Below are 72,089 nucleotides of genomic sequence, written 5' to 3' on the forward strand. Positions count from 1 at the left end.
TTTTTCTATTTTGTTAGATTCCATATAATATTTCAATGTAATAATTACAATAAATGTAGTAATAAATTGATATCAATTTCATTAATGAATTACATTTTAATTTCAAAATTCTTTATTAATTTCTTTTGTTTACTTATTTAAATTATTTGTTTAATTCTAAAAGATAAAAAGATTTCAATAATAATAATTCATTATTATTCTTATTATCTTGTAAATTCAAACTTTTTAAATATCCTGACTTTTATATTTAACATTTTTTTTAAATTAATCCATATACTACACGGTCTCAAAACTAATTTAACTAATAAATATACATTAAATCAAGAGATAATGACAAACCTTTGACTATCTCCTCAATTGTATAGTCTTCAAGCCTTACAAACCTTCTTTTTCGTCTGTGGGATTTAGTGGGTAAGTATAGTTGTTGTGACTCGAAATGTAAGTTTTTTTATAATTCATGATTTGAATCGTAACTCGAGTCATGATATATATAAACAACCACTAGACTCTAAGACCAATATTTAAAAGAAAATGTGCTACCTTACCTAAATACTTTGAGCTTCAATGGACAACAAAACACATCTTAGTTGCTCGAGCTCATGTTTTACTTCTTTCATTGTAGGCCTCGTCTTCCCTTCAAGATCAAGGCAGTTAATTGCTATCTTAGTAAAGCGTTTCACCACCTCCACATACACATCTCCTTTTAGTTGATCATCAAGAACTTGAACCAATAAATCACATTCCAGTAGCGAAGTGAAGTATGCAGCTGCACCTCTATAAACTGTTAGTGGTATCTCTAAAGAATGAATCTTTGTTCCCGTAAGTAACTCTAACAGAACAACTCCAAAACTATAAACATCGCTTTTCTGGGTTAGTTGCATGTACGAAAATAATCAGGATCCATATACCCGATTGTTCCTTTAACAAATGTTGATAAGTGGGTTTCACCAAGAGGGACAAATGTTGAAATCCCGAAATCAGAAACTTTTGCAGTGAACTCATCATTCAATAGTATATTTGATGGCTTGACATCTCTATGGATAATTTGTGTGGTTGAGTGCATATATGCAAGAGCTTCAGCAGTTTCTGCAGCTACCTTGAGCCGTTTTTCAAATGTCAATATGGGATGTCTATGTATGTGGTGGCATAAGGTCTTATTGGTTATATATTCATACACAAGCAAGGGAACATGTGTCTCTAGGCAACAACCAAGGAGTTTTACGATGTTGGGATGATTAATTTGTGATAGAATGATCACCTCATTTACAAACTGCTTGATTTGGCCTTGGTCAATTACTTTAGATTTCTTGATGGCTACCACTGTCTTATTTGCTAAAATTCCTTTGTAAACAGTACCATAACCCCCTTGGCCTATGATGTTGGTTTCATTGAAGTTGTCTGTTGCTTTCTTTAGCTCTTCTTCAGTTTGTTGAAAGGATCTTTACATGTAAATAATGTTTTCTGTAACATGATGCCACCGTTTTGCTTGAAGAAGTCCTTTCTACCCTTTAGTCTTATCCTCCGTTTGGCTCCACAGTAGACAAAAATCATTACCACTACTGCACCTGCAACACCTTCAATGATACCTGCATCAAAGCTTTCAACATGAGCCCTTTGTTAGCCATCAAATGGAGATGGGTAATGCAAACCCTCCCCCTTAAATCCATAATATTTTCAATTATTGGACAGTTGTGTTTTGGGACTTTGAAGCCATAATTATCTGGTCAAATATAACGATGTTTGTATCATTAATTACCTTCAATGACTGATCTAGGTTTTGATTGTGGCTCAACAGGTGTGCACTCTCCACCTTTTTTTGCGTTACCTTGGTGATCATTTGGACAAATACAATTATAACCCCCACGTGTGTTCTTACAATATCCTTGCAAGCAGTCATTGAGCTCTGAAGATTCACATTCATTGACATCTAACAAAAAATGTGAGATAAAACAGTACTAGTCATGCATGATACCATATATGATATTCCATATATCTTGTTTAATTTGTAGACAAACATATTTAATAATATAAAAATAGGGTAGAAACTAGAAAGTATACCTTGACATCCGTTTTGGATGTAGGGGTTTCCGGTGTATCCATCAGAGCATTTGCAACGATATCCATTAACACCAGTTTCCCCTTCATAGCATACACTGTTTTCTTGGCACATGTAGGTTACTTTATCCTTTTGAGCTTCTTCACACTTTGTATCCCCCACAGACCAGTCAAGCGCTACAGGGAAAGACATGTTGTTTCTCATATTGCGTAGCTCACTGGTGTTAAAGTAATACTTGTCTTTTTCCACAATGAAAGCATAACCACATCTACTAAGATTTCCTACCATTGATGTCTTGTTTTCTGGGAGACCGATATCAATTTCGGCATATGTCATGCCTTGCGGAATACTAGCTTGGCAACATCCATGGCCTAGGCATGACCCATTTCTAACAGAACCGTGAAAGTAATTACAATCCAATAGACACTTCATAGCAACAGACGGGTTGTGAAGCCTTATATTGGCTTCAAGGTCACAGCCAATTCTCGTGAACCAGTTTTGTGTGCTTGAGAAGGGGAACCTGGATGTATTAATTGTTGTCGTTGAGCCAGAAACTAACTTCCCCCATTCATTGTAGCATCTATATGCAATTGGTAGATTAATTCTAATAAGGTTGCCATCTATTTTTATCTCTACAACTTCTAGAGGATGAGACCAGTATCCAAACATCACCGTAAATATGCTAGAAATGTTCAAGTGTGGAATTCCAGTTGTGGAATTGCAGTGTATGTAGTAAGACTCATCTAGGTAGCAGCCTTCTTCAATTCCAAAAGGGTAAGGTATGGACACATTTCCACATTTGTCAGAACATGTGGGCTTGCATTGCGTAGCATTCATGAACCCCATCAACAAAATCTGCAGCATCAGTAGTAGTTGAGACAATTTCATGACTTTTTTTAGGTGTGATTAACGTGAAATTTTGGTGACGAACTCAAAATATATATGTAGGCAGACTTGTAAATATATATTAGGTACAAAGTGCCTGGATTACATTGTCATTTGTCACCTTTGATTCTTAGAAAGGAATGTTTCCCTACTTTTTCTACTTTTGTATCTAGCTAGCCTTTCTGATCTCATCGTTATTTTCTGTGAATGGTTTTGGCAAATCGTTATTTACAATGGATCTATGCGTGCATAAAACATATATAAACCCCATTTTCCAAAATAAAAGCTCAACTAAATGACAGCTCGACCTAGAACTGCTTTGTATAGTTTTAGGTTTTCCTAGTAGTATCTTGTGGTTTCATCTGTGTTGGTTACCCTAGGATTCAGGGGAGTCCAATACGGCAGAATCTTTTAAGTTCGGTAAATTTCAAGAAAGAATGGTTAAACTGGAAATTAATTAGTATTAGTGCTTGCTTAATTTTAACTTTCCTTCATATTAGCTTGTGTTTAATTTTAAGACCATGCCATCCTATAAATCAGATATGTTTTTTTACAGCAATAAAATAATTTCATTCAACAAAAAATACAACTGGGAAGACATGATCAGATCACATATATGTTTCTACACAAGTTTGACCATGTAATATTCTTATAACAACTAGAAAAATCTGACTTGGGGCCAACATATTTGATACTCAAATCTAGTTAAGTACAAAACTTCATGGATTATTTAAAATTTTGATTCCTATATAATAGCTTTAATCAGTATAAGGTTGTACGGTGTGTGGGCAACGACATTAGCCATTTTGTTAACCATTACAAGAAAAATCCTAAATTGTTGCGGAAAGTTGATACGGAATCAAAATCCATAGTTATTTTACTACGAAATACGCTACAAAATGGTTTGTCGTAGCTATTTTGCTACAGAAATGGTTACGAAATTACATTCTGTAACTAAATCCTAAATAGCTACGTATAGTTGCTACGAAATCAAAATCCATAGTTATTCTATTACAAAATAAGCTACACATTGACTTGACCATAGCTAATGTGCTACGAAAATGGCAACGGAATTACATTATGTAGCTAAACATTGAATTGTTGTTACGGAATCGAAGTCTGTAGCTATTTTACTAGAAATTATGCTATGGAATTTTTGGTTGCGGAAAGTTCGCTATGAAACTTGTTATGAAATTAATATTCATAGCTATTTGGCTATGGAATTCAAATATGTAGTTAGTTGACTCCAAAATTGAAATTCGAAGTAATTTTATTACGAAATTTGCAAAGCAATTAAATTTTTTAGCTAATCTATTATAGAACTTGTTACAAAAAATATTAAGCGTAGTTATTTGTGTATACGGTTGGTGTTCGAATTTGCAAAATAGTTATGGAATACAAAAAATATTAAGTAGCTATGAAATACGTTTCCGTAGCAAAATATTAAAAAAATTGTATACTTATTTTAGAATAATAATTTAATTTCCTATTTTTATGACAAATTAGCCCTTAGTTATAAGAACAAATTAGCCCTTATTTTTTACTTTTTGTATCATCGATTGGAGGTGGTCGTTTTTAATGAATCACAAAATGCAAAAGTCAAATGGATTAATGAAAAAGTGAACCTTATTTATTAATTATTTTGTAGGCGAGACTTTTGCTCTTTACTCATAATTTTGACAAGCCCTGAAGAAAATTATTCATAACTTGACCTAATTCCTTAGTTTTCCGCGGTTTCCACTTACGCCATTATCGATCGGACTTCACTCTATCGGGAGCTCCTCTCACTCTTGTTTGCTTTGTCTTTCGCCGCCTGCTCCGTCAATTGCTAGGTTGTTCTAGATTGATGATCTTCATCGCCTTCGTGTTTACTGTGCATCGTCCTACTCCTCTTTGCCACTTTTTTTTCTCGATCATCTTCGCCCCTAACAGGTAACCTTCTTCTTTGTTTTGCATGCTTCTTAAAACCTGTGTGACTCCACTAAATCATCTGCCTGTGTAACTTGGAAACATCAGCGACTATTTCTACCTAATGCTAGCTCCAATTTCTCTTTCTATCATCCAATGACCTGAGGATCTATTGATCTCTCCATTGAATCCAAGGTGGGTCAATAACCGGTTAACTCTTACACACAGCTTGATTCAAGTTTTTTTTTTGAAAGGGAACTTCCCTAACGAGGGTTTCCGGGCCAGCTTTTGCGTACCAACTAACATCCCCGCTGCAAACATAAAGCTTTGTCTCATGTCTTGGAGTCATTGCAAGCGAACCTTCATGGCCACAAGGGCTGAGTGGTGTAAGGATTTGAACATCGATCATATTTCATTTGATGCAAATTGTGGATTTTGACTAGACAAATAATGAAGTATTAATGTGACTTTATTGCCCAATCATCATACATCGCACATTGTTTGCATGTATTGTGATTGAATTAGCATGGATTTTCTACGATAAAACTCATAATTTGTCTTTGATAGAAATATGGTTTAAGCAAATTAAGAATTTGTGACTTTGTTGTTGGAATTTCATGAATCACAAAGATTCAGTAGCTAAAGATGAATTGATTAGGAGAATCATAAGATGCTGCTACTTGCTTACTTGTGCTTTATGTTATGTCATCCCTTATAATTCACAAAACTAAGCTGTTCAGATTGTTGGTTATAAATATAAATGTTCATATATGTGTACCTTTTGTTACAATTTTGGTCCATATAGTTTTTTAATTTGTTAAATAATAACCAACTTGACGAACTAATAAGTTTAATTGTACATGATTCTATTTTATGCTCATATCAGTTAGTAAACATCTCAATGAAAAAAAAACACTTGATAGTTCTCACACTTTTCCTCAATACGTAATAAAGTAGTGTAAACCCAGGAATGAATGAATTATATGATTAGCAATTAAATATTGATCTGATTCACTTTGAATAGATGGAACAGCTGTCAGTTGCATTTTTGCAGCCTTTCCAACGTTAATCCCTACCTCTTAATATTACGTATTTCGGAAACTCTTGGACCACAGTTAATCTCACCCATATTTGCGATGATTGCACGCTTCTAGTTGTTAATATGTTATTACTAGTTAATATTTATTAGAATTTAGATTGAACTTTGTTGAGAATTACTATATTTAGGTTAATCATTAATTCACTACTGTTTGTGAGTTTGTTGAAAATCAATGGTGTTTCTTAAAGGGTTCATCAGGTATAACTTTTTTTATTATGCAAAATAGGCAGAAAAAGTTGAAATTTGGTTAATCAACATCTTGTTCCATGGAGTTTTTATCTTTGCTTAAATTTTCATCTTCATCCAATGCATTTGTTTGAACACTGTTGTATTTTAATTTAATTGCCCAATATATATTTCCATAATGAATGGAATATTTTGTTAACAATGCCCAATATATATTTAAACTTAAATTGATGTTTGTGGAAGTATTCACTTGTTGTAACACAAGCCATTTAATTCGTACTAATTTTTCTCAAGTGTTGAAGTGTGTTACTATATGCTTGAACATGATTGTTTGATTATGCAAATAAATAATTAAAAAGATATATGCATTTTAAGTTTTCTTTCTGTTACATCATCGTGAGTTTCAGAAAAGTTATTTTAAGGCACATTTTCTTGTCTGCACACCAAATTTACATTCTTGGAATTTATTTTTCTCTTTTAATCTATTATTGTAATCAAGAATGTCAAGTTTTCAACTACTCTGCTGATAACAATCTTTTGGTGACATTGGAGCTTTTTTAGGTTGTGTAATTTGTTGTAGCAAAAGCAAAAGATATGTCTACGAATTTCAGTTTGTGTCAACCAATGTTTGGTGGTAAATTGTTGCTTATGTGGTACCGGTTTAAGGGTTCTTTTTTTTTTTTTTTTTTTGATTTATATGACAAGTTTTTTTACTTAATCTGGACAACTACATAAATAATTATTATTTCACTTACTCTGTACTTAATGATATAACAGGTTAAGCTGCTAAAGCTGCTAACTATTTATATGCTCATAGTTGGAATGCAGTTCCCTTACAACTTCTTTGGCTTGCATAATTGGTCTTCAATATGGTCATCTTTTGATCGAATTATAGGTGTGAAATTCATTTATATTTGAGAGTATTTTCCTTGGTCAAGTCTTGGTTGACCGAGTTTGTTACAGGGGCATAAAGATCGACTTTACTTTTAGTGTTTTAGTAATCAATTTCCAAATAATATTTTAGAATATTATTAAGTTTTTTGGTTTTTATCAATGTCAGGTATTCCTTTGAACAAGGGCTTGTACACGATGTTGTAACATGATGAAATAAAAGTAGGATGCTATAACAAAGAAATAAATGAAACTAGGTTGTTATTTCTTAACCCTTAATATCTTATATCTTACTTTATTTTTATTAGTTTTGACAGGATTCGAGGGCACATGTAAGGCTCTTACTTTATGTAAGAGCCTTATATATGTAAGAGCCTTATATTTTTAGTTGGTCAAAAACTAAGGAAACCCTCAAAGCAAAACAAAATAGGATTTCATACATTAGATTGAATTTTAATCAAGTTGATTGTAAATTTGATTTTGCAGGTTTTTCCATTTTGGTTGAGTATATGTGGCTATTGGTGTGTATGTGGTCGTTCAAATCTAAATTGTTTGACTGTATTTGTAATTAATATTCAATTTTGATGATTAGACAACCTTGTAGAGGACTTTTCAATGATATCATATATCTATAAAATTGATATAACTATTAAATTTATATTTACTATATTTTTATATATTTTTATGAATATTATAATTGGAAAACTGGATTTTGTTGAAAATTTTTATCATACAGAATTTGCTTTGGAACCTGTAGCTACAGGACAAATCGTTGTTGAACAAAGAACTACGAAATTCGCTACAGAACAAATAGATATGGAAAAAACAGCTATAGAATTTGCTACGGAATAGCAGGACTACGGAATTTGCTACAAAACAGACGACTATAGAATTTGCTACGAACAGACAGCTACAAAATTTGCTACGGAACAGCAGGGCTACGGAATTTACTACAGAACAGACGACTATGGAATTTGCTACGAACACATGGCTACAGAATTTGCAATGAGACAGATGGCTACGAAATTTGCTATAGTCTACAAAATTTGTTATGGAACTAAAATTGCAACGAAATAGATGTTGTAGAAACCGTCATATATAGCAAAATTGCTACGGAATTATAATTCCGTAGCTAAACATTTTGCTACAAGAAATAAAGCTACAGAGTCTTTGATAAATTGGGTAGCAAATTTCATAGTTAGTTGGCTTTAGCTACGGAATTTTAGATTTTTGCTATGGAATTTTTCCGTAGCTAAATTGAAAATTTCTTGTAGTGGACGTGGGCATGCATAAATGTCGTGGTAACACGGCTACACCGCCCCTTGCAAGCCGTTAAGGGGTTGTTCGTGGTCACGACAACAACTGGCAATGGGTAAAATTTTGAACGTTGACTTGCTTTTGACCATTTTCAAACAGTTACTTTGAATAAAATAAAATAAAATAATATTTTTTTTTATCTATAAACATATATGCAACACCTCATTTTTAATCATTACTCTATTTTCTCTCTTTATTTCATAAAATCTTTCAACAATAAAAAAAATGGATATGTTTGATCTGTTCCACCCGTTCAATGATGATAACGACGAAGATGATATATTTGCGATTATGATGTACTGGTATTCTATGGACGTGCTACTACAACCAGATCTAACTCCACTACTAACACGACGTGCGACGTTAAATAGAGATAGCGAAAAATGGCATAGACATCTAGCTAACGATTATTTTGCGGATAATTGTGTCTATCAGCCATACAATTTTAAAAGAAGGTTTTGTTTACGAAAAAATGTGTTTGAACGGAAAGTCAACGCTTTGGAAAACATGTATCGTTTCTTTCAAGTTTTGTAAATTATAATGTAGGTACGTTTTAGATAAAATAAATATAGTTTTTACCAATTAAATATATGTTTAGGTATAAATTTTTCCAAATGAGATACGATGCTATAACATATTTATATAAAATAAATATATTTTTGTAAATTATAATGAATTTATATAATTATTTAAAAAATAAAAAATAAATGATAACATGGAAAATAGAGGTTGTTATAAGATGTTGTCTATTTCTTTAGGTTGCTATTATAACATCATTGTGACATGGCATGTGAAGTGATAGTTTTTTTGTGCCTAACATGTTGCTTATACCAACCAGTCACATCCAGTGGTTGTGTAAAACTCGAAGAAAATAAGATCTAGTTCAGCCTAAAGGCTTTCAGCTTCGATTGATGACAAAACGCATCTTAGTTTCTCAAGCTCTTGTTTTACTTCTTTCATCGTAGGTCTTGTTTTCCCTTCAAGGTCAAGACAGTTAATTGCAATCTTAGCGACACATTTCACCACCTCAACATACTCTTCTCTCTGTAATTGATCATCAAGAACTTGAACCAAAACATCGCGTTCCATTAGTGATGCAAGATATGCTGCTGCACCATTATAAAACCTTAGCGATATCTCTAGAGAATGAATCTTTGTTCTGGTAAGTAGCTCAATGAGAACAACTCCAAAACTATAAACATCACTCTTTTCAGTTAATTTGCATGTACGAAAGTACTCAGGGTCCATATACCCTATTGTTCCTTTTACAATTGTTGATAGATGGGTTTCACCAAGAGGGACAAATCTTGAAATCCCAAAGTCAGAAACTTTGGCTGTGAACTCATCATTCAATAGTATATTTGATGGCTTGACATCTCTATGGATAATTTGGGTGGTTGAGTGCATATAAGCAAGAGCTTCGGCAGTTTCTGCAGCTATCTTTAGCCGTTTTCCAAATGTCAGCATAGCATGCGTATGTATGTGGTAGCCTAAGGTGCTATTAGTTATGTATTCATACACAAGCAAGGGAACAGGTGTCTCTAGGCAACATCCAAGGAGTTTTACAATGTTTTGATGATTGATTTGTGATAGGATGATCACCTCATTTACAAACTGCTTGATTTGGCTTTGGTCAATTACTTTAGACTTCTTGATCGCAATCAATGTCTTGTCTGCTAAGATTCCATTGAAAACAGTTCCATAACCCCCTTGGCCAATGACATTGGCCTCATTGAAGTTCTTTGTTGCTTTCTTTAGCTCCACTTCTGTGAAAATTTTTGCTTGGTTGACAGGATCTTTACATGTAAATAATGTTTTCTGTAACATGATACCACCATTTTGCTTGAAGAAGTCCTTTCTAACCTTTACTAGTTTCCTCTGCTTGAGTCCCCAGTACGCAAAAATCATTGCTACAGCTGCGCCTCCAACACCTTCACTGATACCTGTGTCATCAGAGCTTTAAATTAACATCAGTCCATGCTAACCATCTATTAGATCTAGCTGCAGTTGAACCCATAATAATTTGGTCAAAAAAGAAATTACTTTTTGTATCATATATTACCTTCAATAACTGACCTATTGTCTGATTTTTGTTGGATAGACGTGCACTTTCCACCTAGTCTGGCATTACCTAGGTGACCCTTTGGGCAAACACAAGTATAACTCCCGTTTGTGTTCTCACAATGTCCAGCCATGCAATCATTGAGTTTTGCAGATTCACACTCATTGATATCTAAAAGAAAATATAAAATGAAACGATTGTGATGGACCTGATGATATCCATGTACTCAAAATCTCGTTTAATTTGTAATATAAATGTAGTGTACAAATTAAGAACCTTTACATCCGTTGGCCATGTATGGATTTCCCTCATATCCATCAGAGCATTTGCAGCGATATCCACTCAGACCACCTTCCCTGTGATCATAGCATACACTATTTTCTTGGCACATGTAATTTACGTTGTTCTTTCTCGCTTCTTCACAATTTGTTATCCCGACAGACCAGTCAAGCACCACTGGGAAAGACAAGTTATGTCTCATATTGCTGAGAGCAATTTTGTCAAAGTAATACTTATCTTTCTCCACAATGAAAGCATAACCACACTTAAAATAACCCAATTGATGGCCTCTTGAGGCAATTGCAAAATATGAGGAAATTGTCATGCCTTGTGGAATGGTGGCTCTGCAACATCCATGGCCTAAGCATGTCCCATTTTGAAAATATAGAAAATTGGGACACTTTGTTGGGCAATTCATGTTCATAGCCGGCTTTGCAAGCTCAAGATGAGCTCGAATGCCACAGCCTACTCCGGTGAACCAGTTGAGTGTGCTTGAGAAGGGAAACCTGAGCGTTTGAACTAATACAACATCCCCAGAAACTATCTTCCCACTGCTGTTGAAGCAAGTATGCGCAATTGGGAGACTAACTCTAAGCTGGCCCTCCATTTTTACCTCTAAAACTCGTAGATTAATAGGTACTCCATACGGAAACACCAAGCTGGAACTCCCGTGTAACCGGGGAATTTGTGTTGTCGAGTTACATTCTATGTAGTAGGACCGGTCCATATAGCAGCCCTCTTCTGTTCCAAAAGGGTAAGGTATGGTAACATTTCCACATGTTCTTTGGCAAATAGGCTTATCAGGTGTAGCAATCACAAGTCCCATCAGCAAAATTTGCAGAATAAGTGCTACATTAGAAAACTCCATGTGTTTTAGCGAATTAGCGGTGATTAAGATGAAGATTTGGAGATGAATCACAAATACGTATGCATGAAGGTGCTAATATATTGGGTACACGTACGATGCCTAGTGAAGCAGCTGGTCAGTTTGTCACCTATGGTTCCTAGGCTAGGGGAGAATATTTTTCCTACTTTTTCGTTTGTATCCTTTGTCATTCTATGTTTGGTTCCGGCAACCGTCTCCTTTTGAAGATCTAAGAATAAAACATATATAAATAACCGCATAACCCCTCATTTCCAAAACACATGCTGCACTAAGTCCCTTCTTGCATCATATATATGGTTCTTTCTGTACATTAATTCCTAGGATATGATGCATGTGAAGCGGAAAGAACATAGTTTTTACCACCTTTTTGACAGAATCTTTTAGGTTCAGTACTTGTTAAAGTGAAAATATTATATTAGGTTTGTGCTCTGGAATATCTTATGAAAATTTGATTTTTTTTTTCTTTTTGAGAAATTAAATATCCTCCTATTATCTTCTTATCTATATGAAAAAATGACAAATGTTTTAAAATATTCTTATTTTTATCAAAATGTAACAATTTTTAACATTTCATATGGGTTAAAGATAAGTAGGAAGAAAAGATAGTAGGATATTTAATTTTTTTTATGCCTCGTTTAGCTCTACCGGCAAACTAAAAGGTTCTCGATCTGAGTCTAGTTTCCAAACAAAGAAGAGTAAGGCGCCATTTGTCTTTTCAAAGCAAAAAAGTCTGAAGTCTGCAGACCACCTCTGCAATTCTCTGTAGCTGAAGAGGGAGACCAAACAGCTGCAACATATAATAAAAAGTTTGTTTTTTTAACCTCTGCACACTGTTGCAATAAGTTAAAGTAAGGTGTGAAGAGGTTTGAAGAAGATGGTCAAGTGTTGTGTCACGCAGTACACGCGCAACAGTTTTTAAGTCAGAAGTCTTCTGAAAAACAAACAACTGCAAAGAGCCAAGTGTTAAGTGGTCAGAATTGGTTTTTTAGAAAAAAAAACAAACAACACATAAGATAGAACCCAAAGCAAAAACATATATATGTTATGGTACGTCCAATCATATATCAGCCAGTAAGCAAATATCGAACACAAATTAAAAACTAAATTAATTACAAACTAAAATTATCCAACGTTTACCTAACATGAACCCCTATCAATTGTCAATCGTGGACCAAAAGCATCGACACCGTAGGTGGTTAGTGCACTACTAGAAAAATGTGGGTCGAGGGTTCCAACAAAATTTACCTAAGAAAAAAATGTGTTTGTATATTTTTCTACACATCATGGAGGAATTCAGAGAGAATAAGCCGGAGATTGGAGGATTCTAAAACACTAAATTTCTTCAAATAGGAGTTGTTGGCAAAGAGAGAACAAGTTGCAAGTGGATAAAAGAAATGTATAAACAAAATGGTGGCGTTGTATAAGCTTGAAAGAGAAACTAATACTGGTGCACACACCCATCTATATTATGAAGTCTTCAACTTTTGCCAAATGTAGTAACTTAGTTAAATATTTGTTACTATATCTCATGTAAGTGCAACATGGTCTTATACATGTCTATATATGTCAGAGTCCCCTTGTGGCCTTGTCTCTATAATGGCGCTTTAAGAAAGTAAATCAAGAACTCCAAATATATCTAACATTGTCTCAGAGTCGACGTCGAGTTCCCTTAAGGCTTATTGCATCCTTGTATCCTCAATGAGCCTCCATCTCTAGGGGAGTGTTAGTGCATCTTATATTTGTGTGACATGAATCTATAAGTGTCTATATGTGATGAAGTCTCCATCTCTCCATAAGAGAGCTCTTTCTGAAAGTAAATCAATGACTTCATGTATGTTGTGGATAATACGACTGTAACACCCTGAATTCAGGAGGCCTAAAAAGGAAAGGAAACCTCAAAAGAGGAAGTGAATCATCGAGTAGATGGGTGACTCGACGAGTAGGAGTGCGATTTTGGTCGCGGGTTAAGTGACCTACTCGACGAGTCAGAGGACTGACTCGGTGAGTTGGCCAAGTTTTAGGAAAACCTTAAATCAGGAGTTGGTGCCCTATTTAAGCATCTTATTCTCATTCTATCAGCCTCATTTGTAGCCTCCATTGTCCAGAACCTGTCCCATGAAAACCTAGTGTTCTCTTTGAGTGTATGAGCCTTTATTGAAGGATTTAGAGTGTTCTTGAAGTCTAGAAGAAGAAGAAGGAGGAGGAGGTTGGAGGTCCAAGGAGAAGGTTGTAGATCCAGGAAGTTTGCTTCATCTTCTTCAATTTCTGGTAATCCAGTTCTCACCTTGAATTCTAGTTTGTGTGATCTCCTTATGTCCCTTTTTATGGAGTTTATGGTCCAAGAAGGATGTCTTGTGGGATTTGGACGTCCCCAAGCTAGATCATTTCAGATCTAGGAGGGTCTTGAGTAGTAAAGACATAAAAGGTGGAAGCTTTGTGCCATTATACCTCTCCATGCATAGATTAAGTGGTTATTATGGCCTTTTGAGCAAAAAGGGTCATGCATGGGTGCAAAGGTAGCAACTTTGTGTGATATCCCGACCCTAGGAGGCCAGATCTGGGTCTTGGATGCCTTGAGCTTGTCTGAAATCGTCTGAATAGTGTTGGACATAGAGAGACTAGGCGAGTCAGTTATGGGACTCGGCGAGTCAGGCCAGTTCTTGCCCCAAAATCCTTCTGTTAAGGGTATGGGTTGAGATTGGAAAGGGACTCAGCCAGTCTGAGTCCATAATGGTCATGAAGTTCATTGTACTCGACGAGTTTAAGGAAGAACTCGATGAGTTGTTCATACAACTCAGCGAGTCACAAACTAGACACATTCATATGTGGATGATGAACTCGACGAGTTCAAGGATGAACTCGGCGTGTCGGTTGAAGATGGTCCCGATTGTATGATTGAAGGAGAACCCGTTGCAATCTTGCTAAACTCGACGAGTTGGGTTGAGGGTTGTATTGGGTTGTAGGGGTATGGACTCGACGAGTTGGCAGACCAACTCGGCGAGTCAGGTCAACTAGATGTTAACTTTGACCAAGTTTGACCAGGGTTGACTTTTGGAATATTATGGTCTAAATGTTGTTTGGGTATTGATAGTTCGAGAAGCCGAAGGGTTAGCAGTTCAGAAGTGCCGGTTAGCAGTCAAAAGTCTTCAACAAATCTTCAGCAGTGCGAAGTGAGTCTCCTCACTATGTGCATGGGTCTACGGCCACAATGCCGGCCCATTATGATTATGTTCATGTTTATGTTTATGTATAGAATGAAGACCCGGGGTTAGCCCTAGGCACTTATTGATATATGTTCCGGGTTACGACTTAATGTCGGGCGAGGCCCGAGGAATGTTAGGATGCTAGAGGTCTTTGTGATTCTTGCATGTGTCAGTATGATAGGATCCGAACCGAGGGTCCGATGTCGAGGTAAGCCCGAAGTACGTTAGATAATAGTATGTTTTTGGGTCGAGGGTCCGATGCAGGGGTATTCCCGAGGAAGATTCTTATGTAGTGCGTTAGATTATACTTGTGTCTCTATGATACTAGTATGTGTCTGGTAAGGAGGTGAGTGTGGGCGAGGTCCCGTATCTCATAACTAGCTGAGTATGGATGGGGTTCCATGTCTCGATATTAGCAGTGTAGGGGCGAAGCCCATGATAGGAAGGATGTGAGTGTGGGCGGGGGCCCGTATCTCACTACTAGTAGGAGTATGGACAAGGTTCCACTACTTCAGTAGCAGACCAAGGGCGGGCCTCGAGTTAGGCGAGGCCTTAGATCAGGGTACAGTTAGAGTATGTTTATGTATGTTCTAGTATGCCATTCAATTGTATGTATGCATGTAGCGAGCGAGGCCCGAAGACAGGCGGGGCCTAAAGAAGACAGATCTGTACACCGAGCGGGGCTCGATGCCATGGGACTTGATGTCAGGCGGGGCCTGATGACGGACGGGGTCTGATGTCGGGCGAGTCCCAATGCAGCGGGCGGGGGCCTAGTATGTGGTTATGTGCTCAGAATTATGTATGGCATGTTTAGATCAGTAGATATGTATATTATGTGGTAGGTTGGGGAACTCACTAAGCTTCGTGCTTACGGTTTTCAGTTTTGGTTTCAGGTGTTTTAGATAGCGGAATGAAGAGCTCGAGATGATCGCATGGCACACACCAAAAAGTTTAGCCTAGGATGTTTGCTCTGATGAAATGAATAAGTGTTTTGAGAAAAATACTCTGAATTGTCATATAATCCTTTTTAGTATGTTTGAAACGATATAATGCTACGGTTAGTAATATTTTTAAATAAATTTTTGGTCATGATTTTTGGGATGTTACAATGACGTTGAATGTTGATGTGCATTGTTTGACTGAAAGGACAAGTTCAACATGATTTCATATATATGGCATGTTTGGTAACATCCCAAAATTTCCAATTTAAAAACATCAAAGATATTAAGTATACAATTAAAGCACAAAGTGTGGGAAGCTCTTGAAAATTAATGGAATGAAGAAAAGATAGGAATGATTCAGAGAGTGCATAATTTACTTGCACAATGCAAAAGTTGTGCAAGTAACTAAAGAAGAACAAAAGTAGAATAAATAAAAGACATATTGGATGTTATATACGTTAGTTGAGAGTGTTGGCAACTAAGGGTGAGCATCGAAACATGTAATCCAATTTCTAAAACCATGATCGCCTCATGGTTTTGGAATCGAAACCGCAGTTCCGTTTCCGATTCCTAAAGTTTTGTGTATTTTACTCGATCACAAGTCGGAGATGTTCACTGTGATGGAGGTACTTATTTTTTTCCCTTCCGGAGATAATGAAACGCATAGGGGGCCATCCTTTTGTTGTAACACGCTCCTTAGATTTACATATTTACTAATTCACAGGGCCATACCATAATTAGGTAACTAACAAAGAAAAAAGTTGATTGATAAATACGACTAGGAGATGGAGATGACATAAAAGTCTATGAGTAAGTATGTAAAGACTTGGCTTACATGTTCAGCTCAAGCAAGAAGAAGTTATAAAGTTAACCCTACTGAATGGTGGTTGGGGAGTAGAGGTATAAAGGTTAGAAGATAACATTGTACAAAGGGTATGCGAACACAAGACACTATTGTCCTTTTTTTTTCCTTTTTCTTCTCATCAGAAGTATTTGTAACTTAGCAATTTAATTTTACTCAGATCGAACATAGAAATGAATGTCAGTATGCTCTTCAGACCTTACTTCTTGATAATTGATCTACATTCTCAGTGGATGAAGATCGTTCAAAAGAGTTATAGCTCTAATATGTTGCATTTAAGGGGTTATATGTTGATTAATGTCTCATATATGTTAATTAATATGTCAACTAAGGCATTGTTTGTTTTCCTCTTAATTGGAAAATTAAGAGGCGGTCTCTTAATTTTTAAGATCTAGACCGTTTGGTAGCTTCTGAAGTTATACCGCTTAATTTGTTAGATGCCTCTTAATTTTTCAGATGTAGGGATGTGTCTGAATTAAAGAAAAGAACACGTGTTCCTCTTTTTCCCTGATACTTCATCGTTTTCTTCTTCTCTTTCTCTCATAAACTTCAACACCTCCTTCTTACTGTATCTTCGATTGCACCATGACAACCCTTTGATATCCCTTCCGTCACCAGTTGACCGATGCCTCTTCCTGCGCCGCCATCATTGTCGATCGAGGCCTGTCAGAAATCCCCAAAGGCGAGCGACAGTGCCGATCTCATCTACAACTTCTCAATTACTACCGGATGATTTGTTTTCTCCAGCTCTTGTTTTATCTTCCTCACTTGGCTATACCAACCAAACTCGACACAATTTCCTCCGCCTCCTATGTATGATTTTTCATTCCTCATTTTTGTTTGAATATCTTATTCTAGAGTATATAATCCAATGTTCCATTCAATCAATTTTGAAAATACACAGTCAATGTATTAAGAAACCTAATTTAGATGTTTTCTTGTCATAAATGCAAGTATATGTTTGTAAATACACAGTTAGGTTTATGTTTCTAGTCATAAATGTAGTTTTATGCTTGTGGGTATAAGAGTTCACTCATTGAAGCTCTTAAGCACACCAACTGTTTGTGAAAATTCTAGTATTTTCAAGGAAAACAACCACTTTAGTTGATGAGGAAGACACAGATAGATATAGATGATGTTTGGTAATCCAACCTATCACATAAAAGATAAAACTCTAATTTAACTCGATGGTTATAACACAATATGATTACTGTAATCACTTTAGATCGTATATTATGTAATCATAACATTGGTTGCAGTTTGATGGGTATTAATGTTTCTGAATTGAACATAAAAAATATTGAACGACGTGCTGCAAAAATAAAAATAAGGGTATAATGATCTTTTCCTTGTTATTATCAAGTGGGACTAGGTTATTCTAGATTGCATGAAGCATCGAGGCTTTGGATGGCCAAAAGAAAGAAGTTGGTTGATGGTTTAAAGGTTGGGTGCAAGAAAATTTTTAAGGTGTATTGTGATCTTCTTTTGAAATTTTACATAAATTTTTTTTTTCAAGAAAGCACTTGGAGTAACTATTAAGGTTTTTTTTCAAGAAACTGTTTGTATTTGTCGTGATGTGTAAATGAATCAAGTTGTATACATGTAATGTGATCCATATTGTAACACTCAGTTTGAAATTAAGTAAATAAATAATAAAATCTAAAGCCCCGAGATGTAATTTTTATTATTATTTTATAGCCAAATCAATGATATTTAGCGGGGTGTTGGTTTCGGGGAGCCAAATGATATAATCTTTGATGTTGGGGGTTAAAAGTGTAAGTTGTGCATTTAATTTGAAAAGGATGTCAAAAGTCAGGGGATGTTTGGTAATTATTAGGACTTAAATTGAAAGGACTTTGGAGTGATAGGGGTTAAATGGTAACTTCTGGGACTTGAATTGTGATGAATCTTAGATGTTAGGGGCTATCTTGTAAATTGTAGCCTTGATTTAAGAAGGATCTTATGGGGAGGGACCAAATGCGTGAAATGTGTATACGTTTAGATAGGGTACGAGATTTGAACCCGGTGGTCTTCCCTCCCGTCTTAAGATCGTTATTTCCTAACCCTAACCCTAATTCTTCACTAGCCACCATCGTTTGGGAGTCCTCCAGCCGCCGCCTGCAAACCGAGTTTGAGCACCACCGGGTCCGCTGCTACCTGCCACCGAGAGCCGCCATCCATAACCCTGTTGTCGGACGTCGCGGGCAACCGGGAGAGTGTGACAACCCGAAACTTTTATCTTGTACACTTAGCCAATTCTATCTGTAACAACCAAAAATACGACCCAAAAATTTTTGTTTTAGTAATAATAAAAATCATATACTGATCGTCACATCATAAAACCATGTGTCAAATATCTCAACCCATAATAAAATGTCATGAACATTTGTGTCAAATCAAGCTATGAATCCACAAACTCCCAGGAATAAGACTGAAGTTGTGGTGTGTGCAATGTCATCATCCCGAGCTCTTCCCTTTACTTGCGAAAGTACCTAAAACCAAAACTGAAACTGTAAGCACAAAGCTTAGTGAGCTCCCCCAAACTACCACATAACATACACTAGTATATAACACATACTGGGCCTTGCCCATTGCATCAGACCGAAGTCCGGAACTACTCAGGGCCTTGCCCTCTGCATCGGACCGAAGCCCAGAAACTGCATCAGACTGAAGTCCGGAACTAACTGGGACCTTTTCCCCTGCATCGGACCGGTGTCCGGAACTAGCTGCATCGGACCGAAGTCCGGAACTGACTGCATCGGACCGAAGTCCGGAACACATATCAACTAGCATAACACACATCATCTAACATAAACACATATACTACATACTACATCAAGCTGTAGCCTGGACACATAACACATAAATCCCGTCTGAGCCACGAAGGCATCAAACACATTATCTGCTACATTAGACCGAAGTCCGGAAACTACTACTAGCTAATTAGGCCGGCATTGTGGCCGTAGCCTCGTTCCTACTGGAAGGAAACTCACCTCGTAGCCTAGCTGCTGAAAGAACTGCTCCGGAATCTGTCTGTTGCGGCTCCGGTTTCACCCCGGGTACAATTTCCATAAGTACCATCAATCAGATACTGATAATAATACTGAGGGTAAAATGACTCTCTTACCCCTGGTCAAAGTCAACCTAACGGTCAAAGTCAACATTCAGTTGACCTGACTCGTCGAGTTGGGTCTCCAACTCGTCGAGTCCTTAGTCTCACTTTATGCTTCTACTCGCTACTACTCGTCGAGTTTTGGCACAAACTCGGCGAGTTCCTCTTTGTTATTAACACTCCGACAATCTGCATCCGACTCGCCGAGTTGTATGAACAACTCGTCGAGTTCTCCTTCATCAAATGAACACACTAGCTGTGACTTGCCGAGTTGTATGAACAACTCGTTGAGTCTGTTCTTGAGGCATGAAGATTGCCTTGGACTCGTCGAGTCAGGGCATTGACTCGCCGAGTTCTTCCACGAATGAGTTTAACCCTCTACCTCACCGAGTCCTTCTCTCACTCACTGGTTCCACTCGGCATAACTCGAAACGGGGAAAACAGGGGACTCGCGACTCGACTCGCCGAGTCGCATGCATGCAAACACTATATACTCGATTCTGCTTGAAACCAGTCCCTTCCATTCAAAGATCTGGGTTCTTGGGGCTTGATTAACACGTAAAGTTTCCAACTTTATGTGTAAATAACATCAAATGAAGGTTTTAGGGTTCAAAGCACACTATAAGAGTAGATCTAGAGCTTTCATGCAAAATGGCTCCATAAAGGTACTAGATTTAAGCTTCTGGAACTCAAACCTAGCTAGATCCGAAGGCTATTCATCTCAATGACTCCTCTATACTATTACCAAGCCCAGAAATGGTTCAAGAATAACTTTAATGGCTTTCCAAAGGGAATTAAAGCATGAAAACAGAAAAGTGGCGAGTTAACCCTCACTATTCTCTGAAATGCCACAAAGATCCTAGATCTCCTTCTTCTCCTCTTGATCTACCATCCTTCTTCTCTCAAAATCTTCAAATAAACCCACCAAATCACACAAAAATGCTAAGATGGTTCTAGGGTTTCGAGAATGGTGCTCTAAGGGGTGATGGGGGCTGACTTGAGGCCCCAAGAGTTGTTTAAATAGAGTGCAAACCCTTGAAATTAGGGTTTCATCCAGACTGGCGGACTCGCCGAGTCCGGAATATGGACTCGTCGAGTTGCCAACTTACACGTGCTCAAAGTCCCGACTCAACTCGACGAGTCTGGCTACTGAAAACTTGAAAAATAATTATTTAAATAACATACCAGAATTGGGGCGTTACACTATCAATGATAAACTCGTTTCAGCTATCTTTTAGCATTGTTTTGAGCCTGTTTGGATGATCTAAAGCCTTATACAAACCAAAGTTTGAATTAGGGATGGGTTGGTTTAAGATTTAGGGTTGCAAATAGGCCAAACACTCCATCAAAAGGAGTGTGTGGCCGCACACCCGAGTGTATGGCTGCACACATGAGTGTGTGGCCGCACACCCGAGTGTATGGTCGCACACATGAGTGTGTGGCCACACACCCGAGTGTGTGGCCGCACACCCGAGTGTATGGCCGCACACCTATCCTCTAGCCGCACACTCATCCCTATTTATTGTAACACCCAAAGTTTTGAAGACCAAGAAAAGGAAGAAAACCCTAAGTTTAGGGGTCGACTCGGCGAGTCCAAGGAGGGACTCGGTGAGTCGGAGCGGGATCCGGGTCGAGGAGTAAGTGACCAACTCGGCGAGTCGGCCAAGTGGACTCGGCGAGTCTGGTCTGTGCGAGGAAAACCCTAAATCTGGGGCTTGGAGCCTATTTAAACGTCTCAATCTTCTTCCTAGGGCTCCTTTACTGTCTCTCACACCCAGAACGCCGCACCCTAAGCTTCCATTGTGTTCATTCAAGCTTTTAGCCATTTTTGAGTGGTTTTAAGGAAGAAGAAGAAGGGGGAATCTTTGAAGCATCAAGGAGTGGCCTTGGATTCGAAGTTTGGGGATCATCTCAGAGCATTTGAAGGTATTAAGTCGTTTCTCTCCTCCAGATTGTCCTTGGTTATGAGTTTTGGGGCTTTTAGGCCATGTTTAAGATCAATCTCGAGCTTGAGGTCCAGATCTGAGGTTGCTACCTCAAATCCATGCTTGTTTTGGTTTAGAATCCCGTAAAGTATCAGTCATTGAGTGGATTATGGAGCCTCTTGGCCTTAAACCCTAGTTTATGGTCAATTTTGCTTAGATCTCTTTCTCTACACGTAAAGTTTGCAACTTTACGTGGGGGATAGGCTTGGGAAGGGTAGATCTACAGTTTGGAGTTCATGCATGACTCGAAAGTCCTCTGCATGTATGTAGATCTGGATGGACTCGGCGAGTCCTTTGAGTGGACTCGGCGAGTAGCTTGAAGATGAGGAGGACCTCGACGAGTGGGATGAAGAGCTCGTTGAGTCGGATGAAGATGGGCATGAACTCAACGAGTTGGATGAACAACTCGGCGAGTTGGATGAAGATTTCCTTGTGCTCGGCGAGTCTGTTCTTAGACTCGGCGAGTCAGGTCGCGGAGTCCCAAACCCTTCGAGTTAAGACTCGAGTCAGCGAGTCGAGCAAGAACTTAGTGAGTTGGACAGGACAGGAATCGGGAATCAGTAGACTCGGCGAGTCAGGGGATGACTCGACGAGTAGAGTCGCGAGTGGAAGGACTCTGGACTTATGAACTCGGCGAGTCAGTAGGGTGACTCGACGAGTAGGGTTGACCTGGAAGGTTGACTTTGACCAGGACTTTGACTTTGACCTGAGTTGACTTGGTTGTCTTTCGGGGGTCAGTTAGACTCAGTGTTGCATTGATATTGATAGCTCGGGAAGCAAGTGGAGCAGGAGTTCAGTCAGTGGTCGGGTAGCGGTCAAAGGGATTAGCAGCAGCAGTTCAGCAGTATCAGGTGAGTCTCCTCACTGTTTGTATGGGTCTAAGGCACCAATGCCGGCCCATTTAGAATATGCATGAAAGACCAGGGGGCGGCTCCTGGCACACAATATGTTACTATGTATGGTAGGAAGACCCGGGGGTTAGCCCTAGGCGATATGTATGAAAGACCAGGGGGCGGATCCTGGCATACAGTATGTTATTATGGATGATAGGAAGACCCGGGGGTTAGCCCTAGGCAATATGTATGAAAGACCGGGAGGTGGCTCCTGGCGCATTGTATGCTATAGATATGAAAGACCAGGAGGTGGCTTCTGGCACACTGTATGTTGTTTAGCTAAGTAGAGTAGTATGTACGGTTGTCTTTGTGATACTTGCATAGAAGACCAGGGGGTGGCCCTTGGCACTTGTCTGTAAGACCAGGGGGTGGCCCTTGGCATTTGCCTGTAAGACCAGGGGGTGGCCCTTGGCACACGTCTGTAAGACCAGGGGGTGGCCCTTGGCACTTGTCTGTAAGACCCAGGGAGCGGCCCAGGCTTGACCAGGAAGACCACGTGCGGCCCGTGGCATAATGGAAAGACTAGGTTTGGCACATAGCACCTTAATTGGTTATGGATAAGTCGGTTGTTAGGACCGACGGGTAGTCAGCACCCCAGAATGGCTTGACACGGGTAGTCAGCACTCCAGAATGGCTTGACACGGGTAGGGCGGCACCCCAGAACGGCCGTACCGGGTAGTCAGGCACCCCAGAATAGCCTGGCAGTAAGTATGTTATGTGTTTGTGTGGTATGTGGTAGATTGGGGGAACTCACTAAGCTTCGTGCTTACAGCTTTCAGTTTTGGTTTCAGGTACTTTCGGTAGCGGTTGATGGAGCTCGGGATGATCGCATGGCACACACCATAGATTAGTCAGCCTGGGAATGTTTTACTCTAATAATGAACATGTGTTTTGAAAACTAATACTCTGTTTATGTTTTGAAATGATGATTTTACTTTAACCGATACTTTATTAAAAGAATTTTTTTTAGTCTTAAATTTTGGGACGTTACATTTATATAGGGTGACCCCTTCACTCATTCCTTTCATTTGGTTGCATTCTACTTTATCTCTATACTTTCTCCCTCTAAGAGCTTCATCCAAGAACACTCTAAGGGTCTCAAAAACATGAAGAATTCCTTCATTTAGCTTGTTATACAGGTAAAACACCTAAATCTAAGCATGAAACTCTTCATATTCTTTGTGTTCTTCATCACTTGAAGGTGTACGGCCGCACACCTTCATAAGGTGGCTGTACACACCTTAAAAACCCTCCAAAGTGAGAGTTTTGGCCCTCTATATCTTAGTTGGACTTGGTTTGATCCTTGAAACACTTGAAAATCGACGTTTGGAGCATAAACGAAGAGTGTACGGTGGCACACTCCCGTGTGCAGCTGCACACACACCCTGGCCGCACACACCCTCTGTCCATCCGCACACTCCTGTGTGCAACCACACACATAGCCTGGCCGCACACCATGGCCGCAAACACCTTAAAGGTGGCCATACACTGTAACACCGTTAAATTTCAAACAATTTTTCATTTAATTTTAATAAAACATTTCATTTCCAAATCATCCCAAAATCATATATCCAATATTTTCACAAAAACACAATACATAATCCGTATCCCAAGATCTAAAAAACATATCATCTGCAAGTGTGTACTAATCATGTCGTCGCCTTCCCGCGATCATCACTAGTACCTGAAACACATAACACACAAACGGTAAGCATAAATGCTTAGTGAGTTCCCCAAAATACCACATACAACACATACGCCTTTCCAGGTCATAACTCTATAGGATCTTCCGATCCAAGTATCTCAGGGGATTTCCATCCCATAACTCTGTTGACCTTCCGGCCCATACTTTGTTGACCTTCCGGTTCATATCATCATACTCATATCATAACATATCACATATATAACATACATCACATAAACATCATACACATAAGACCTTCCGGTCGGATAGGGAGAAGACTCACCTCGCTGATGTCGGATAATCACTCGTGCTCGATTCCCCGACGTATCGTCCTCCTATATCATAAGTACATCTCTAATTAATACCTTCCTGACTTAGTTTGACTAACACTATTAAGTCAACACTGGTCAACGCTGGTCAACAGTCAACCTTTGACCCGACTCGTCGAGTCTTGCATAGACTCGTCGAGTCCACACGTGAACTCGAGTCCTTTGAATCCTTTCTGACTCACCGAGTCACTCACCCAACTCGGCGAGTCATCCACTGATCTGAGTCACGGGACAACCCGCTCCGACTCGTCGAGTCTGCTTATGGACTCAGCGAGTTCATTTTATGCACAATAAAACATCCTTATGAGGTTAGATCTATTCCTCTAATCCTTAGATCTAACCTTCCCAAGCTCAATAACCACGTAAAGTCTCTATCTTGATGCACATACAACAACTATATGACCATATATGATGATTTAGCCCCAAATACCACAACCCAAGGTCATAACCTCCATTGTTCTTCATAAAAGCTTGATGAGTAAGGCTCTCTGGACCTCTATGGATCCAGATCCAAAGCCTCGTCACCAGAAAGGGACTATTTGGACATCATATCAACCTAACAAAGGGCCCAAGAAACCCTAAATCCATATATTCATCATAAAACAGAAGAAGAGCCGAGTTACTACCTCAAATGCGATGATCTTAGCTTCAAATCCACAGAATAGCAACCTCCTTTGCTTCCTCTTGACTAGGACCTCCTCCTTCTTGCTAAACAATACCACAAAGGTCAAGAATGGCTTCCTTTCTCTCTCAAAACGCTCAAGCACTCTAGGGTTTCTCTCTATGGACTGGTAGCCGCAAATGAAGGCCATAAGGGCCTTTAAATAGGTCCCATACCCGAGAAATTAGGGTTTCTTTCATCAGCTCTGACTCGGCGAGTCACTCCCCTGACTCGTCGAGTCCCCTCATTAACCACGTCATCCAGTCGCGACCAGACTCGATGAGTCTAAGCACCAACTCGTCGAGTCACCTTACATAATTAAAGAAATACAACATAAATTAATATACCTGGGAAACTGGGTGTTACATACACTCACCTAACGCAATCCTTTAAGGTCCTAACATTTAGTGCAAGTAGTCCAAAGTTCCTCGAGTGGTTCTCCATCACATTTAGTGGTGAAATACCTTCATTTGACTCCTTTATGTATCACTGCATGTTAATTAAGATCAAATCGCGTTCAAGGCTTCACTTGAACACCCAACTTTTCGTGTCGATCCTTCAATCAAATCACCCAAGGTGAATTCATACCCCTATGTTTTTCCAAGTTTTTCATGTTTTCAGGGGGGGAATACAAGCAAAAGTACAAGGAAACTTGTGCTCAAATATATTATTTTGTTTAAGATAATTATATTTTTAGTATGCTTTTAAACACGGAAAACAGTATTACCATCCGATTAAGAAATCAACACGTAGAAACAGTTTTCAAAACTAGAACAATGAACTTGTGAATCGTGTAGTAAAATGTATTATTTTATAAAGGATTCAAGCAAATAATAAACAGGATTTTCTGTATTATTACTTGTAAATTTGTTAGGCTAAGTTTGAGACACGTCCTTGGTAACACTCCCACAAAATCAAAGTGTAGGACTAGCACTTGTGACCAGAGTCTCTTGTAGGGAGAGCATGACTGTTGTGTATAGATCTATACGGGACTGGCAATCCCGCACCTCACTGCTAGCTACAGTCGGACCGGCAGGTCTGCGGTTGACAAAGTCATTAAGGATACAGGCCGTTGCAGGCTATATCCAGTCAGTTATGGTCATGAAACTCACAACTTAGGTAGCTTAGATTTACTTTTGTAATAATGAATCAAGTGAACTAAACTCAAAGTAATAACCGATTAATTACTGGAGGGTATTAATATCTTCAGGACTTAGTTCATCACGGTTTTCTTTTATTTAGTTTTTAAGACTAATATACTTCTCTGGGTGTAACCATGGTTTTTAAAAGAAAATTGCTTTTATGTACACGAATATGGTAGATACTTGCAAACCTTAGTTTAAAACGGATAATCAACCTTCAACCTTCAGGGAAAATATAGGATTTTCCCGAGATAAACCGGCTATTCAAAACGGATTGTTTTACAACCAACGGATATTCATATTCATTCCACGACTCATTGGATTGTACATATTCTGTACGAACCTGGAAGTCATGGAAGGAATGAGTTTTCAAACATGCTTTTCATAAGAAAATATAGGATTTTGTTGAGGAACACTTTTCAAAAGGATTCAAGAAACATTTTTCCACCAAAAACTAAACGCTTATGAACTCACCAGCTTTATGCTGATATTCTTCAAAACTGCTTGTATTCTTAGGGAATTAGTAGACAGGTACTTCCAGGAGTTCGGAGAAGTCGGAGCATTAGAGTCGCGTCTTTACTATTTTACTTTTGATATGAACAAAACTATGTATTAAACAATGTAAACCTTTTTTCATATATGTATTCAATGTCTGGTTGTGTTTACTATGCTTGCTATGATACAATTGTTGTGATACCACGCATGACGTCAGCCACCCCCGAACGTTTCCGTCATTCCGGTTTGGGGGTGTGACAAAGAGCACCGATACCAAAGTTATGGAGTTATGAACGGGGAGTCGTAGGTCGTAAGCAGCCAGGAAGTTTCTGGTAGGCCTAACTGCCACCTCTCTCTCCTCCTCATCGTTCCTCTCGGTGTTGGACGTCGTGAACGTCATTGCTGTTGTTGGAGTCTATTGCGCTGCTGTGGTCGTCAACCCCGGCGATGTCAGCCCTTTAAGAGGTGGTTGGGTGAAGGTACGTTCGATTATTTATGTGATATCGGCGTTTGTGTGATTGTATGAGCCATATTTGGCCTGGAAACCAAGGAAGACTCGCCACAACCACTGTAAGGTGGTGGCTGCCATCTCTTTTGCCGCCACCAGCCACCGTGGGGGGGGGGGGTAGCTATGTGCGTGATTTGGTTTGTGTGTGTGTGTGAGAGCATAAGTCGTGAGGTTAATGTTGTATGGATTTTCTTGGCTAGGAAAACGAAGAAAACTCATCACTACCACCTGTTGTCGTCGTTCCGCCAATGCTAGCCACCATCTCGGGTGGCTGTGGGCTTTTGGGAGCATTTGGATCGACGTTTGGAGTGCTTTTGGTGTTTCTTTGGTCCAAGATCATAACCACCACCACCGTGAGGCGGTGGCTGCCGCCGTGAACCACCGCCAACCACCACTGCTCGAGGTGGTAGTCGATGGTACTCGACTTGATTCGACTTTAATTAATGTAAACACTTAACTATTGGATTAATTGGCTTTGTGATTGGTTGGAAAACCCTGATTAGGGTTTAGAAAACCCTAATTTTGGGAATATGTATTTTGGATTTGTCGGGACCCTTGTTGGACTATTAGTTTTGGAATTTTAAACTATGCCCGACTAAGTTTGGTCTAGTGGAGTAATGGACTTAATGGATTAATTCCACATGGGGGTACCAGTGGCACCCGATATAAGAGCTTGGAGGGTTTCCATGGCATCACATATGTTTGTATACATGGCTTATGTGACATGTGTAACTTATAAAGCTAATATGGATTATGTGATTATGTGGATTGAGTGGGGTATGCTCTGGGGAACTCACTAAGCTTCATGCTTACATTTTTTTTTATGGTTTCAGGTATCATCGGTTTGGAAAGGAAGGGTCCGACTTGATCGCAACACACACACCCGTGTTTTCCGCATTATATGATTTTGGGATGAACTCTGACAAATGTTTTTAATTAGCAATGTTTTAAAATACTTTGATTTAAAGATATCTATGTTTTGACTATAACAAAAATGAAATTTTTACCCTTGAGTTTTGGGTCGTTACACATATAAACTTACATTTTAGTTTGTTTTAATAGCCTATTGTAAACTTGTTTTTGTAAGGGTGAATACATGAAATAACAATGTAATTTTATACATTTCTTTAATTTTAGTATCATACTTTCACCTCTTCCTATTAGAGCATAATATTTTGTATGGTGTTTATATTTTTTTATAATTATTTAATGAGTTTGGTTCGATTATATTATAAATATAAACATTAAATTCAACGAAAAATAAGACAAAATGGTAAAATGGACATTTTTATAATTCGGCACAACAATTCAGAGGTTTTAACGAAACAGTATGTTAAAAGTTAAGATCTTAAAAAATCAGACCCTTTTAGAAATTCAGATCTTTTAAAAGTTCAGATCCTATCAAATACTCCTAAGTAATCTTCCTTAATAAATAAATGAAGATGTTTTTGCCACATGTCAATCTCTCATGAATTGTGACACTTGTCATTTTGTGGTATTTTTGAAATAAATATTATCCACTTGTCAATTTTTGGTTTTGTTTTAATTTTTAAAATTAAAGCCATATACCTGTATATGTAAAGTATTAAATATCATATATATGATATTAGTTTGCAATAAATATGTTTCTTTTTTTCTGATTTTAAATTTATACATTAAAAAATATTTTTTGTTTACACTTTAATGTTTAATTTTTTTTTAAATCAATCCGTATAAATACACGGTTTCACACCTACTTAGTTACTATAAGATGTTATTTTAACGAAAGGATATTATACATACAAAAACCTTCCCATTAAGTAATAGACTAATAGTATTAATTAATTGGTGATATTAACTTACTTTATATTTAGATGGTATTCACTATTTTGCATACAAAGCGAGAAAAAAAAAAAAAAAAAAGGAAAGTAAAAGGTAAAATAAAATATAGGACTATATACGTGTATCGTTAAAGAGGAACCCTAGCGAAGCAGCCCTTTGTTCCAACGCCGCATAATCTAGAGCGGGAGAGAAGATGAAGGTTTGAAACACTACACAAATCTAATTATTAGATTTCTTCAATTTACAATCTTTCATGCGATTCTCACTGATTTCATCTGCGTTTTTATAGTTTAATATTGCCAATCCCACCACCGGGTGCCAAAAGAAACTCGAGATTGATGATGATCAAAAACTGTAAGTTTAATACGTTTTTCATTAGTATTAGTGATTTCGATTTTTCAACTTTTTGGGATTTTGTTCAAGTTCAGCAGAAATCTAGGGTTTATATTTGCAATGTATATTATTTTTTAATGATTCTGTTGATATGGATAGTTTTTCGATGCTAATTTTACCCTGAATCTCCTGATTGAATCGTGCCGAATGCCTTTTGCTTTGTCTATCCCTGTCTCGGTTCTTGTGGTATCGGATTGTTGAACTGATTAATATTGTTCTTCACTTGCTATTATCCTTTGATTTTTTTTTTTCGAATTAGCTTTTCTAAACTTCTATCTCCTTTTCTTTTTTCAAGCCGTGCATTCTACGACAAGAGGATCTCACAGGAAGTCAACGGAGATGCCCTTGGGGAGGTAATATTCCATCAGATTCGCTTACAGTTCATATCTTCATGTCCAAAAACTTCTTTTCAATGTTCATAGGAATTCAAAGGCTATGTTTTCAAAATCATGGGAGGATGTGACAAACAAGGATTTCCAATGAAACAAGGAGTGTTAACTCCTGGCAGAGTTCGCCTTCTTCTTGTGAGAGGAACACCCTGCTTTCGTGGGTATGGAAGGAGGAATGGAGAAAGGAGAAGAAAGTCTGTACGTGGTTGTATAGTGAGCCAAGATCTTTCTGTTTTGAATCTTGTCATTGTCAAGAAGGGTGACAATGATCTTCCTGGATTGACCGATGTTGAAAAACCTAGAATGAGAGGTCCAAAAAGGGCATCAAAAATCCGTAAACTTTTCAATCTTTCAAAAGAAGATGATGTTAGGAAGTATGTCAACACATACAGAAGAACATTCACAAACAAAGCTGGTAAGTTCTTCCTTCTGTTACTTTTTTCCTTTGGATGAAAAGGAAAAGTAAAGGGGTGATGTTTGACATGTTATGAGTGCAGGAAAGGAGGTTAGTAAAGCACCAAAGATACAGAGATTGGTGACTCCATTGACATTGCAAAGGAAACGAGCAAGAATTGCAGATAAAAAGAAGAGAATTGCAAAAGCAAAATCTGAGGCAGCTGAATACCAGAAACTTCTTGCTTCCAGATTGAAGGAGCAGAGAGAGAAGCGTAGTGAGAGCTTAGCAAAGAAGAGATCCAGGCTTTCTGCTGCATCTAAGCCTTCTGTTGCAGCATAGGTTAAGGTTTCTGATTTTGATAACATCATTTCTTATGAAGCAGTTTTGAGTGAAAAGTTTATTTGTTTTTTTTTGTTGAGATGGTTGAATCTATATTATTTTTGGAATTGGTTTTTAGTTTTTACATCACATCTGTTCATTTCATCTTATTTGTTGTTTTCTATATGGTTCCATATCCGATTAAAAAATAATTATTTGTATCTAGTTCAGTCGGATTAACCCCGGTTTGATTTCTAGTTGTTCCTCACATGGGTTTCATATTAGTAATTTTAAGGCAAAAGAATCTCTCATCTTCAATTTCCAAACAAAAACACGGTATAATAATGGAAGATCATAGTTGATAGAAGCCATTGGAAAATTAATTGTATACCATATGTAAGGTTTACAAATTCTTAAATTCTCCGTATGATGTTCATTTTATGAAGAATTCTGACTATTTCAATGCCTAAATTAACTTAAAATCTCATTATCGTCAACTAATAAGAAATTTTCCAGTATCTAATCCGTATTTGTATTTATACAAGTACAATAGATATTTAGAAAGTAATCGAAATACGATGACTACAAAATAATAATAATAATAATCATCCAGCCATGGTGGTCCTTCCTTCGGGTCCCATTGATATTGCAGAAGGCACAAGTTATGAGAAGATATAATGATATTTCGGATCATGCGACTGAATTAACACTTGGATAACAACAATGCCCGAATTTCCCTGCCAGCGTAAAACCAAAAAAACAAAGTTGCTTTCTAGTTCGCCATCCCATGTGCCAAAAAAAGAAAAAAAGAAAAAAAATCCTCAAATCAAATTACACGAATAAATAGTGTACTCTCACACAACTTTTAATTTATGAAAAATATATTTAGAATTAATATTTTAAGGTTCGTGTTACAAGTTTATAATCAAATAAAATAAATGTTGCTCTTTGGTAACCAACTACATGGTTTTAAAATACATTCTATACCGTATTAAATATTAATCAACAATTCAACACATGACATATATCTTTTAGGCGGAATTTACTGAAAGTTTGAAAACCCATTTGATGTATAACCGCTAAAGTAGCTTATAAAATACTTTAAAAAAAAAAAATCAAATAACTTATTGATGAACTCATTGGACTTTTTTACACAAGTTTTATAATTATACTCTCATATCGGTTAATTATATATTTAAATGTCTTTTTATGTTATTTTTTATATATATTCCATCTAGATTATTAGTTAAACGATATGATTTTATTAGCTACCTAACCAACTACAATCTAGCGTATCTGACAAAAACTAGTTTTTCCGTTAAAAGCTAGATTTTGAACTGGTCTGCCAAAGTCTTCATTCTTATACATTTGAAAAAGAATAATGATAATGTACTCTTATAAGCAACCTAATATGATCGATTTATAAAAGAACACAACAAACATAAATTAACTTCAAGCTTAATTAATCGACCGAGCAGTGATTCTCCGCTTTCGCAGGCGCTCAGCTATGATGAAGGCTAGCTCAAGTGCTTGAGATGCATTGAGCCTCGGGTCACAATGAGTGTGGTAACGTGACGATAGATCATCAAATGTCACGGTTCTTGATCCACCGATGCACTCGGTCACATTTTGCCCCGTCATTTCAAGATGAACCCCTCCTGGAAAGCTTCCTTCTTGTTCATGCACGTCAAAGAATGCTCTCACTTCCGCCTATCGCAACAACTTATTATTAGACTCTACACGGTATATGATATTTCAAATCACATTAGAGAAAACTAATAATATGTGACATATTGTTCAGATTGTTTTTTAAAAAAATGTATTTAATTTCCACAACAAAAGTTATGAGGGTAGTTCCAAAATATCGGTCCCCCCTTGCGAAAACAAATGGTTGATAATTGAAACTTTATAAATAATTATAAGTACGGTCCAAAATAACTAAATCTTGGAGTATCGACCGGTCCCTCTCCATAAATCATACATGGCCAACCAAAATAAGCAACCGCTCGTGGGTTGTACGAATGGGATGTTCTTTTAATGATCATAAATGATGATGTTCAACACAAGTCCTCCTATATATCACAAAGACACAAAATTGCAATCTTTTTCTCGTCAATATCAGTCACTGTCCAATACATGTCATATGCAGTCCAACCTATTATGTCATGTCATGCTGTGTCTTGCTTGACGAATGGGTCTTAAAAAGGCTACCCCAGTGTACCAACAACTACGAAAGCCTCCCAAGGTCCAACACACAAGTAAAACACGCAAAAAAGACTTGTTTTTGGTTCCTATTGATTTGTTAGTCCTTTTCACAATGACTCAACTACTAGTACCAATAATTCATGCAATTTTTGATCAAAACATTATAATGATTTAACTTTTTGTGGATACCTCGGGTTTTAAGTTCTGATACAGAAAGTTAAAAAGAGAGTGGGTTACCCTAATAGCGTCAAAGGGTCGAGTCTTTAAGCCACTTGGAGCCTTAATGGTGTTGCCATGCATAGGATCGGTAACCCAAGTGACAATTTGACCAGCTCTTCGAACTGCTCTAATAAGATGAGGAAGCTTCACTCTCATGTTTTCAGCTCCCATTCTCGTTATGATTGTAATCCTCCCCGGTTTGTTCTCCGGATTCAAAATGTCAATGAGCTTCACCAACTCATTTGGATCCATTTTGTCACTCACCTTTCAAAATAAGAAAACTTTTGTCAGTATTATTCCAACAACCCCAGAGCTGGACCAGATTCATGTGATATGTAAATCAGGTACCTTAATTCCAAGAGGATTTGCGATTCCTCTAAGAAACTCGACATGTGCACCATCTAATTGACGGGTTCGCTCACCAGCCCAAAGGAAATGAGCAGAACAATCATAGTATAACCCGGAAGTTGAATCTTTTCGTGTAAGAGATTGTTCATAAGGCAAATGCAAACACTCGTGTGATGTCCAGAAATCAGTAGTTGTCATGATTGGATGATCGATTGTTAGACCAGCAGCTGCCATGAACCCTAATGCCTCGTCCACTTGGTTAGCTAGTTCACGGTACCTAATGATGTCAAAAAAATAAGATCTATCATACCCTTTCGTCATATTCATTCTCCTAAACTATGAATCATGGTGGAAAAGTGGAATCTTGATTCTTGAGGGATCTTTAAGTAACATACCTATCACCCTGTTCGCTATTCTCTGTGAAATCAAGATTCCATTGGTTTACCCTTTGCATAGCAGCATACCCTCCGGTGGCAAATGCCCTTAAAAGATTAAGAGTGGCGGCAGATTGAGAGTATGCTCTGATTAATCTTTGAGGGTCGGGTGTTCTTGATTTTAGATCGAACGCATCACCGTTTACATTATCGCCTCTGTAACTTGGTAGCTTCACACCATCTTTCTCTTCAAAAGGGTCTGATCGAGGCTTAGCAAATTGACCAGCCATTCTTCCTACCTGTTTAATCAAAAACCCAAAATCAGAGATAAGTCATAGACTCCATTGTAGTCCAATCTATAAACCGAGTGACACTGGTCACTTTGACGTTAAAGAAAAAGACGATAGCTTTATTTTTGGCTGCGATTGTAAGTATTAAATTAAAGAAGCCACAATCAAACTTGGAATTTGACAGAGACATCATTGTTTTCATTCCTTATCATTTCACTTCCATCAATTTCAAATATGTTGTCATGAATTCAGATTTCATATTCTTTGTAAAACTCTAGACTATGGAATCATAATGAAACTACAAATTGGGTAAACTTTGAATGATACAAAAATGGTAAGGATGAAGAAAGAATTGACCTTGATAACAGGCATTTGACCACCGAACATCAACACGACACCCATTTGAAGAATTACTCTGAAAGTATCACGAATATAATTCGCATTGAACTCCTTGAAACTCTCAGCACAATCGCCGCCCTGTAACAGAAACGCATTGCCCATTGCAGCCTCACCGAGTCGTTCCTCGAGGCTCCGTGCTTCTCCGGCGAATACGATTGGAGGGAACGCCTCGAGGGTTTCAAGGACTGATTCGAGGTCGCTTTGAACTGGGTATTCCGGAAGTTGAAGAGCCTTTTTCGATTTCCAGCTGTCTATGGTCCATTTTGGGCTGGTTGTTGAGAGTTTAGGGGTAGCGGTGGAGACGGTGGCTGATGTGGCGGATGAAGCTGGTTTTGAAGATGAAGGATTAGGAGAATGGACGGCGGAGATGGGTCGGATGGATATGTTGGTGGTGGTGGGCGGAAGAGATTGGATTGGGAAAGATTTAGTCGGGAGGAGTGAGCTGGAATTACAAAGAGCCATTTTTTCTGGGTGGTGGATGGGTGGTAGGGAGGTGCCTGAAGAAGTGAGAAGCGTGTTGGGAGTATTATAACTTATTATACGAAGGGGAGGAAATTTTGGTACGCAAAATTTGGAGGGAAGGTCCAAGAAGAGATGGTTAGGCCTTAGGGTTAGGGAGAAGGGCATATTGGTAAATCAATATCTAGTTCGTCATGAAACTCAACTTTTGATTATATACAAATTCTAGATTAATTGGAATTGAAAATTTCGTGGAAATGGAAATCCAATTTAATATTTTGATTGACAAATATTTGAGATGAATGTGATTTCAATAATGTAAAATGATAGAATTTGTTTTTATACTTAATTTTAAGCAAGGGCTTGACAAAGAAGAAGTTCATGTATCATAATTGAACTTGCTTGACGTCAATACCGATCAACACATTTAGGTGCTGGTCGTTTTTTCTGAGATAATATGTTTACAGTCCGCGAACCACATCTGTAGACTTCTGTAGAAGAGGTGGACCAAACGACTGTTGTCTGAAAAAAGAAATTGTGTGTTTTTTGAACATCTCCAGTCTACTAAAATAAACTAAAATCTAAATAGACTGATTTTTTTTAAACTACAAAGTGGTTTTTTAATATATTTATGACTTTGTTATAAATAATTAACAAATCTAAATCAACATCTAGTATTATTGTATAAAAAAAGTGAAAATAAATATGGCACAAATTAACATATATATTTGAAAAAAACCAATAATTTTGATGTAAAGTTATGCTTAAACATTGTAATTAGGAATCAAAGAATTTGATATATAAATGAATAGAAATAAATTTGGATTTTTTCAATTAAATCAATTAAAAACATGCATAAATAATTTTTATAAGAAATTGACAATGTTTTTTTAAATAATGTTTTATAAAATTTGGCACAAGAAATAAGAATATATTATTATTTTTCATATTTATTTAAACAACTTCAACGACCATTATTGTAATAAACTTTTATTTATAAATTTGTCAAAAATATCACGTTTGTATCGTCGAACTTTTTTTTAAGTATTTTAACTATTTTCTTTTTTAAATTGTTTATCACTAATAAAGTTTGAATAAATATAAATTCAAAAAAAAAACAAAAAAAGTAAAAATAAAGTATACGTGTTTTTTAAAGCTAGATGTCTGAAGATGTTAGAAGACTTTGGTCCACATTTGTGCCAAGAAGAGGGCGCGCAAACATTTTTAGGTCTGCAGTCTTAAAAAAAAACAAACAGTCTGCAAAGGATAATGTATGTGCGTGGTCTGCGCCGCGCAAACAGAAAATGCCAGGAAGATCTGCGGACAAAAAACAAACACCACCTTAGTTTATCATATTGTAATCAATTTCATAAATACTTTCATAATTCCATTTATAATTAGAATGTTGACATTCTTTAGTCAACTATCCAAAAATAGTGTCATACTATTATGCATAATGTCATACCATCTGACATATAATTGCTTGGAATGTCAATTTAGGGTTCTTGATCCAAAACCCACATGTTAAATCAAAATCGATCTTTTCTATACCGAAATTGGAAGTTGAAAGATACTACAAGTATAAGAACTGCTTAATTTTTTGCCTTGAGTCCAAAAATCTTAAATATGACTTTTATTTATACCTACAATATGGATAAGATTAACGAAATGTTTTTGGAAAGCTGCACTTATCTATCTAGAAGTTGCAACTGTGTTCCTTAATTTTCGGAAGAGATAATGACTTGATAGGGTAAGATACTTTTTTAAATGTACACATTTAGTCCTTATTCTTTTTTTTGTAAAATAAACCCTTATACTTTATTAATATGTACACATTAAGTCCTTTTCATCGGATTCTACAGGTTTTGCTAACGTGGAAGGGTTTATTTTACAAAAAAAAAATAATAATAATAAGTTGAAAGATACTACAAGTATAAGAATTGCTTAATTTTTTTGCCTTGAGTCCAAAAATCTTAAATATGACTTTTATTTATACCTACAATATGGATAAGATTAACGAAATGTTTTTGGAAAGCTGCACTTATCTATCTAGAAGTTGCAACTGTGTTCCTTAATTTTCGGAAGGGATAGTGACTTGATAGGGTAAGATACTTTTTGAAATGTACACATTTAGTCCTTATTCTTTTTTTTTTGTAAAATAAACCCTTATACTTTATTAATATGTACACATTAGGTCCTTTTCACCGGATTCTATAGGTTTTACTGACGTGGAAGGGTTTATTTTACAAAAATAATAATAATAATAATAATAAGGACTAAAAGTGTACATTTCAAAAAGTATCTTACCCTATGAAGTCATTTTTGATGGGTTTTAGGTAAAACAAATAAACTAGAAAACAATTCCTAAGTTCACATGCAACCTACTTTGGATCTATGTTTTATCTATTGAACATACAACTTTGAATTGCAAAACAAGAACCCTAGATGAGAGAGGCTATAATCGAAATTTACAAACTAGGGTTTAGTAATTACATACCTTTCAATTGTTATAGTAAACAATTGATAATTCCCTTGATCTTGATCTTGATCTTCTTGGAAGCTTAGCACCACAAGTGTAATGCCTATAATGGAATCACACCCAAACTAGCAAGAAGGAAAGTAGAAGGAGAGAGAGAGAGAGGGAGTATGCAATTTTCGGCCCTAAGGGTTTCTTCCAAAGAAAGAGTGACCAAAATGTGAACCAGGAGGCTCCTTATATAGTTGAGGGATCTAGGGTTTAGGAAAAACCCTAATGCTCCTTGCTTAGGGCCTAAGCAAAGCCAAAGGCCTTATCCAAGCCCCCTTGGACGAAATCCTTAGGGTTTCCCCTATAGATTTCGTCCACCTCCTTCCAAGGAGGTTCTGGAGCCTTTCACTCAACTATTAGATAATTGCAAACTAGTCCCTGCACTTTATAATTAATTCTTTTAACCCCAAAATTAATTCTAATTAATTTCTGGCTAACAATTAATTAAACAAAATGATTTCTTATTAATATATTAATCTTTTAACATATTTATATTAATTTATTAATCTTATAATAAATTAATATCTCTCCTTTCATAATTTCCTTGTCCGGTTGCTAGGTTTGAGGGCAACCCAAAAGGACTGTGCTGCTATCAATTCAAGTACATACCAATTATAGTTATGGGCTTAGACGCCTAATCCAACAGTCTCCCACTTGGATAAGTCTGTAACTATAATTGCTAGTATGCCTTCTAAATTTGACCAGCAAATTGTAGCTTCCAAAAAGCTGTTGTCGAACTCTGACCCAGTCAGTTATGAGTCCTAAGATAAGTGATCATATAATCCTTCGTTCTGCAAGATATCCCCAGACATAAGACATGGAATACAATCAATCTCTTTGTCTAGAATCTATGTTTCCCGATTTCTGATTTGTGATGATATAGGACTTCTAATCGAACACATCAATTCAGTCCTGGCTGGGCCCAGCGCATAAGTCAACACCAAATCATCGAGGGGCCCACAGATATCGATTTTCCCGTTAGGGCAAAAGAAACGAATAAACATTGACTCATATGCTTGTATCTTTTACTCATCAAACCATACATGACAATATGTTTTATAACACCAAGTTACTTATGCGTTTTCATATCACCAATGTATAGCCGACTTGCAAATTACGACTCATATATCTCTATTTCAAGATCATAGATATTATCGTCTCAGTATTACTCGTGATGAATTCCATGAAGTAATACTCTGAGCGCGGGTTTATCCAATACTCAAATCTCAATTTCTGAGTACCCATGAACGTTGCAGCAAATCTATTGCCATGTCTATCCTTAGACAATCTACAATCCAGTTCATGACAGTCTTGATTCACTACTTACTTCCAAAAGTACGAGCGACTGTGGAGTTTGAATAATCTTATTATTCGGGAAGTCAAAACATGCAAAGTGAAACGCAATAATAATATTAATCCTATATGGCCCCAAAGCTTTTGAGCGTAAATAAAAACACTTTTGTTTAAACACCATATTGATCACTCATTATTCATTGCTTATAGTTTCAGAAAATCAACTTATTACTTGAATTATAACCACAATTGTCCCATGCTCCAAGCATGCACACTTTAGTTTCCTATGGTCCATACTTTGTGAAATAAATCAATTGAAAAACCTTTCCAATGATGCTCATTTCACAATTCCCAATCCCTATTACTAGTGTTAGAACACAAGGTTCTTGCAACTACTAGAATATGCTAGATTCTAACATTTTATGCAACGATCCTTTCGCAAAGTCATAGCACAAAAGTCACCAAGACTTGGCCAATGAAATTACAAAGTACTCTATCGGAAATTGTTACAAGATAATTCCATAGACGTGAAGTCTCACATTCAAAGTACATTCCTTTGAACATCCTTCTTGCATAAAAGTTTCTAATCTAGACACAGACTCTCAACATCCAACTCCCAATATGGAGACATTTCCATATTTGCCATATGACAGCTTATTCTTAATAGAATCTTATCTATTCATAATAATGTCAATATAGCCCATTCAGTACTATACTTCTAACTACTCACAAGCGACAAATCCTAAGTGAACCTCAGATTTTCCTTTGATAGTTGTTTAATTATTTTTAGTCAAAATCGATTCTATTTCCTTTTTCCCTCTTAATGCTCTAGGTATTTGGAAAATTTTAGAATGGTAAAATATTACAGCATATGCAATCGATCCTATACCCGAAGCATGATGCATAATGTCTCACATAAAGAAGTGATACTTTATCATCCTTCTGCCATAATATTTTATGTGTCCTGTTCCCACATTTCGATCTATGAAGAGGGATGCCGTGATCATAATCGAATTTGAGAATGCACTATATATCCTTGACTAAATTTATTAACATTTCTCAATCTAAGCTTTAGAATTTTGAAATGAAGTATAATATTCTCTCCCTTAATTATAGCAAAACAACTTTTCAAACATTACAACTTTGCAAAGTGAATCTTTGTTTTCTATAATTAATATTGCTAACTCGCAATACTTTACCATAATAATCATGCTCCCACTAACATGATGATTATTTTCTTACCAGCATAACACTTATGCTCCCACTAGCTTTGACATGTATTCAGAAAACAATTAAACTTCCAGAGAACAATGCTTATTGAGTTCCTTAAGTTCATATTTCTAATACCTAATGCTTTGATAAGCCTTTATCAAAGCTTCTTAAAATCATACACCTTTGCCTTAGAAAGCTCATATGTGTGTCTAGACAAATTCAGAACTTATGTCACTAAGTCCCAAATGTTCAGACTAATTGTCAAATCTCATAATTCGAACTATGGAAAGGGATGCCGTAACCATAATCGAATTTGAGAATACAATTTCCACAATTGCTATCTTCTTAAAATCTCTCTTAGTGAAAGCATTTCCTCACAGTCATTTTCATGAAGGAGGTAATCTTATGACACTTAGATTTTGTGGTGTATAAGTTCCTATCCATGTGAATTTGTCAAAACCAAAGTTTGTGACAAATCCAAACTCATATGGACTGAACTTTCTCAATCTCGATTTCTTGCCTCATGGTAACACGAGTGCACACCATGTCTTCCAAGTGGTTTATCAACTCATCCTTACTTATCAATGTACTTTCCATTGATCAAGGTGCTATGTCTTTATGCATTCACATGAGAAGTCATAGAACTCACTTGCATAATTAATTCAATTGGAATGGCATAGAAAAGGAGTATGTCATCCACGATGGGCTATAAACCTCAAGTCGTGTGCTAGTGATGATCGATAAGGTTTATTCTTGATTAGTTCTTGAAACCTTTTTCAAGATCATTAAAACTCCCACTGACCTCTTGACATATACGATTCTCTTTTCAGGAAACTTTCCTCGACAAAACAAATATTCAAGAGTTAGTGTGGTTCTTATCAAGACAAAACACTTCGCAAAATTTGTCCTAGTTGGTCTTTGTCTTATCCAAGACATCACAACTTACAAATTTTAAATGTGCAAGAATAAGAAAACTTTTCCAAATTCCACATTTGATGAGTGTTATAAACCTTCTTGAGACTTGTCACTCAATTCACAATCTTGGAGTATAACTCTAAGACTTGATGTTGGAACGAAGTATGATTGACTTCTTGATTTTAACCATTTCCACAATTCTCGATTCCTCTTCTTAGACATGAAAATGTACTAAGACTTACTTAGAGGATCAATTGAGATATGGTTCCTAATCATTAAGACTTATCATAAAACACAATAAAAGTTACTCTCCCTTCTTCTTAGAATAGAGATACTTTTATCTTTCTGCCTACTTGATTCTTCTTATTCGTTCTGCCATTGATTGAAATTCTTTCAATCAACTCAGAATTATATTTAATCTTATAAGCATAACCATATTCACTAAACTTTAGTAAATCATGACGAATATCTTTATCACTCTCGTGGTGGACTTGATCAATGTACAACCTAGTGTACTTGATCTCCTAGTCCTTCTCTTGACACTTTGTCAAAGAATTAGTCTAATTTCCAAATATGAAGTTTCTCATTCATCACGCAATCAAGTTGCATGACTCCAAGTTTCTGTCCAATTGAAGCTTGGGCGATGAGAATCTTTCCTCATTTGGCAAACTCTCGACATTTCCACAAATGACATAATTAAGAATCAAATCCATTATTGATAACAATACATCAATTTTTCATAACAACTTCATTGCAAGGATATATAAAATTATTCAAACCAAAAATTTTATTTTATTCATAAAAGCAGCGGAAAACTTGTCCTTACAATGCAAAATCAACTGAAAAACTATGTATTTATTCCTAACAAATCTATCATAACTTTCTAAGCTCAAAATCTGATCTTCGAATCCATGCGACGGTGATCCATTTCTTCGTGATCAGACTCATCTTGCTTTTCCATCAAGCTTCCTCTCTTTTCTCTGATCCTGCAAAACATTCAAATGTAATCTTATCACATTATGTATTAAGAATCAATGAATAGGAACTTGATGGAGTTAGATAGTGGATTTTATACCCAAGGAGGAGTCATAACACTAGACTCTCCCATCTCTTAGATCTTTCAGGTAGATAGGGCAGCTTCGTCTCCAATGCCCCTTCTCTTGGCAATAAAAGCAAATGGACTCTTTTGGAATGACACAAGGAACAATCTCAGAGTTTACCTTTTCTGGATCTCCAATGTCATCATTTTCAATGTCCCTTGAAGTTTGGGAGTTTGATTCACCAGACAAATTTGCTTGATCAGCACGCCAAATCATTGCTGATTCAACAGCTATAAGCAAATAGGTGAGATCAATGAGGGTCACGTCGTGATCCATCATATAGTACTCTCTAACGAACTCACTATATGATTCAGGAAGTGACTGAAGAACCCAGTCAACAGCCAACTCACTTGAAATCTCGACACCAAACATGCTTAACCTATCAATGTGTGACTTCATCTCTAAGACGTGTGCACACACAGGTTTCCCATCTTCGTGTTTACTTGCCAAAAGGGCTTGAGTGAGCTTGAACTTTTCAAGCCTTCGAACTTGTAGGTTTGGGAGAACAACGGGAGGAGGTGGAGGAAGTGGAATCAAGTTAGTCCACATGGTAGGGATTGATCTTTCACCTTCATAGTAGAACAAACCTTGAGCAGGAATACTTTTTCCTTTAGATTCGGGAAGACCATGGTTAGATTCAGACATCTACAAAAATGGGATAAAATTCAAGTTAGTTGATAAGAATCCTTGATGTAACACCCAAAAGAAACATCGAGGCTAGGATCCAACACAACATTCCACAAATTGGAAGAGGGATGTCGTAATCCAATTTGCAAAATATTTGAAGGTAGGTAAATGACGATTTACCAATTTCCACCATGAAAAACGAAAAAGAAGGTTATGTTTTAAATGTATTGGAAACTCCTAGATTCTTTGAGATACATTGAAACTATTCAATGGCATGTTTTAATCTCGGATTATGCTCTTCTATTTGTGACTGGGATGCCGAGGATCACAAACAAGATGTGAATAACCATGCAAATGTGCTTGGTAACCTCATTGTCTTTATCATTAACTATTGATGTGCCGGTAAACCACACACGCTCCATCAAAATGACAATTATGAGATACCCATTACTACTCTTTATTAGTGCCTTTTAGTGTGCCAGTTAACCACACACGCTCCACTAACGACCAATAAAGCATAATGTGCAATTTCATGGATTAGCATACTTTTCACATTTTTCCTAAAGTAACTAGAGTTGGGATTTTGTAAAATAATGTTCTAGTACTTTCTTTAATAACATTATACTTTTAATGAGATGTAGTTGTCCTATCAAATCCGTTCTGCTAACGACCCTCCACTAATCAAGGAAGCGGTGGGTGAGAGTGGACACCCATTCAACTACCATTTTATAGGCAGTTTCCTTATACCCCCCCTTATAGATTAGCTTCGTGAATGAGGCATACTAGCAATTTGACTGACCATATTCTTATACATATATAATATTTAACTTTTAATATACATATAAGGTGTGTTTTAAAACATTTTAAAACTCCAAGGGTTTATATAAATTTTTCGAAATTTAAACTATTAAATTTTAAATTTAAGTAAACCAATTAATTAGATTTAATATTTATCTATTAATTAACTTTTAATTAATTTATTAAATCTTTTAAGGATTATCTAATTAAATTAAACAATTAACTTAATCCTAATCCATATCCCTTCTAGATTTCAAAAAATATGGGGATAGGATAATTTCCTTAATTTTCTCAACCAAATAACTAGATTTAATATTTGTCTATTAATTAACTTTTAATTAATTAATTAAATATAGTAAGGATTATCTAATTAAATCAAACACTTAATATAATCCTAATCCATATCCCTTCTAGATTTCGAAAATATAGGGATAGGATAATTTCCTTATTTATCTCAATTATCCAATAAGGCAACTATTATCCAAAACAAAGAAACCCTAAAAGAGGGAGCATATTTCGAAATTACAAGGGGAGGAGGCTAGGGTTTTGGAAACCCTAACCCTAATTTCGACTAGGGTTCATGGAGGCTAGGGTTTTCGAAAGCCCTTTGCACCAAAACCCTAAAATCGAAAATTTTGGCCTTTAGGGTTTAATGGCTAAAAACCCTAATTTGCAATTCAACTATTATAGCAATTCAATTTAAAACAACAATGGCTCTGATACCACTGATGGGTTTTAGGTAAAACAATTCCTAAGTTCACATGCAACCTACTTTGGATCTATGTTTTATCTATTGAACATACAACTTTGAATTGCAAAACAAGAACCCTAGATGAGAGAGGCTATAATCGAAATTTACAAACTAGGGTTTAGTAATTACATACCTTTCAATTGTTATAGTAAACAATTGATAATTCCCTTGATCTTGATCTTGATCTTCTTGGAAGCTTAGCACCACAATTGTAATGCCTATAATGGAATCACACCCAAACTAGCAAGAAGGAAAGTAGAAGGAGAGAGAGAGGGAGTATGCAATTTTCGGCCCTAAGGGTTTCTTCCAAAGAAAGAGTGACCAAAATGTGAACCAGGAGGCTCCTTATATAGTTGAGGGATCTAGGGTTTAGGAAAAACCCTAATGCTCCTTGCTTAGGGCCTAAGCAAAGCCAAAGGCCTTATCCAAGCCCCCTTGGACGAAATCCTTAGGGTTTCCCCTATAGATTTCGTCCACCTCCTTCCAAGGAGGTTCTGGAGCCTTCCACTCAACTATTAGATAATTGCAAACTAGTCCCTGCACTTTATAATTAATTCTTTTAACCCCAAAATTAATTCTAATTAATTTCTGGCTAACAATTAATTAAACAAAATGATTTCTTATTAATATATTAATCTTTTAACATATTTATATTAATTTATTAATCTTATAATAAATTAATATCTCTCCTTTCATAATTTCCTTGTCCGGTTGCTAGGTTTGAGGGCAACCCAAAAGGACTGTGCTGCTATCAATTCAAGTACATACCAATTATAGTTATGGGCTTAGACACCTAATCCAATAATTTTCCCTTTCTTTTATTTTGTTGAAATGAAATACCCAGGTGGCATCCATATATCCACAACGAGATTTTTCAACTTTTATTCATCATGAAAAAGAGGGAGAACCCTGATCTCCGGCGACTCCTTTGTGTGTTCCTACACATCACTGGTAGCAAGGAGGAATGATGGCAAAAGCAACAAGGTCAAAGGGGGAGGCAGGAGGAAGTAGAGACGGTAGTTGGCAGCGAGGAGCTGCTTTGGTAGCCCCTCGTCGATTCTTTCTTCTTTTTCTGGCAACATATCTCAAAGATGGAGGCAAAGAGAGACAGATCAGAGAAACACAACAGGTAAAGGGTGTTTGGCTGTTGCTGTTCAACCGGAAGGAAGAGAGACGAGAAAAAGAATGGTCGCCGCCCTTTTCTTGTTGCTGGAGGATCACCCACCTCCGGTGACTAAGCTAATTAATTGCTATTTAGTGTCACTTGTGCTTCCACATAAGCAAAACCTATAAGAATCCGGTGAAAATGACCTAATGTGTACATATTAATACAGTATAAGGGTTTATTTTACAAAAAAAGAAAAGAATAAGGACTAAATGTGTACAATTCAAAGAGTATATTACCCTGTCAAGTCATTTTCCCTAAAAGAAAATTCGTATATGATCGGTATACGGGGTATAGTCGGTCACAAGGATTGCATTGTTACAAAAAATAAAATATAAGGGTTTATTTTACAAAAAAAAAAAAGAATAAGGACTAAATGTGTACATTTCAAAAAGTATCTTACCCTATCAAGTAATTTTCCCTTTTCGGAAATCATCAGTGAATAAACAACCCTTTCGGTGGCAGTCAGCTTGGCTCCAAAAGTAGATTGGGTGTGGAAATAATTTAGCTAATGAAACAACTTTGCTATGGAGAGAGCTTGGTTGCGGAAGCAATCTCTAGGTATCAACAAATAACGTTGCCGAAACATCCTATTAACCTTAGTAAATTTCTTATTTTCTTTAATAATCTACGCTTTCGAACATGTTTTTCCACTACATTTCGACTCCAAATTTCGTAGACCTTTTGGGGCGATGCTCCCTTGGACTCTGATCAACGACACCTCTGCAAAGGGGGCTACCCCCAACCCAACCTTTTGTCATGTCCAATATCAAACGCATCTTATATACAAGTGTATGTTACGGCTCATATATTGTATTAGATCATAGTTTTAACCCACATTACACTCATGTTTATTTAAGTTACTTCAAATAATCGGTAAAACTTAATCTCCAACAAGTTGTAAGGATGAGTACAAACCAAACATTAAAAAAACACAACAATAATAATTAAAAAAAATACAACCATCACCTTGACGGCTCATTGGATAAGGCTTGGGCTCCCCATAGGGGATGTCTCAAATTCATATCTTGGGGGTTTTAGTCAAACGTTGGCCTAAATTGGATAATACAACATTGCTTATGAATGCAAGGCAACATATCTTTATATCTTCACCGTAATTGTAAACCACCATTAAGGGAACCCTTACTATAAACGAGTATATCCTTTAATAAAAAAGTAAATTGATAAAAACAAAATTAGAACATTAACGGTCGATGCGGTTTAGAATTTTGCATGAATACTGGCTTATACGGTTTGGTGTGGTGTTCACCTAAACGATCAGCCTCTATCAATCATATCGCATCGTGACGAAGAACAAAACCGTAACCCATATGTGGGAACCAAACTAAGATATTTTCCTGATAATAAATAATTATATATGATTTGTTATTATAAATTATTATTTAATACATTTGACTTTTAGACTTTATTTTGATACGAGGTTGAGGCCATACACCATACTTTAGTCATGAAAACTAATTATATTAGACATGGGTTTTTTTACCGTCTCAGAATTTGAAATAAAATTGATTTAAAAATTTAGCAGAAATAAATGGTATTTAGAATTAGATAAGTTTTAGTTTGTCAATTCAAAAAAAATGATTTTAAAACATAACCAACCCATAACATCGTACCACTTCATATTTCAGGTGTAAAAGCGAAATCACGCCGTTAAAACCGAACCATTAGAGGGGAAAAAAACACTCCTAACGGTTTTATCATTTCAAAAACCGAAGCAATTGGTTTTCGGTTTGGTTTAGGCCTAAAATGACATTGTGCACGTCCCTAATAAATTGATTTTGCTGTTTATAGAAACTACAATAATTTTATTTGATTTATCATAATAAATATACAAACACCAATAACTTTAAGGACCAAAATGTCCCCACTGTTTTATCTGAAAAGACAAACACCAAATAACAAAAAAGAATAATATCATTAAAAGATTCTGAGATTTGAATCACATCTGATCATGTGACTTCTAAACTAGGTGGTGCTACTTTAGATTTTGAGAATCCTCAAATGCAATTTCAAATGTTGTTTTGTCACAAAAATTAAACACGGACTTGCTTTGGGTTTAACTTAATTTTCGCTAACCTTAAGAGGTAAAATGAAAACAAATATACATATATGTATATATTGGATTATTGATAATTTGATATATAACAAGCATTAAAATTTTTCAAGTGATGAATGTAAACATAAGAGATGTTCAGAAAAAATAACCATATATATATATATATATATATATATATATATATATATATATATATATATATATATATATATATATATATATATATAGAGAGAGAGAGAGAGAGAGAGAGGATCATTTGAGAACCTATAATTTCCCGAAAACCCGAGAACTAATTTTAGACCTTTAGATCAAAAAAATAGAGGGCTTAGATTTCTTATGACAATTCTGTAAATAAGTGGTAAAAAAGAGACGCGGGGGTATCTAGATTTTTGGATCCAGGGGTGTTATTGGCATTAGAATATGTCGAATCTATTTCTTACTTCAAAACCAATTTCTCAATTGCATATCACCGATGATTACTCACATTCTCCCTATGTCGATTCGTTTCCCCCAAAAGCACCACCGTCCGGAATCCATGCCACCTCCGACCATCGACTCTTTGTTCTCTAGATTGTCGGCTACGAATCGAAGAGTCAACAAATCTCTAACGCCCTCACAGATCAGGTTTTTGGCGACCGTTTATGGCGGGCCCTGTAGATGTCGTTATCAAGCAGTCGCTGCCATCTCCGAGTCTGCGTTTCGCTTTGAAAATTTCTTCACCTTCTTCATTCTCCTGGTAATCACTTCATCAATTTTGAGATAAACGAGTTTGTATGGTTAGATAAGAAATGTATACTTGCTCAAATCAGTTCGTGTACTCGATTCAGGTACGCCTCTGTTTTCTCTTCTCTCTGCTGATTCTAGGTTAATAGTTTTGTTTCTCTACTAGCCTGCATTTCTTTCTCTGGTTCGTTTCATTTTCAATACAATTGATTATCCGTAATTCGATTTTGGTATCAATCAATCTCGTATATGTTTAATGTATCTCTTTGTTTTGAGCTAGGTATGTTTTATAAAGTTTGTTTGAAATCATTTACGCCTTCCATGTGTTCGACAAAATGCCCCAATCAATTATGCCTTTCACATATGTCAATCGATGTCAATTGTCAGGGATCAAAGAGCAGTATTTATGCGTTATTATGGAGGGAAATAAGAAATTTAGGGTATGTTTTCAGAAATTAGTACTCTCTCATTATATCCTGTCACTCTTAGCTACCACTGTTGATCAATATTGGTCCTATTGTGTTAATATTGAAGTTGAGTGTGCTTTTATACTGCAGAAATCTATTATGGTTGATGTTAGATTTGTGTATTTGGCAAAAATCTTAGTTCTTATTCAACAACGTGATGTCGTGACTTTAAAGGGACTTAAAGTCATGTGATTTTCCTAAAATCCAAACACCTTAAATGAAATATCCCAAAAATACAACCCAAAATTTTTTGTTTGAAAATCTTACTAAACCATAATATCATATATCAAAAGATAAAACACCATGAATCGTGTATCTCAAATGTCATAATAAATTATCAAATCAAAACTAGTGTCAAGATCATATCAAAACATCAGAGTCAATCTCCCAGGCTAAATTGTGGTGTGTGTGTCATGCCATCATCCCAAGCCCTTCCTTTTGCTAGCTGGAGTACCCAAAACCAAAATGTAACACCCGTTTATTTATTAGTTAAATAAATAAATTAGTGAACGAATGGTAGCCTAAAATAAATAAATAAATGTATAGAAACCCTAAAATCAAGAATAAATGAGCAAGGCGTTAGTTCGAGGAGTTAAAAGTTATAATTATAGAAGTTGAGGGATGAATTTTAATTCACGGGTTAATTTGAAATAAAGTCATGAAGGAAGGGGTTAAACTGTAAGGATTGGATTCAATTTAAAGAGGAACTAATAAGGAGGGCTATATGTGACAAAAGTGAATGGAAGTTTGTGTGGGAGCGGGATATACCCGATAACCATCCTTCCCGTCACCTTATCACTCCCAAACCCTAACCCTAGTGGGGAATCAGCCGCCACCCAATGCCTCTCTCGTTTTTCCGACCAGATGAAGCCTCAAACGCCGACGTTGCCGCCTCCCCATTGATATGTCATCAAGGTCTTGTTGTCGGTGAAGAATCACTCCCACTGTTCCATTGCAACCGATGTAAGAGTTGAGGACCGCCAAGACGAGGGCCGAAGAAGACGTGGGATGCGAAGCTCGGGCCATCGTTGTGAATGAGATAGAGTGGTCGGACCGTAACCAACCTTCGATCGAAGATGTTTAGCGCTGCAAAGGAAGTCTCCGAGGCTCGGGGCGACGACAATCGGTCGATGCTTTCATTTCTTCGCCTCCCTTTCTTCTTCTACTCCCAGCTCTTGCTGTCGGCGTCGAATGGAGTCGGAAAACCACTGTGAGCCTCCGTTGCCAGCATGGATGAATCACCTTGCACCAATCGACATGTTAAGCGAGGTTGAAGTGTTTTTGGGCAGTGGATCAAGAGGAAACGCCGCCACCACCGTGAGCTGGTAGCTGTCAAAGCAAAGTTGTCGCCATCTCGCGCCTTCACCGCCATGTACGCCACCAGGTGGGTGGCTGTGTTACTGTTCCAGGAAAATAGTACTGTGTGTGTTCATTTCAGTATAGTGGGGGTTTTGTTTAGCTGGATTTCTCAGGAAAAACCACCACCACCATCGTGAGGTGGTGGCTGCCGCCAAGCACCGCCGTCGGCCACCACGGTGTGGTTGTATGTGTGTGTGTTAGTTAGTAAGTTAGTTAGTGTGTGTTTATCCTTTGAGTAAAGCATTGTAATTGTAATTTCTAAAAGATTAATGAAAAGAAACTCAAACCGCCACCGTGAGCCGCCATTAACCACCAATACCCGAGGTGGTAGTGGGTGGTGCCCCGCTAGCAAACCCTAATGGGCTTAGAGATTGGTTTTGGTCCTATTGGGCCATGTTTGGGTGGAAAACCCTAATTATGAGTATTGGGCCTTAGACTTATTGGGCCACTTGTGGGCCATTGCAATTGGATTGTGAATTAAGCCCAAATTATCCCATACCATTTATCTAGTAGAGTAAAGGACTTAATGGACTAAGTCCTTAATGGGCTAATTGAGAAAATCCTAATATTTGAGAAATTATCAGGACACACACGGGAATTATTTAATAACTTGGAATTTTAAATAATAATCATTGGCGGAAATTAATCTAAGCAATATTGGACTTAATGGATTAAGTCCTTAATGGGTTAAGTAGGAAACTTAACCCTAATCATCATTTTATGTGAAACCCTAATTTCATTTGGGTTTATTGTTAGGCCTTTCTATTGTGCCTTGATGACTGGGTTATTAAATGGGCTATCCAAGATCAAGCAAATGGTCTAGTGTAATTTAATTGGCCTAGGGTAAGGCCCATGTAAGGGGCTTGGGCCCAATTTGGAAAATTGGGCCATAGATGGGCCATAGTTTGGGCCTTAATGATTATATGAAGTTGGGCCTTAGAATGAGACCATGTATAGGCCTAGGCTCAATTTGGAAAATTGGGCGTGTTAGGCTTTGATTCCTAATTGACTTTGGGCCTATGGTTTGGGCATTGGGCTTGAATAAGCCAAGCTATGGGTAATCTAGTAATTACCCAAAAAAAAATGTACTTATCGTTATGTATTGGGACCCAATTATTAATTGGGTGTTATTTTAGTGTTGACAATTCGGGAATCTGTCAGCCAGCAACTGGGGTTGAGTCTGCGGGACTTCAACAATGTGGGATTGTGTCTACATGACTTCAGCAGTGTTAGGTGAGTTTCCTTCCAGTAGGAACGGGTCTAAGGCACCAAGGCTGACCCGTATAGATGATACGTTAGTATTGGAGTGTGGGCAGAGCCCGTATCTCATAGTTGAGTTTGATTATGATATATTATTGTATGATAAAATTGTTTATACTCGTTGTCTGTGTGATACTTGTATGTTATGGTTTAGTAGTTGAGTGTGGGCGAGGCCCGTATCTTAGAGATAGTGGAGTGTGGGCGAGGCCCGTATCTCCCAGCTAGTGGAGTGTGGGCGAGGCCCGTATCTCCATGAGTGTGGGCGAGGCCCGTATCTCCTAGTTGTTCATTATATGATTGTATATACTTGTATGTTATGGTTTAGTAGCTGAGTGTGGGCGAGGCCCATATCTCCATGAGTGTGGGCGAGGCCAGTATCTCCTAGCTGTTCATTATATGATTGTATGTTATGTGGTATGATGGGGGAACTCACTAAGCTTCGTGCTTACGGTTTACAGTTTTGGTTTCAGGTACTCATTTTCGAAGGAAAGGAGTCGGTTGGATCGCAGTGCATCACACTATGTTTTCCGCACATGAGATCTTTGGGATTACACTCTGATATGGTTTTATGATAAAATGCCTTGATTATTGACACTTTGGTTTTGACATGAGATATGAAGATGTATGTTTTCTTACTGATGGTTTTATATTATAACTTAATCAAAACGAAATTTTTGGCCTTGAATTTTGGGATGTTACAAGTTGGTATCAGAGCCTTGGTTTGAGGGATTCGGACATACTCTCGGGTGTGTCTGAACTCAAACTAAGGGCTTGGTATGAAAATTTTCAAAAGTAAAACCATTTTATAAAAAGGAGTTGAAAAGAATCTGGAAAGAGAAAAGAACTTTGAGAAGAACAAAGTGTGTGGTGCGTGCAATCGGCCGAGCTCAAGTAAGTTTTTCCCCAAGATACCCATACATGTTATGTTATGTTATGCTATGATATGATTATGAGAATTGCATGCTAGATTAGGGCTAAGGATCTAGGAGGATGCCTTATATGCCTATTATATGTGCTTGTAGACTTGCATGCTAGTACTGATCAGTCAGTGATAGGATAGCCTGTTTAGGTTATGCTTGATTGTATGAGCCTTGGAATTACATGTACAAACTCCTGATTAGAGTATAGAAAGGTTTGATTAGAGTATGATGGTTAGATTTTCCATTGTCCGAATGTTGCTTGCTTTGTGCTTTGTAGGACTCTTAGTAATGTGAGCTAGCTATTAAGTGAATATGCTAAGTCACATGTGGCACAGGATGGATAATCTCAGAGTGATAAATTTGACCCTATTGCACAGCTCTCGTTTGAGTCTAACCGTTCTAGGGATGAGTCTTTTACTCGAAGGATTATCTGATCTCTGTTGCATGTGGCTATATTCATGAGGTAGCTAGTTGACATTACTGGGAATCTTTCAGCAGCTGAGGATTGGGTGAGTTCGAGAACCTAGGGAAGCCTAGGATATACTTCAGTGAGTTAGTAGTGAGGTTCAGTGAGACTTGGGTGTCCCAGTTTGAGGAAGTGACTTGGAGGATTCGGTAGGATTGTTGAGGAAAGTATGGATATGTGTGGAAGGTAGTATTGGGCTTGTAATACTGAAAGCACATGATCCATACTCAAATCAGTGAGAGTCTTGGAGAATCTAAGAAGCTTCAGGGAAGAGTTCATGACCCAGTTTGGGGACAGAGGATGTTCCAGTTGTTGCAGCTTAGCCACTGGCAAGCGAGATAGTGAGCGTGGCAGGGTGTCAGACCCTGAAGGATATGATTTCCAAGAAGTTGCAGATGCGAGATCGATTTGGGGCGCTTTGAGAAGAGAGGTTTGTGCCAGGTGTGTATAGTTGAGGGTCACGGGAAGAGACCCGTCACCTCCGATCATCGGGTGAAAGGCCAGCAAGGTCGGAGTCAGTGCAATGCGTACGAGAGAGTACACGAGCGAGTTTGCCACTCCAAGGGTTTAGGCTGCTACAGGTGTGGCAGGGTTGATCATGTCAGCTGGAGGTGATTAGGATTCCTCCAGATGTTGCGAGGATGTCATCTTTTACTACTACTAGATGGATGTTGAGAATACGTATCGCTTTGGAATTGTGAGCGAGTTTGGATAAGTCGGATCTCGAGTCAATTTTCTACTAGTGTTTGGTTATCAAGGACCGTATATGCCATCTTGCATGCCGAAAGGTCCTTGATGAACCTATAGAGGGACGTATCTTGCGGAGTGGGTTCTACGCGTACCGTTATCATTTTGGATCCTTGTCGGGATCTATGCATGAGTATTATTTAGAGAATACTCGATCAGGGTTGGAGTGATAGTTCTCCAGTGAAGTCAACGTTCAGTGATCCTATCTTGGTTCACGAATGGTCGACGATTGTTTATGGGTGAACTTTGGAGCTCAATGCACTACCGTTGCTAGGACATAACTGGTTACATGAAGAGGGTAGTGTCAGTCGTGGGTGTTAGATGCATAAGTGGTTGGTCATTGGTTGTTCAAGAGAATTGTGTTTTCGCATGGGCTGTGTTCGGTTAGAGTTCAGTGGTACTGCAAGATTGGGAGTGGGAACGAGGATTCGTCAGCTAGAGTGAAGATTAAGGTCTTCAATTGACAGCATGTTAGATGGATTGAGGTGTCAGACTGGATCAGATTTCAAGAGTACTCATCGAGATTTTCGAGGATGGGAGATCTCAAGGTTTAATCGGCGATTAAGCGCTAGCATTGGCAGGCACAGGTTGTCATAAGTGGGATATTAGAAAGCGAGAAGGATTGGGAATCCTTTAATTCTCATGTAATGTGAAGACTTAGTCGAATCTAAGTGGGAGAGAGACTTTTTATAAGGTTCTCCAACTATGAGTTCTGGTTGCGCAAGGTGCAATCTCTTGGCCACCTTGTCAACCAGAAGGGTATTCTAGTCGATTCGGCCAAGATAGAGGTCATGATGCAGTGGGAGATTCTGAGGTCTCCATCTGAGATTCGGAATTCCCTGGGTATAGCGGGTTATTACCAGAGATTTATACGGGACTTCTCCGAGATTGAGGTTCCTTTGACCCGATTGACCAAGAAGTCGGTGACATTTCGTTGGGGGCCTGAGCAGCAGACAGCCTTCGAAACTCTCAGACAGCGGTTATGCGAGGCACCGATTCTCACCCTGCTAGAGGGTGTAGATGATTTCGTGGTTTACTGTGACGCTTTGATCACGGGCATGGGTACGGTACTGATACAGTGGGGTCACGTGATAGCAGGTTTCGGGAACCATGTTAGAGTTCCGGTTAGGACTCGAGTTCAGTTGAGGGTTAGGTCGAGTGCGTGTTCGATCCGGTTAGGAAAGTGTTGTAAGACAACGGGGGTAGCCGTAGCATTCACTAGCAGTCAGATAGTATGGAAAGTGTTGTAAGACTACGGGGGTAGCCGTAGCATTCACTAGCGGTCAGTTAGCACAGAAAGTGTTATAAGTCTACGGGTGTAGTCGTAGCACTCACTAGCAGCAGATAGTGTGAGGGGTGTTGTAAGTCTGCGGGTGTAGTCGTAGCATTCACCAGGTTGGCAGATAGTGTTAGGGTGTTGTAAGTCTGCGGGTGTAGCCGTAGCATTCACCAGGCAGTCAGATAGTGTTAGAGTATTGCAAGTCTACGGGTGTAGCCGTAGCATTCACTAGCAACCAGATAGTACCAGAGTGTTGTAAGTCTGCGGGTGTAGCTGTAGCATTCACTAGCAGCTAGATAGTGGTAGAGTGGTGTAAGTCTGTGAGTGTAGCCGTAGCATTCACTAGGTTGATAGATGGCATGAGCGTGTTGTTAGAATGCGGGAGGAACAGTAGTACCCACCAGTTCGAGTGCAGCAGTGAGGATAAGGAAATCCACGGATTGGATTTCGGAATTACCCGAATGGATTAGATCTGGTTGAGCCAGTGATAAAACTGTAGGAGCGTCACTATAGTTACGAGATCAGGAAAGCAATGGACTGTACAAGATTGCATGTGAGATAAGGCTACCATTGGTCAGGTAGCAATCACTTCCGGCCTTGGATTTGATGATGACAGGATTCGACGTATGGATCTGATCGGTTAGATCAGAAGGTTGTTAGAGTCACAGTGGAATGATAACTAGTTGCAACTAGTTCCAGAGGAGGATTTCGTTCAGAAGTCGTGTGAGGCGACTAAGTAGGAGTCCTTTGGCTCCGCAGCCGGTCCGGAACCCGATATTTCAGATGATTGGCGAGTGAATTGAGACCTAGGAGGTCTCGGTAGCTTGTGGGAAGCATCCATGTGGCAGCATACTGCTTCAGTCAGCTCAGTGTTCGGGAAGTTTCAGCGTTTGGGCAACATTAGTATTTGCATTTCAGGTTGCAAATACAAACGAAATTGCTGGTTGATTGGGAAGTGGTAAGTCACTCACAGCGGGATCAGCTGAGCCTTGGCCAAGTATAAGTAATCTGCAGGGATAACTGGGTCTGTGAACCTGTTTTATAGTGGGAACCGCGAGTGATCAGAAGTTGAATAGTCATTTGTGGGATGAACGGACTGGATTCAACGATAATGATTCAGTATGAGTGGTCTGTCACGGAATCAGACTATCTCAAGGCAACAGATTTCAGACGAAGTGGATGTGATCTTGTAGTGAGGAATTCGTTCATCTGAGGATATTAGGGCTTTGCGAAGATTGGTCACAACTACCCTGGGAAGGATAGGATGTGCCCAAAACGGTGATCATGTTACTAGAAGTGGTTTGGCATATAAGAAATAGTAAGGAGTGATTTCGAGGACGAAATCTAATTTAAGTGGGAGAGAGTTGTAACACCCATTTATTTATTAGTTAAATAAATAAATTAGTGAACGAATGGTGGCCTAAAATAAATAAATAAATGTATAGAAGCCCTAAAATCAAGAATAAATGAGCAACGCGTTAGTTCGAGGAGTTAAAAGTTATAATTAAAGAAGTTGAGGGATGAATTGTAATTCACGGGTTAGTTAGTAAAGAATGTTGGAAGTTGAGAGTGATTTGGTAATTCTGGGTTTAATTTGAAATAAAGTCATGAAGGAAGGAGTTAAAGTGTAAGTAGTGGATTCAATTTAAAGAGGAACTAATAAGGAGGGGCTATATGTGACAAAAGTGAATGGAAGTTTGTGTAGGAGCGGGATATACCAGATAACCATCCTTCCCGTCACCTTATCACTCCCAAACCCTAACCCTAGTGGGGAATCAGCCGCCACCCGATGCCTCTCTCGTTTTTCCGACCAGATGAAGCCTCCAACGCCGACGCTGCCGCCTCCCCATGATATGTCATCAGGGTCTTGCTGTCGGTGAAGACTCATTCCCACTGTTCCATGTACGCCACCAGGTGGGTGGCCGTGTTACTGTTCCGGGAAAAGAGTGCATTTTTGTGTTCATTTCAGTGTAGTGGGGGTTTTGTTTAGCCGGATTTCTCAGGAAAAACCACTACCACCGTGAGGTGATGGCTGCCGCCAAGCACCACCGTCGGCCACCACGGTGTGGTTGTGTGTGTGTGTGTTAGTTAGTTAGTGTGTGTTTATCCTTGAGTAAAGCATTGTAACTGTAATTTCCAAAAGATTAATGAAAAGAAACTCAAACCACCACCATAAGGTGGTGGCCGCTACCGTGATCCGCCATTTGATGGGTTTTATACAAACAATCCTAAGTGTGCATGCAACCCTAGTTTGGATCTATGTTTTCACTATTAGATACACAACATTATGTACACAAGAATAAAACCCTAATGTGCATTGCTATTTTTGAAATTAACATACAAGGTTGGATTACATACCTCTTGTTGTTATATTGCAATAACAACTTAAATCTTCAAATCCTAAGTCTTGAAAGCAAGCACCACAAGTGTAGTGCCTCCAATGGCTCACAAACACCACAAGCAATTGGAGAGTCTTAATATAGAGGAGGGAGGAGATGTAATTCATCCTTGGGACCTCTTAGGAGCATGTACACGAATTCTAAAGGCCTAGGGGTCTTTATATAGGGTTTAGATTAGGGTTTCAGTCCTTATCCTTATCCAGTTGCTTGCCCACCAAGCAACCATAAGATAAGCCTTGAAAAACCCTTATCCTCTTATCCTTGGACGATTTTAAGGATATCCTTATCCTTGAATTCGTCCATCCTTTAACAAGGATAAATATTGCCCTATCTTGCAACTATCCTATAATTACAATTCAGCCCCTCTAGTTTAATTAATTACACTTGATAACAAAATTAATTCCTAATTAATTATTGACCAATATTAATTAAACAAATATGATTTTTCCTTTAATATATTATTCTTATAACATATTAATAAATCACAATAACCTCTCTCTCTATTTAATTTCTCCAGTCAAGTTGCTTTGGTGAAGGCAACCCAAAAGGACCATGCACAACCGGGTCAAGTACTTACCAAATATGGTTACGGGCTTAGACACTAATCCAACAGTCTCCCACTTGGATAAGTCTAGTAACCACAAATGTAACGTGCAACCCGATTAGCAATCGTAGCTCTCAAAGATGCTGTCAAACTCTGATCTTATCAGTTACCTGTCCTCTAGATAAGGGATCGTACAGTCCTCTGTTAGATATCATGCTGACAATTCTATGGAATGATTAGTCAAGCATTTAGGTTTCTCGATCTCCGATTTATTTGACATAGAACTTAATCGAACACATCAATTTAGTTCTGACCGGGCCCGACACATAAGTCAAATCAAATCATCGAGCGGCCGAGATATCTCTTCTACCCTCTTAGGATAAAATTTACAGATAAACTTCGACTTATATGCATTTACTTATTCAATAATCAACTATACACAACAATGCGTTTTATAACATTAAGTTACCAATGCGTTTTCGCATTATCAATGTACAATCAATTACAAATAATAAACCATATATCTAGGTTTTAAGACTATATGATATTATCGTCTTGCGATCACCTCTTATATATCATATTCCATACGTTGATTCCAGCAAGCGCGGTTTTATTCCAATGCTCAAAACCAGTTCATAAGCACTCATGAGCGTCGCAGTAACCCTTTGTTATGTCTAATACCATTTAGACAATCTACGCACTAATTCATGACAATCTTCATTCATATCTACTTCCAACACATGAACGATTGTGGACAATTTGAATAATTCGATTATTCCTAATAAACTCAATTATGCTGGAAGTCAAAACATGCAAAAATTGAAACAATAGTTAAACAATTAACATATGACAGTAGCTTTACTTATAAATAAAACTCCTTTATTTAATCATCAAATGTCAATTACATTTATCTATTACACGTTTCTACACGATGTCTGATGAAGTGATATTTTCTGTCGATATGTCAAGATCTACCATGATCCCTCGGTTCTTTGGTCAAGGCAACCGCTCCTTTATTATCACAGAAAATCTACATGGGCTCCTTTATGGCGGGTACAACTCCAAGGTCACCAATGAAGTTCTTCAGCCATATTGCCTCCTTTGACGCTTCGCTCACTGCTATGTACTCTGATTCGCATGTTGAATCAGCTACTGTTTCCTGTTTGGAACTCTTCCAAGTCACTGTTCCTCCATTTAGGGTAAAGACCCAGCCCGATTGCGAACGATAGTTGTCCCTATCGGTTTGGAAGCTGGCGTCATTGTACCCTCGCACCTTCAAGTCATCACTCCCTCCGAGGACTAAAAACCATTCCTTCTTCCTCCGAAGGTAATTAAGGATATTCTTCACAGCAATTCAATGTGCTCTGCCAGGGTTCCCTTGATATCTACTAACCATGCTCAAAGCAAAGGCTACATCAGGGCGAGTACAAGTCATAGCGTACATGATTGAGCCAACTTCGGAAGCGTATGGAACTCGGATCATTTCAGCTATCTCAGCTTCGGTACTCAGACTTTGAGTCTTACTCAATTTGGCATTGCTTTGTATCGGTAATTCTCCCTTCTTCGAGTTTTCCATACTAAAACATTTTAGTACTTTCTCTAAGTAAGTGTTCTGACTAAGTCCAATTAGTCTCTTACTTCTTTCTCTTACTATCCTTATTCCCAAAATGTAAGTAGCTTCTCCGAGGTCCTTCATAGCGAAGCACTTCCCGAGCCAGGACTTAACCTCCTGCAAAGTCGGGATGTCGTTTCCTAAGAGTAATATGTCATCGACATATAAAACTAGAAAGCTTACTATACTCCCACTGGCTTTGACATATACACACTACTCATCTTCGCTTTGTACAAATCCAAACTCTTTGACTTTCTCATCGAAGCAGAGATTCCATCTGCGAGATGCTTGCTTAAGTCCATAAATGGACTTCTCAAGCTTACACACTCTATTCGGATGCTTCGGATCCACAAACCCTTCTGGCTGAGCCATGTAAACATCCTCAGCCAACTTTCCATTAAGGAAAGCGGTCTTGACATCCATTTTCCAAATCTCATAATCATGAAATGCGGCAATAGCTAGCATCACTCTAATAGATTTCATCTTCGCAACTGGTGAGAAGGTCTCTTCATAGTCAACTCCGGGAGTTTAAGTAAAGCCCTTCGCAACCAATCGCGCTTTATATGTGTGTACCTTTCCATCCACGTCGGTCTTCTTCTTGAAGATCCACTTACACCCAACGGTCTTACGTCCGGGCACATGATCAACCAAATTCGAAACTTGGTTATCATACATGGATTTGATCTCGCTATCCATCGCCTCTTTCCATTTCGCAGACTCCGGGCCTGCCATGGCTTCCTTATAGCTATTAGGTTCATCAAGATTTACTAGTGTACCATCACTAATATACGTGTCCCCTTCGGTAGTAATATGAAAACCATAAAACTGGGGTTGAACTCTAACTCTATCCAAACATCTAAGAGGTAAGGACTCGTCAATTGGTTCAACCGGAGTTTCCTCCTCGGGTTGAGTGCCAGCGGTAGAGGTTCCTTCATCTATCGACTCTTGAATCTCTTCAAGCTCGATTTGCCTCCCACTGTCCTCTTGGCCTATGAATTCTCGCTCTCGGAAAACTCCTCTCCTCGCAACAAAGACAACATTGTCCTTCGGTCTATAGAAGAGATATCCAAAGGATTTCTGTGGGTAGCCAATGAAAATATATCGCTCACTTTGAGGTTCAAGTTTGTCGTGAGTGTCTCGTCTTACGAAAGCCTCGCAACCCCAAACCTTGATATGTGCCAACGAAGGAGATTTCCCCGTCCACATCTCGTGAGGTGTTTTGGCAACCTTCTTAGTAGGGACTCGGTTAAGGATATGGGCGGCAGTCTCTAAGGCATACCCCCAAAAAGAGATTGATAGTGAAGCACGACTCATCATAGAGCGAACCATATCCAATAAGGTTCGATTACGCCTTTCTGCCACACCATTCAATTGTGGTGTCCTAGGTGGCGTCAATTGCGAAACTATTCCACACTCCTTGAGATATTCGTGGAATTCAAGACTTAGGTACTCTCCTCCTCGATCGGATCGAAGCGTCTTGATCTTCCTGCCCAATTGATTCTCCACTTCATTCTTAAACTCTTTGAACTTTTCAAAAGTTTATGACTTTTGCTTGATTAAATAGATATACCCATATCTACTATAGTCATCGGTAAAAGTCACGTAGAAGCGGTTCCCATCCTTCGTGGTTGATCTAAACGGTCCACATACATCGGTATGTATTAGGTCCAATAAACCTTCACCCCTTTCGCACGTACTAGCGAAGGGTGACTTAGTCATCTTTCCAAGCAAACAAGACTCGCACGTGTCATCTTCCCTAAGGTCGAATGACTCCAACACTCCATCCTTTTGGAGTTGGGCTATGCGTTTCTTGTTGACATGTCCAAGACGACTATGCCACAAGGATGCTTTATCCAAACTATTGGAAGAATCTATATTCAAAACATCATTTCCTAAGTTATCAACAATCATAACAGTTTCATAAATTCCATTACATGGTATAAAAGACACCATTTAGATAAGCTAAAATAGAACCATTCTCATTATTAAAAGAAAATCTAAAACCTTGTCTAAACAAACCATGAAATGAAATGATGTTTCTAGCCATTTCTGGCGAATAGCAACAATTTTCTAAATCTAAACATAAACTATTTCTAAGCACTAAAGAATATACTCCAATCTTGGTTACAGGCGACGATCTTCTGTTCCCCATGATTAGATTTATCCTTCCTTGCTCCACATCCCTACTTCTTTTTAGTCCCTGCACATTAGAACAAATGTGGTAACCACAACCGGTATTAAGAACCCAAGAAATAGCATGATTAGAATCGTTAGATTTAATTGTGTATATACCTGCGAAAGATGGCTTGATCTTTCCTTCCTTGATGGCTTGCAGGTACTATGGGCAACTTCTCTTCCAATGTCCTATCTTGTGGCAGTGGTGACATTCAGCCTCCTTAGGGTTAGAGCAGGGCTTAGCGGGATCAACTTTGGTCCCACTAGAAGAGGCACCATCTCGGGCTTTCACCTTGCGTTGGTTCTTGGATGAAGCCTTCCTCTTCTTTCCCTTCCCTTAACCAATAGCCAAGACAGGAGCAGTGGGTGGATTGGGAGTTGTTGCAACAGACTTGTCTTTGAAGTTGCTCTCAGCGACCCTCAAAAGACCTTGGAGCTTGCTTAGTGTGACCTCCTCTTTGTTCATGTGGTAGGTCATCCTAAATTGATTGTAGCTCGGAGGCAAAGAGTGAAGCACCACGTCGATTGCCAAGTCTTCCCCAAAGTCAACATTCAACTTGCGAAGACGATCGACATACCTTTGCATCTTTTGCAGGTGCACGGTAAGAGACTCTCCATGACCCATCTTAGCGGAAATCATGTTAGTGAAAATCTCATAACGCTCTTGTCTCGCGTTTTGGTGGTATCTCTCCAATAAGTCTTGGTGCATCTCGTATGGATACATGTCCTCATAGGACTTTTGGAATTCGGAGTTCATTGTGGCTATCATGATGCAGTGAACCTTCGTTGCATCACGTTCATGAGTCTCAAAAGCACTCATTTCAGCCGGAGTAGCGATTTCTGGATTGATCTTCTCGAGCTTTTCATCAAGGACATACTCCTTGTCCTCGTAGCGAGCGATCGTGCGAATGTATCTTATCCATTCGCTAAAGTTCGTCCCATCGAAAGTGACCTTTTGACAAAGTCTCATCAATGTGAAAGAACTATCAGCAACGTTGTTTGTCTTTGACATGTACAAATAGAAAGGACAAAGATAGATTAGAATATGAATCCCTAATTATCACCCAATTAGAAAAAATTAGGGCTAGGATCCAACAACAATATTTAAATCTTAGAAAAGGGATGCCGTAATCTAAATGCAAATAATTTGAAGGTAAGTGAATGACGATTCACTAATTCTCCATCATGAAAAACCTAACTCTAAGTTCTAAATGTATTGAGAATTCCTAGGTTCGGATGAGATTCATTGAAACTTTTCAATGGCATGTTTAAATCTCGATATGCCCCTATCGTTTGTGACTGGGATACCGAGCATCACAAAGTGGGTGTGAATTACCATGCAAATTCACATGGTGCCTTCGTTGTAACGATCACCTATTCGATGTGCAGGTAAACCACACACGCTCCATCGAACTATGATAAACAACGAATCACCCTTTGCCACCTTTTCTTAGAACCAAATAGTGTGTCGGTAAACCACGCACGCTCCACTAACTTCTTAGTAAGGTGCAAAGTGTAATTTCATGGGATTGCATCAAATTCACTTTTCCTAAAGTAACTAAGATTGGGAAATTTTAGAAAACATGTAGTTACTTTGTATTTCTTATTATACTTTTAATGAGAGAATGAGGTTTCCCTATCCTACCCGTTCGGCTTACGACCCTCCACCGATCAAGCAAGCGGTGGGTGTGAGTGTACACCCATTAAGCGCCATTTTATAGGCCGCAACCTTATACCCACCTTATAGACCGGCTTCGTGAATGAGGCCTACTAACGGTAAGACTAGCATTTTAATTATACATATATATATATATATATATATATATATATATATATATATATATATATATATATATATATATATATATATATTAAGCTGGTAATAATATAGTAGTATAGGGTGTATTTTAAACATTTTAAAAATACTAGGGTTTTAATCTTCAATTAAAATTTTTGAAATTTAATGTCACTTAAATTAAAATTTTAATTATTAAAACTCTTGATTTAATAATTATCTTAAATTAAACTATTAATTTAAATTATCAAATCATAAGGGATTATTTAAATCTAAAAGATAATTACCATTTAAACATTTAAGTTATCCTAATCCCTTAAATCCCTCTATAAATTTCGAAAATAGGGATGGGATAATTCATGATCTTTAATTACCATATTTAACTATTAAAGGATAATTACAAGATATGGGATTATCCAAATCCCTAAAATTTAGGATCTTATCTTGGGGAAGGAGGCAAATCTCGAAATCTAAGAGTTTGCAAACCCTAGATTTCGAAATCTTGGATTGAAAGGAAAGGATTCAAAAACCCTTTCAAGATTTTCGCAAATTAGGGTTAGGAAACCCTAATCTCGAAATCTATGGCCTCCTAGGATTTATTGGCTATAAAACCTAATTTGTCAAGTTCATACAATTGAATAAAACTAATTGAAAACAAGTTAACCAAAGGCTGTGATACCACTGATGGGTTTTATACAAACAATCCTAAGTGTGCATGCAACCCTAGTTTGGATCTATGTTTTCACTATTAGATACACAACATTATGAACACAAGAATAAAACCCTAATGTGAATTTCTATTTTCGAAATTAACATACAAGGTTGGATTACATACCTCTTGTTGTTATATTGCAATAACAACTTAAATCTTCAAATCCTAAGTCTTGAAAGCAAGCACCACAAGTATAGTGCCTCTAATGGCTCACAAACACCACAAGCAATTGGAGAGCCTTAAGATAGAGGAGGGAGGAGATGGAATTCATCCTTGGGACCTCTTAGGAGCATGTACACGAATTCTAAAGGCCTAGGGGTCTTTATATAGGGTTTAGATTAGGGTTTCAGTCCTTATCCTTATCCAGTTGCTTGCCCACCAAGCAACCACAAGATAAGCCTTGAAAAACCCTTATCCTCTTATCCTTGGACGATTTTAAGGATATCCTTATCCTTGAATTCGTCCATCCTTTAACAAGGATAAATATTGCCCTATCTTGCAACTATCCTATAATTACAATTCAGCCCCTCTAGTTTAATTAATTACACTTGATCACAAAATTAATTCCTAATTAATTATTGACCAATATTAATTAAACAAATATGATTTTTCCTTTAATATATTATTCTTATAACATATTAATAAATCACAATAACCTCTCTCTCTATTTAATTTCTCGAGTCAAGTTGCTTTGGTGAAGGCAACCCTAAAGGACCATGCACAACCAGGTCAAGTACTTACCAAATATGGTTACGGGCTTAGACACTAATCCAACACCATTGACCACCACTACCCGAGGTGGTAGTGGGTGGTGCCCCGCTAGTAAACCCTAATGGGCTTAGAGATTGGTTTTGGGCCTATTGGGCCATGTTTGAGTGGAAAACCCTAATTATGAGTATTGGGCCTTAGACTTATTGGGCCACTTGTGGGCCATTGCGATTGGATTGTGAATTAAGCCCAAATTATTCCATGCCATTTATCTAGTAGAGTAAAGGACTTAATGGACTAAGTCCTTAATGGGCTAATTGAGAAAATCCTAATATTTGAGAAATTATCAGGACGCACACAGGAATTATTTAATAACTTGGAATATTAAATAATAATCATTGGCGGAAATTAATCTAAGCAATATTGGACTTAATGGATTAAGTCCTTAATGGGTTAAGTAGGAAACTTAACCCTAATCATCATTTTATATGAAACCCTAATTTCATTTGGGTTTATTGTTGGGCCTTTCTATTGGGGCTTGATGACTGGGTTATTAAATGGGCTATCCAAGATCAAGCAAATGGTCTAGAGTAATTTAATGGGCCTAGGGTAAGGCCCATGTAAGGGCTTGGGCCCAATTTGGAAAATTGGGCCATAGATGGGCCATAGTTTAGGCCTTAATGATTATATGAAGTTGGGCCTTAGAATGAGACCATGTATAGGCCTAGGCCCAATTTGGAAAATTGGGCGTGTTAGGCTTTGATTCCTAATTGACTTTGGGCCTATGGTTTGGGCCTTGGGCTTGAATAAGCCAAGCTAGGGGTAATGTAGTAATTACCCAAAAAAATGTACTTATGGTTATGTATTGGGACCCAATTATAAATTGGTAGTTATTTTGGTGTTGACAGTTCGGGAATCTGTCAGCCAGCAGTTGGGGTTGAGTCTGCGGGACTTCAACAATGTGGGATTGTGTCTACGGGACTTCAGCAGTGTGAGGTGAGTTTCCTTCCAGTAGGAACGGGTCTAAGGCACCAAGGCCGACCTGTATAGATGATACGTTAGTATTGGAGTGTGGGCAGAGCCCGTATCTCATAGTTGAGTTTGATTATGATATATGATTGTATGATAGAATTGTTTATACTCGTTGTCTGTGTGATACTTGTATGTTATGGTTTAGTAGTTGAGTGTGGGTGAGGCCCGTATCTTAGAGATAGTGGAGTGTGGGCGAGGCCCGTATCTCCCAGCTAGCGGAGTGTAGGCGAGGCCCGTATCTCCATAAGTGTGGGCGAGGCCCGTATCTCCTAGCTGTTCATTATATGATTGTATATACTTGTATGTTACGGTTTAGTAGCTGAGTGTGAGCGAGGCCCGTATCTCAGAGATAGTGGAGTGTGGGCGAGGCCCGTACCTCCCAGCTAGCGGAGCGTGGGCGAGGCCCGTATCTCCATGAATGTGGGCGAGGCCCGTATCTCCTAGCTGTTCATTATATGATTGTATGTGTTACATCCCAAAATTTAAGACCAAAAATTTCTTTTTAATAAAACATTACTTTAAACAAAGACATCATTCCAAAACAAAATTTGAGTATAAGTTTTCAAAACACTTGGTTATTATCGGAGTAAACATTCCCAGGCTGACTAATCTATGGTGTGTGCCATGCGATCACCCCGAGCTCCTCCCTCCGCTACCGGAAGTACCTGAAAACAAAACTGAAAACCGTAAGCACGAAGCTTAGTGAGTTCCCCACCTTACCACATACCATGCATAACCACCTACTGCACATACTGGGCCACGCCCGCTATCCGGGGCCTCGCCCCTTACTTCGGGCCTCGCCGCTCCAGGCCCCGCCTGGCTTCGAGCCCCGCTCGGATACAGATCTGTTTCACTTAGGCCTCGCCTGTCACAGGGCCTCGCCCACTAACATATAATAGCACATAAACATATCACAACTCTTGCTTTAAGGCCTCGCCTATCTTTGGGCCCCGCCCGTGTCCTGCTACTGGTGAGTCATGGAACCTCATCCATACTCCTGCTGATAGTGAGATACGGGCCCAACCCACCCTCACTCCTTTCCTAACTTGGGCCTCGCCCCTGCTCTGCTGCTACTGAGATGTGGAACACCATCCACACTCTGCTATTGGTGAGATACGGGACCTCGCCCACACTCACCTCCCTACCAGGCACATACAAGTATCACACAGACAACAAGTATAAAATATCACATAAACCGCTCCTTGGGCACCCGCCCTCTATCATTGGACCTCGTCCGAATATCCTACTAGCATACTGTGCCTAGGGCTAACCCCCGGGTCTTCTACTCATGACTACATGGGCCGGCATTGTGGCCGTAGACCCATTCATACAAAGGGAAACTCACCTGATACTGCTGAACTGCTGCTGCTAACCCCTTTGACCGCTACCTGACCACTGACTCCGAACTGCTGCTCCGCTAGCTCCCCGAGCTACCAACATCAACATAACACTTAGTCTAACTGACCTTCAAAGGTCAACCAAGCCAACTCTGGTCAAAGTCAACGTCCTGGTCAGAGTCAACCTTCCAGGTCAACCCTACTCGTCGAGTCACCCTACTGACTCGCCGAGTTCATAATTCCAGAGTCCTTCCACTCGCGACTCTACTCGCCGAGTCAGCCCCTGACTCGTCGAGTCTACTGATTCCCGATTCCTGTCCTGTCCAACTCACTGAGTCCTGGCTCGACTCGCTGACTCGAGACTTAACTCGAAGGGTTTGGGACCACGCGACCTGACTCGCCGAGTCTAAGAACAGACTCGCCGAGCACACGACAATCTTCATCCAACTCGCTGAGTTGTTCATCCAACTCGCCGAGTTCAAAACTATCTTCATCCGACTCGACGAGCTGTTCATCCCACTCGTCGAGTTCCTCCTCATCTTCAAGCTACTCGCCGAGTCCACTCAAAGGACTTGTCGAGTCCCTTAAGATCCACTTACATGCAGAGGACTTCCGAGTCATGCATGGACTCCAAACTGTAGATCTACCCTTCCCAAGCCTATTCCCCACATAAAGTTGCAAACTTTACGTGTAGAGAGGGAGATCTAGGCAAAATGCACCAATAACTAGGGTTTAAGACCAAGAGGCTCTAAAATCCACCCAATGGCTGATACTTTACGGGATTCTAAACCAACACAAGCATGGATCTGAGGTAGCAACCTCAGATCTGGACCTCAAGCTTGAACTTGATCTTAGGCATGGCTTAAAAGCCCCAAAACTCATAACCAAAGAATATCTAAAGGAGGGAAACAAATTGATACCTTCCAATGCTCTGAAATGTTCCCCAAACTTCAGATCCAAAGCCACTCCTTGATGCCTCCAAGATTCCCACTTCTTCTTCTTCTTCTAAATCACTCAAAAATGGCCAAAAGCATGAATCATCACAATGGGGGCTTAGGGTGCGGTGTTCTGGGTGTGAGAGACAGTAAAGGAGCCCTAGGAAGAAGATTGAGACGTTTAAATAGGCTCCAAGCCCCGAGTTTAGGGTTTTCCTCGCACAGACCAGACTCGCCGAGTCCACTTGGCCGACTCGCCGAGTTGGTCACTTACTCCTCGACCCGGACCCCGCTCCGACTCGCCGAGTCCTTCTTAAATTTAGGGTTTCCTTTACTTTCTTGGATTTCAAAATCTTGGGTGTTACAACTCTCCCCCACTTAAACTGAACTTCGTCCTCGAAGTTTACCATGGCCCACCGCCTGCGATCTGCCTCCAATACCCAACACCAGCCGCCTACCTGTGCTGGTCTTCCACCTGGTCATTCTGTCTAACATCAACCTCGCGGGTAAACCTCGGGTCGAACCTGACCCTGAACAACTTAGAAACAGAACTTACTCAACCGATAATCCTTCTGGTACTCACCGAGTACTGCACTGAACCCGCAAAGGTTCTCCACTACTTTCCTTGCGCAATTTCCTTGCCTTCCCAAGGAAAAGCCTCATAACCGACTTTTCCTCTGACACTGTGAAGGTTCTATCCTTCACTAACTCCATCACCCCCCTGCTATTTCCAGAACGGGTCATCCCCGTCAGTACTCACTGACACTCCTTTCTGCCAACACTTGGTGTCGAGCACCCCTCGACTCAACTAACAGAATTCCACCCTACGCTGCATACTCGCACTGCCACCGACTGACAATTCTGCTATTCCTCGTCTGACTCCCTGAAGAACTAAGACCACCCTGGTCCCTACCAACCTATCAATGACTGGATTACCGGCTCCCACCGGTAGCTAGTCCCAACACCAACACTGGTCGCTCTCAGCGACTTCCAAAGAAACCTCGACCACCTATAACTGCTCAATCAATCATGCCATTCAGGCACTACAAACCTGGGATCCCCGATCCCCTAACTTGACACTAAGGTCCTTACCAGGTCCCACCTGCGCTGTTAAAACTCACGGGCCTCGCCCATGGGTCCCACCCGCCTCTATCCTTCTAGCCTCACTAGTCTAGTCACTCTCGCTCGGGCCTCGCCCACGGGTCTCACCCAACCATACTATTGAGCAACCCTGCTCCCAGGTCTCACCTACACTGCTAATCTCATACGGGCCTCGCCCACGGGGTCTCACCCAACTATATCCTGGAGCAGCCTCTCCCAAGGTCTCACCTCTCTAGAGCTATACAGGCAACTCCCTACCATTCTCATCCACTACTCAATCTTGATCCCTACCTGATCACTAGGAGATAAGGGCCTCGCCCCAACTCCACTAACGGAACTACTAAGGAATGCTACGGCTTACCCATAGGCTTACATCACCAACCATTGCTGACCTCTAGTGAATGCTACAGCTGCCCTGTAGTCTTACAACACTTCCACTACTGACTGCAAATACGAAGGCACCCACGTGCCATCAGCTTCTCAAGATCCTTATTCCGACTCCCGCGAGTCCTTTAGGCGATCCACAACCTGAATTTCCCAACCATAACTAACCATTACCATCACATGCACTAGCCGATGTGGAGTTTCTCAAACTCCCAACCCTGAAATCCTCAATCCATCAAACGCCGAACTACTTCTCTTCCCTCTCGGAGGTCACGTACTCATTCTGGGTCTGCGTGCTCCCCTCTGGGCACACCCGGAGGATTCTCCCCCACTTCGATCCGGCTTACCCCTTGCTGCTCAATACTCAAAGAGATCCCGATCTTTGCTACCATTCCATAACCCATCTACTGAGGAACCCAAGCCCGCCATAGCTAGGGATTTAGCCAATCCATCACAATCACTGCACCACTCCGAACTAGCGAAACGTACCAAATCCCTCCCAAGCATGCTACAGTTACTGCATCCTTCGAAACCTTCTTCAATAGAGCACATCCCCTAACTACCATACAAATATCCAAGGTATGCAGATGGCATATAACTCGATCACAATCAACCAATCAAAATAAAATACTTTTACCGCTAATGATGCAGAACCATAACAATGAAATCATGCACAAATAAAAGAACTGAAAATGGGAAATTGCATACCTGCAACGTCCGGCGTTGCTCGCGTCTCCAAGGTCGTCATCTGAAAAGCCCTGCTCCCTGCCGCAGGTGCCTCTACTAGGCCCTGACGGCCATCTGCGATCCTCAAAGTTGCAGGGGCGGGTGCCATCACCCGTCCTGCCGAAGACAAACTGGGGCACTGGGCCTTCTTGTGGCCCCGCTGGTTGCAATGAAAACATATCAAGTCTGATCCCTGCGCGGCGGTAACAGTACAATCCCTGCTGAAATGACCAGTCCGACCGCACTTGAAACAGCCAGACTCACCACTACTACCACTCCTGCACGCGCCCCCGTGCGCCCTGCCACACTTTCCGCACCGACTGTGGTCCTGATGATCCCTCGATCTCGAATCCGATCCCTTGGGCCTTTTGCCCGAACCCGTAGCTACCTGAACCTCATCCGGCTTCCTCTTCCGGATCTGCTCCAAATCGATTTCCCTCTCTCTAGCCCGAGAAATCATATCTTCCAGCGTCTTATAACTGGATCTGCTCACGAACTCCCTGATGTCATCCCTCAACATCTCATGGTACCGAGCCTTCTTCATCTCCTCATCTGTGACATACTGCGGTACAAGAAGAGCCCTCTCCCTGAACTTGGCGGTGATCTCTGCCACAGTCTCAGTAGTCTGCGTCTAATCTTGAAACTCTCGTGCCAGCTGTTGCACCTCAATAATCGGCGAAAACTCCACCCTAAACCTGGCCGAGAAATCGCTCCAAGTCATCGCGTCCAACGCGGCATCATCCCCCAAAGCATGACCAATCTCCTCCCACCAATCCCTCGCTCTGTCCTTCAGAAGACAGGAAGCGAGTCTAACCTTGTCCCCCTCGGGACACCTGCTCGTACGAAAAGCGTTGGCTACATCCGCCAACCATCTGCTGCTAGCAATGGGGTCCCTAGCCCCATGATAATCTGGTGCCCCGCAGGCTCTGAACTCTCGAAACGTCAAGGTACGCACTCCCATCAATGCCATCATCTCAGTACGGAAGGCTCCCAGCCTCTCATCCAAGATCTCTAGTATGCCCTCCTTGACCGTGCCAAAGATCACAGGAGTCTGAGCTAAAATACTGCGCGTAACCTCAGCTGATATCAACTCTCTCATCCGCTCCTCGAGCTGCTCGGTCCCTAAACCCGAGCCTGATCCCTCTCCGGCGCCTGATCCGCCCGCTGGTCTCTCTCGCAATGTCACCATGCTGAAAATATACCACAACCACTATCAGAATACTCATCACTGATGCGAGATCAAACATGCCCTACCAGGTTCCCGGTCTTGTCTCTGCCATTCCCGAATCGAGTACGGATCCTCTGCTTTCAGTAGTACGGGCCTATACTACCTTCCACATCTATCCGTACTTTCCCCAGGAATTGCTTTGACTCCACCAGGTCCCTTATCCACTAATACTGCTCCCAACCCAATCTCATCCTAGGCTTACCCTAGGGAAACCTCTGACTCAATTCAAACCAGTCCTCAACTGCTGAAGGTCTCCTTGTGATGCCAATTAGCCATCACCTGGATACCATCACATGCGACGAGGCTCAGATAATCCTTCAAGTAAAAGATCCGTCCCTACAACGGTTGGACTCAAACAAGAACTGCGCAATAGGACCAAATCCAGCACTCTGAGATTATTCAACCCTGATCGCATGTGACGTGTTGTATCCACCTAATGGCTAACTCCTATCACTCAGAATCCCACAATGCACAAAGCAAGCAGCATTCGAACAAGGGAAAAATCTAACCATAACATACTCAAGCAATCATATCCACATAGCAAGAATCTGAACTAGCATGCAACACAAACTCACAACTCAGGCATAACCTAAACAGGCTATCCTACTACTGTCTACTCAGCACTACTATACAGCTCAAAAGCACAAATAACAGGCACATAAGGCATCATCCCTAGATCCTTAGTCCTATTCTAGCATGCTGTTCTATCAACTGAGAAT

The 72,089-nt window shown here is 38.9% G+C and overlaps 4 protein-coding genes across 4 annotated transcripts; 1 reads left to right on the plus strand and 3 right to left on the minus strand.

Moving 5' to 3' along the window:
- Nucleotides 1–545: 545 nt before the first annotated feature.
- On the minus strand, nt 546–2,944 carry LOC111909272 (wall-associated receptor kinase 2). Its single transcript, XM_052763622.1, is given in 4 exon segments — nt 546–880; nt 883–1,419; nt 1,757–1,927; nt 2,059–2,944. Coding segments are annotated over 4 exon segments (1,929 nt in total).
- A 6,286-nt stretch (nt 2,945–9,230) lies between these two features.
- Nucleotides 9,231–11,551, minus strand: LOC111909284 (wall-associated receptor kinase 2-like). The gene is made up of 3 exons (XM_023905072.1): nt 10,681–11,551; nt 10,405–10,575; nt 9,231–10,285 (listed from the first exon to the last, which is right to left on the minus strand). The coding sequence occupies exons 1-3, from the start codon at nt 11,549–11,551 to the stop codon at nt 9,231–9,233; spliced, it is 2,097 nt and encodes a 698-aa protein (XP_023760840.1).
- Nucleotides 11,552–29,275: 17,724 nt separating this feature from the next.
- LOC111909319 (40S ribosomal protein S6) lies at nt 29,276–30,849 on the plus strand. Its single transcript, XM_023905127.3, has 5 exons — nt 29,276–29,404; nt 29,495–29,559; nt 29,894–29,951; nt 30,021–30,402; nt 30,485–30,849. Exons 1-5 carry the CDS (start codon nt 29,399–29,401, stop codon nt 30,721–30,723), a joined length of 750 nt encoding a protein of 249 aa, XP_023760895.1. The 5' UTR covers nt 29,276–29,398; the 3' UTR covers nt 30,724–30,849.
- A 1,191-nt stretch (nt 30,850–32,040) lies between these two features.
- On the minus strand, nt 32,041–35,131 carry LOC111909318 (phospho-2-dehydro-3-deoxyheptonate aldolase 1, chloroplastic). The gene is made up of 5 exons (XM_023905126.3): nt 34,496–35,131; nt 33,870–34,147; nt 33,475–33,751; nt 33,145–33,390; nt 32,041–32,412 (listed from the first exon to the last, which is right to left on the minus strand). The coding sequence occupies exons 1-5, from the start codon at nt 34,997–34,999 to the stop codon at nt 32,161–32,163; spliced, it is 1,557 nt and encodes a 518-aa protein (XP_023760894.1). The 5' UTR covers nt 35,000–35,131; the 3' UTR covers nt 32,041–32,160.
- Nucleotides 35,132–72,089: the final 36,958 nt, after the last annotated feature.

Source organism: Lactuca sativa, chromosome 1 (genome assembly GCF_002870075.4).
Source record: "Lactuca sativa cultivar Salinas chromosome 1, Lsat_Salinas_v11, whole genome shotgun sequence".
Classification (NCBI taxonomy): domain Eukaryota; kingdom Viridiplantae; phylum Streptophyta; class Magnoliopsida; order Asterales; family Asteraceae; genus Lactuca; species Lactuca sativa.

Coding starts and splice junctions, on each gene's coding strand:
- LOC111909284 (XM_023905072.1), bottom strand. CDS start 11,551: ATGGAGTTTTCTAATGTAGCACTTATTCTGCAAATTTTGCTGATGGGA. Junction 10,576..10,680: donor CATGGCCAACGGATGTAAAG/GTTCTTAATTTG, acceptor ATTTTCTTTTAG/ATATCAATGAGTGTGAATCT. Junction 10,286..10,404: donor CAATAGGTCAGTTATTGAAG/GTAATATATGAT, acceptor CTGATGACACAG/GTATCAGTGAAGGTGTTGGA.
- LOC111909319 (XM_023905127.3), top strand. Junction 29,560..29,893: donor ATTGATGATGATCAAAAACT/GTAAGTTTAATA, acceptor TCTTTTTTCAAG/CCGTGCATTCTACGACAAGA. Junction 30,403..30,484: donor AACATTCACAAACAAAGCTG/GTAAGTTCTTCC, acceptor TTATGAGTGCAG/GAAAGGAGGTTAGTAAAGCA.
- LOC111909318 (XM_023905126.3), bottom strand. CDS start 34,999: ATGGCTCTTTGTAATTCCAGCTCACTCCTCCCGACTAAATCTTTCCCA. Junction 34,148..34,495: donor GTCAAATGCCTGTTATCAAG/GTCAATTCTTTC, acceptor TTGATTAAACAG/GTAGGAAGAATGGCTGGTCA. Junction 33,752..33,869: donor AATAGCGAACAGGGTGATAG/GTATGTTACTTA, acceptor TGACATCATTAG/GTACCGTGAACTAGCTAACC.